The sequence below is a fragment of the Prosopis cineraria genome, unplaced genomic scaffold (genome assembly GCF_029017545.1).
Source record: "Prosopis cineraria cultivar Desert tree isolate PC_DT_omini unplaced genomic scaffold, ASM2901754v1 PC4, whole genome shotgun sequence".
Classification (NCBI taxonomy): domain Eukaryota; kingdom Viridiplantae; phylum Streptophyta; class Magnoliopsida; order Fabales; family Fabaceae; genus Prosopis; species Prosopis cineraria.
The window spans coordinates 9,520,123-9,581,070 of record NW_026555335.1 but is presented as its reverse complement, the minus strand read 5'-3'; the positions used below and the strand labels follow the sequence as shown (position 1 = coordinate 9,581,070).

The following is a 60,948-nucleotide window of genomic DNA, read 5'->3' as shown; positions in this document are numbered from 1 at the left end:
ATATGAGTAAAAAACTATATATAAAATTAAAATAAAAATTTTATCTAATATTTTAAGAATTTTTTAATATGTCAATTTAAAAAATTAGAAATATATAATATCTATATTTTGCTAAAAGAAATTACAAAGTTAAGGGAGCCATGGCCTGCTCCTGCGCAGGGGTATGTCCAAAAAACCTGATCAGGAAAAAATAAAAAGCCTTGAATCGCGTGAAATTAGATATAAATGATATTTTATTTTAAAAAAATTCATTATCTAATTCTTTTGGATCTATGATTTATTTATTATCAAGGCGAAAGGCTTGCTTTTATAAGGAGCTTCGATTCGAAAGGAAATGGTATGTTCGAGGATCGAGGCTGATCCTGCTAGAGAGCTTTTTCGTGTGGGGTCGTGGCTTGTTGATGGACGGGAGTTTGGATTCGGATCCTAAGTCGCCATTACTGCACAAGGATGAGCAGCAGGGTCCCAAGGCTAAAGGCGGAGGAGGGCGGCTCCCTCGCCGGAACTCCGTCAACTCTTTGAGGAGTGAATTTGTGTCGAAATTGCCTGAAAAGGTCCGTTCTGGCATCGACTCTGAGTCCTCCAATGTTGATTTTTCCAGAACTGAAGGCTTAGGCAAAGGTTTGGTTCTTTTTATCCTTTATGCCTGGCTTTGACTATTTGATGGCACAGAAAGTGAGGCATTTCAAGGAGTGCATGACAAAACTTCTCTTTGCACAGGAAAAATGTTACGTACTGCCCAAGTTTGCGGTTCTTTTCATTTCTGCTTCCTAATTTTGATGTTTGGTTGACAGAATATGTTTGTGTGTTTTGCCTTCGTTGATTTCATTTGGTTGTCAGTTGTTATCACTTTTCATAAGTATTAATTTAGATCTTCATGCGGAGCTGGAAGACAGAGTTGGATTGCCTTTTAGTCCTGCGTTTCTTATTGCATTTAGCGAAGATAATTGACTTTAACATGGAAGCGATGATGTCAAGAAGACAAAAAAGAAGCAATCATTAGTAGTGCAGTTACTAAAGCTGTCACTGAATTTTTTTAGCCGACAGAACTTTCACATATTTTCCGCGGTATTGTTGCGTTTTCAACTATTTCGTTTGATTTGGGGGAAAAATTGAGCTCGGTGGCCCCCATACGAATCCCAATACATAGTATTGTATACAACACTTTATGCTGCCAAACGCTAGATTCCATGAAAGCTATCTGCTAACTTCTGTTCAGTTATCAATAACTATTTATTTCCTTCAACAATTTGCCATGACAAAACTAGATTACTATTCCTTTCTTTTTAGTGGAAGGTTTAATGCAATTTTATTTTATTTATGCTGCGGAACAACTTACTCTGTTGCAGAATCATGCGTTGTACTTTGAAGTACAAATTTTCCTTGTTTTTCTTTGAAGCGACAAGTTCCCTTTTTTATTTTTCATAGAAGAGAAGGAATACTATGAAAGACAGTTTGCTACTCTGAAGTCATTTGAGGAAGTTGACACCATAGTGATATCTGATGGCATAGACGAGGTAGACAGTGAGGAACAGGCTCAACATGAAAAAGCAATGAAGATCTCGAACTTCGCAAACATAGTTTTATTGGCACTAAAGGTGATACTTCAATATATTTTTCAATACTTCCATTTATGATCAAAATTTCAAGGATCAGTTCTCACTAGAAGGCCCGTTTTTAGTATCTTAGAAATAGTCATCGAGTTCAGTTTTCATTATTATGATTTACTAGTCATGTCTTAATAGGTTTTTTCTACATAATAATTTTATATCGGGAAGCAGAGCCTGACTTTCAACCTCTTAAACTTGTTTCAGCACAATCTCCTTTCGTATTTGTTGATGCTTTGTAGTACTTGATACTCCAGCCGTTTCTGACAATGCATATCCATGTGTAGATTTATGCGACAGTTAAGAGTGGGTCAATAGCTATTGCAGCATCAACTTTAGATTCTTTGCTTGATCTTCTGGCTGGTGGAATACTCTGGTTCACTCACCTCTCGATGAAGAACATAAATATCTACAAATACCCGATAGGAAAGTTGAGAGTGCAGCCAGTGGGCATAATTATCTTTGCAGCTGTCATGGCCACACTTGGTGTGTAAGACTAATTTTAAACAATTTCTTCTGTTGTTTTTATTTTGCCAGCAACTTTAACCAATTTCTTGCTTTCAGATTGTTTATTTGTTGTTTATCACTCAAAAGCCATTAATTTAAAGTTCCTTTAAAAGGTGCAAGCAACAGAAGCAATTTCATTTTGACAATGTTTATAACTTCTTATCATATATTCTTTCGTCTTTTACACTTCTTGTTGGCAGATAGCTGATACAGTTGGCAATGGTAGAGTTCATTCTTATCCAAAACCTGTTCATGCTGTTAATAAAGTTCTACTCTGAATATGTAACTGTTTGTTATATTTAATGCAAACCCATAATTAGGATCATTAATGCCTCAAATTTATAAACTATTTTTGTTTCCTACATATTATGACTAGATTTAAATTAAATGCTACATGTGGCTAATGAAAAAAAGCTCTTGTCCTTTTGAACCAAATAACTAATGAAACTTGAAGTGAACGAGCTCTTGAATTTGCATATACAAAGACGACATTCAGCTTCTGGCTAAAAATGATAATTTGGCTTAGAATCAGTTTCTCATGGTATATTTATTTTTTTTCTTTTGTTATTTTTTTTATAAGAAAACGATCATATATTCTAGATCTCTCCTCTTTAATGATGGCATGTTTAAAAGGCAGAATCATTTCAGAAGAGGAAATAGAAACATTACATCGTTTCATCATTTTGCTACAGGCTTTCAGGTGTTTGTGCAAGCTGCAGATCAATTAATAGAAAGTAAGCCTTCTGAAAAGATGTCTTCTGATCAGCTAGCCTGGTTATACTCTATCATGATATTTGCAACAGTGGTGAAATTAGCACTGTGGCTTTACTGTAGAAGCTCAGGAAACAAGATTGTTCGTGCCTATGCAAAGGTGCGGGCCCTTCTCTTCTTAATCAGCTGCTTTATCAATGGAATCATGATTTTGTTGCATCAGCTCACAAATGCCAATATGCAGGATCACTATTTTGATGTTGTGACAAATGTAGTTGGATTGGTAGCAGCTGTTTTTGGCGATGAATATTACTGGTGGCTTGACCCAGCTGGTGCTATCTTGCTTGCAATTTATACAATTACAAACTGGTCTGGCACGGTCATGGAAAATGCAAGTAATAATCTTCTTTATCTTTGATTTCCAACAAGTAAAACTAAGACATAAGCATGGACTAGAAAAATAATTAAACAATAAAATGTCACTTGGTTGCTTGAGATATACTTATGTGGCGACTAAATTGGGATGGTTGGTTAGAGATTTCTTGGAAGCACAAGCTACACCATTCTTACCCAAGTACATTTGTTTTGACTTCTAACCTCTTCAAGTTTATCGGTTCAAATGTCAATCAAAAGTAAGACATTATATAGATATATATATATATATATATATTATGGTTAAAAAACGAAAATAGAAAGCAAAAGAGGAATCAATAAAATACGTATTGTGTTCACATTTGTGGTGCAAAATTGTTCAGGATTGTAATCAGTTTCAATATTGGAAAAAGTAGAATGGTGATATTAGCACGGCTAAAAATGACTGAGCGTCAGATCTTACAGAATGTGATATAACATATAACTAATGTCCCATGCAGTTTCACTAGTGGGACAATCTGCACCTCCTGAAGTTCTGCAGAAGCTAACATATCTTGTTTTAATGCACCCTGAAGTTAAGCGTGTTGACACTGTTCGCGCATACACATTTGGCGTTCTATATTTTGTAGAGGTACGTTGTATCCTACCAAATAAAATAGTAGGTGTATTTGGTGATGACATAGGTCTGTTTGCAGTGTGTTTTCGAAATTTTATTAAAAAGAAGCATGTTTGCAATGCTGTTTTCGAAGGCATTTTTTATTTTTGGCCAACAGAAGGGCAAGTTTAAAAGTAATTACCTCAACTGTTAGTTTTCAAAATATAAAAAATGGGAACGGCTCTTCAAAGGCAGTGTTTTAAGAATACTGTTTTAAAAACAGTTTAATGAATTTTTAGTCTGCGTCTGTCTCATCAAATGGATTGAATTTAAAACAGGTTGACATTGAACTGCCAGAGGATCTCCCTTTAAAAGAAGCACACGCCATTGGAGAGACCCTACAAATAAAGATCGAGAAACTTCCAGAAGTTGAGCGGGCATTTGTTCATCTAGACTTCGAATGTGATCACAAACCGGAACACTCCGTTCGAAGCACATTGCCAAACAGTGAGCCTTAAGTGTATACAAATCCGTTCAGTGGTCAACAAATATACGTGTCTTGGAACCGTTGGACCTTCGGCAACGTACATTTTTCTGCAAGAATATCATAGCAGTATTCGGCTGTAATGTATCAGACAAGATTTTATAACTTTCATGCTTGCGAGGAAATTTTACAACTTCTCCCAAATCTTTAGAAGGGAACAGGTTATGTCACTTTCTGGTTTGAAATCTCGAAACTTTAATGGATGCTTGATCCAAAATGGTACATGCTCAAAATTTTCGAACGTCAGTATGTCATTAGAATCAAGTTGGCAAGTTGCATAGTATGTTTGTAATGGAGGAATATTCCTGTTCACATGATGTTGCATCAAAGGCGTCTATTTTTCAATATTGTTAAATAGATCAATTCAAGCTCATTCCATATTTTTCAAAATTTCTATATGCTTTAAATCTACACCAATTAAACTGAAGACTTGTGCAATCAGATACGGCCTTAACTTTTTTCTTTTAGGAAGAGGGCCCAAAAATAGCTACTACAGCTGAAAAAGTTTGCTCAGTGTTTACAAGGCAAACATTACACTCTCAAATTCTGTGTGATCACTTTTGCTACAGAAACTGGAATGCTATTAAGTAAAACCAATTTTTATTGCTCCTCTGCAATACTTCTACCCCAAAAATACAAGACAAAACAATCTTCTGTTTGCTATGTCCACTGGCTCTCTTTACCAAAAAGCAGAATTATCATAAGAGATATGTTGCAGTACAAAATCTGTAAAACAATAATAATATCAAATACTACTTAAGCACACTATTGAAGACAACATGGTGTTAAAAGACATGGTAGTTTGGGAAGCCCCCCGGTAAAATAACAGCAAAAGAAGATAAATAATGCCCAATCACACTACTATAGTCTAAAGTGCCACAATAACAAAGAGGACGTACCTTAAGAGTTTGGAAGTAGCCTTCCATTATACATTTTATCAAGTAGCTTCCTGCCTCGGGCCTCCTTAGGAGACCTTTATTGTTTGGCAAGCCAGTTCCTAAACAAACAGGACAGACAAGCTTTCCTCGACCTATCCATGAGATGAAATAATGATCACTAGCTGAAGTGAACTAATTGCACATGATAACTAGGTGGAATGAGAACAAGTAACCAAAAAAAAGTGTGAAAATTGAAAAAGAACCACAAGAGGCATAAACGCTCATCATTTAAATAAGAATAATATTAAAAAACTCACGCACGCAGCATGCATTGTTAGGACACATGAACAGCAAAACTGAATGTTGAAAATCATGTGACAATGAGTAGGAGAAAATATATTTTAATAATAATTGAGGCGGGGTAGTCCCGTAGCCCAGGCTCTTGAAATTAGAGCCATGTATAGTTACTGCTAGCCTACTGTTTGGAAGGTGGAATGGAAACATAAATACACACGCATGAGCACGCACAAATTCACTTTCATCCCACATCATTCTTCTTAGCAAGTAAATGGTTCTTGTTCAAAGTAGCGCAATGGCTCAAAGAACATGAGCAATGATAGAAACAAATACTGTCAACTGAACTGGTAGGTAGGCTGTAAATTGAAGGTTTCACCAGGCTCCTTGGAATAATGTAATTGCAGGAATGAAACATAAGTCTCATTATGGAGTTTGATGAACTATGAAATTTAAATCTCATTTTGTACTCTCCTTTAGAAAATTTATTTCATGCAATGTGTCACAGCTCACAACCCTGTTTCCCAAAACATATTGTGGAGGAAGCAAAGTAGAAAATATAAACTGAGGGAAAATTTGTGTGAAACAAGAAGTGTAAAGTGATGCATCAACAGGATCTCCATGTGACGGAGAAACAGAACTAGGAAATTACAGTTGGGTCTGCTTAGGTAACCATTTATAGAAGGAGAAGCCAAGGAGGGAATCAGATAAAATATCTTTCAACTAATCTGTATTACAACTTTAGACCAATCATTCCATGCTCACCAGACCATTCCATGCTCAGCCATTGTCACAACATATCAACTTAACTAGATTTGCTATCAATGGACACTATATTAGAGGAGCCAAATACAAAACTGAAAGTTCATACCGTAACAATTTGGACATTCTGTAAACTCGTAAACATCTTTGGCTCGCTTCCTGTTAGAGCTTTCCATTTTCCTGTACCACCACACATATCACCTAAATAAAAAGTAAATATCTTATCGACCAGAGAATGTAAATAGCAAGAGGTATTTATTCATTTCCTAAAACAGATAGAAGAAAGTCAATTACACCCACTGAGTCAAATTAATAAAATGCATGCATATGGTGCCATGACTAAGTTACAAAAAACAGTATCTATCTAATGGTAAAAAAAAACATTATACATGAATCTTGGTTGTCTTTATTGTAATGTAAGACTATATATTTACAAGTCAGTGACCTTTCAGGTTCTTCTCACACGAGTCTGAGACTCTGAGTTAATATGTAAATTCAAATCTTACTAAGCATGAGACATGCTGCTATGAATATCATGCTCCTCGTGCAAATCTTTTGATTATCCACATCGTGCAATGAAGAACGGAGATAAACAGTTTCATCTGTACTTACATATCACAGCACCACTTCCCCCACAATTCCTACAAGCAGGTCTTTCCTTGGCATCCAAAGCAATAGCATTTGTTGCAGAAGTAGGTCTTCCAAAACCACTTATCAAAGGCACAGTTGAACATAAACAAGAGAGACAATGTCGCCTGGAGACTGTTACTTGAATTTCCTGTAAGAGAGATCATTTTATATTAATACCAGTGGGTTTTAATCCCTTTTCAGTCAATCATGGGATTGATTATGTGCTTCTTGAGCATGTTTGCCATAATTTACCACTTTATAATCCCAATGCAGTCAGAGAATACTCCTTCCAAAATCATTTGCACTTTTACACAATTATTAATCCATCCAAAACCAGTAAAAGAACACACATACATGGGACCAACAGTTTTCCCAAATGCCCCAAAAGGTAAGGGTACCAGACGGAGAGAAGTTACCCAGTCATTTCCACATTGTGTAACTTATGGCATTTTCATATGCATTCCAATTCTTCTTTCCATTTAGATTAGGGTACTAGAGAAAATGGATGAGTTCTAACAAGAAAGTGCCTTCCATACAATACAAAATTATTTGACTTACCGATCATACACTATGAACAATTTATTATCATTGTTATTATTTTAAAAAAGCAGTGATTAAGCCTTGCAACTCGGCCAAATAAAGGGCTGCAGGAACATGCCAATAATTTTCAAAAAATGGGAAGCACTAGTCAATAATCAATATCAAAAATAGCTGTAAGCCACGAAAACATTAACTATTCTACAGGAACAGCCAATGCACAGTGCATGATACTCTTAGAAAAACGTGGGCAAGGCATGATCTTTCACCTTGGATGGTATTGGTGACTCTTTTCTGTCTCCTGAAACCGAGCTCTCTGCTTCATTACTTGCTTTAACATACATCTTTCCTGAGAAGATAATTACCAATCATAAAATAACCATAGAGGAAATCTTCGCCTTCCGAAAAACAAAGGTTTTCCATTAGATGACAGTTAAATCTAACAATGAACCTCACTTCTGTAAAAGCATATAGAACAATATAAATAAAGCCGCTTTCCCTAACCCGCGACCCAGGATAAACACAATAAGCGTAACAACCAGCATCATAATGATATTTATTCGCGAAAAGAAGCATATGGGTGTCTCTGTTCATTCTGTCGACAAGTTGAAGCAGGGAATAAAGCCAATAGAACCAAAATTTCATCTTAAGCAATGAAATTGAAGTAATCATCGAAAGAAAGGAAAGGGAGGAGAAACAGGAAGAGGAAACTCACGTTGATTTGAAGAGAATTGAGGAGTTGAAGAGACGCAAGAAGAGAGAAAAGAGAGTGCAGTAGAAGTCATCGTTTCTCTGTCCCTCTCCAAGTGTCACGGCGAGTGAAACAGAGAGGTAGGGGTTAGGGGCAATATCCACCATGTTTTCCTTCAGAGGCCAAAGAGAATGTCCACGTCCTCCGTTTCATCAGCACTCGTATCTTCTTTGCCAACTGTGAATAATTTTTTTTTTAATCCCATCACCAATTTCCTAAAAATCTTGGGGTTTTATCACCTTTCTTGAACTCGAACCCAAGCCAAGCTCATTCAACTCTCTTAATTGGTAATATATGTATAATTTCTTAGTTAATATTTATTATAATCTAAAAAGCTTATAATTTATGCTGGATTTAATGAATAAAGCTAATATCTCATAATGTAATGAATAGTTTAAATCTCAAACATTTAGCATTTCACCATGTCTTCAATAAAAGAATATAATGATTAAAAAATTATAATTCTATATGTTTTTTTAAATTTGAATTGGTTTAGTATTAATTTTTATGCATTAATTTATACATGTATACAATATGTAAAATACACCTTTAAAGCTGCCTACGATCATCCACACGTTTCATGCCTTAATCATTATTTCTCATGATTATTAGATGCATCTCAACAAATTTATCTTTTTAAAAGAAACGCATTTTGTGAAAAATTAACTCTAGTAATAAAAACAAATTAAGGAGAAAGTGAGATTAATTTTAAAAGCCACGACTATAATGTAAAGGCCACCTCTCTTTGATGAGAATAACAAAGATGGTACTTTTTTTTTGAGTTGGTTTTCTATTTGATATTTTGAAAAGTGTAGGTATTTTAAATTCATTGTCTACCCACTCTATGTCAGACTAATCCGGATTTCTATGTAGATTGGGCCCTTAGCATAGTGATGTTGCAGGTGTCACTAACGAGACACAATTTGTGTTTAGCTGCATGTCTACATAGCTTATGACTCGAACACAAAATCTAAAATTAAGCTGTCTAAGCTCCTAACTGCTTATAGACAAATGCCCGTTCTACAACGATGGTGCTTAAATGGCTTAATTTTATTGATCAAGCAATGGTAGGTCCCATGTGCAGATGGAGCACCGGGTACAATGCACCCAAGAAAATTCAGATCTAGCTCCCCAATCAAGACTGTCAATATCAAATTTAGACTCTCTAAATTTAATATTAATTGTTTTTATATTTTTACTAAATTTTTATTTAAAGAAATGCAGAATTAAACATAAAGATAATCTTTTAACTCTTATTACATTAAAAAATGATTTTACTGAAAACTTTAAACCTACAGTGTCTAAACTAGATTTGAAGGGTCCAGTTGCCATGAACACACCACACGAAAGCCAGAGGACCCAGAAAATCCAAGCAATCAATGCAGGAGGAGTATTCTGAACCACAAAAAAGAATTTCCACTTGCCCCGGGAAGTGAGGATAAAACGTACATGCAAACAGCTTGCATATGCTGAACTGAATTCTAAATCAGCAACCAAGAGCCTTGATTGACAATCATGATCATTGAACTTAAACCACAGCACAATGTAAAACTCAATAATCGAAGAGTTCGTTACAAATTCTTCATTATTAATTCTCTCCCTTTGATCTAATTTTGCTTCACTAGGAATCATACAACACCACAACCTAATTTTTCCTTATTGCAGCAAAAGAGACTGTGCTCGTGATAATCTCTCTCTTCTACCAGACCGGTCGGTGTCAAATCCACAACTTCGGAAGAATGAGTTTTCGCAACTTACAACAGTTCCTTGGCTGCAGCAATTACGGCTTCCTTCGTGATACCGAACTCCTTGTAAATTTTTCCTGCTGGAGCACTTGCTCCGAATCGATCAATTCCGATTGCTTTTCCCTTGCTTCCAAGAATCTTCTGCCATCCAAATGTCGATCCTGCCTCGATGCTAACTCTTGCGGATACTGAAGCTGGGAGAACACTCTCCTTGTAGGCACCTGACTGCTCCTCAAAAAGTTCCCAGCTAACAAGAGAAACAACTCTCACAGCCTTCCCTTCATTCCTCAAATCGTCAGCAGCTTTGGCGGCAATTTCCAACTCCGAACCAGTTCCGATCAAAATAACATCGGGCTTGTTACCGGATGAGTTGTCGGAAATGATGTAGCCACCCTTCTCAACTCCTTCAATAGAAGTTCCGGCAAGTTGGGGCAGCTTTTGCCGAGAAAGGGCAAGAATTGAGGGTCTTTTCCTGTTGAGTACTGCAACTTTGTATGAACCAGCAGTTTCATTTCCATCAGCTGGACGGAGCATCAAAATATTTGGCATTGCCCGGAAGCTTGCCAAGTGCTCTATTGGCTGATGAGTTGGCCCATCCTCCCCAAGTCCAATTGAATCGTGGGTCATAACATAAATAACACCAGCTTCTGACAGGGCAGAAATTCTAATGGCAGCTCTCATGTAGTCAGTGAAGACAAAGAAAGTAGCACAATATGGGATCAGCCCAGGGCTATGAAGTGCAATGCCATTGCAAATTGCTCCCATTCCATGCTCACGAACACCGAATCTAACATTGCGTTCCTCAGGAGTATTCTTTTGAAAATCTCCAAACATTTTCAATAAGGTCATGTTAGAAGAGGCAAGATCTGCACTGCCACCAAGCAAACCAGGAAGAACCTTTGCAAGGGCATTCAGGTTTTGCTGAGACAGATTTCTGGTAGCATCAGCAGGACTCTCAGTAGTGTATGTCTGAAATTTCAAACAAACTCTAAGGTTGATCAATATTCCAGAAACAGGTTTTGCATAGTTTAAAAGTTTCATGATGAAAATATGCACGCCATCATGTGAATTATAACACTCATTGAGCGCAGTTTGATCAGATTTGAATATTTACTCACAGGAAGTGCTTTCTCCCAACCAGCGGGTAATTCACCACTTATAATAGACTTCAACTCTGCAGCTTCCTCCCTGTATTTCTTCTCATATTCAGCAAACTTGGCATTCCACTCAGCTTCAAGTGCAGCACCTTCAGGGGTGTGGCGACTCCAGTGGCTGAGAATAAGAAAGTGTCATTCAGGATTATATAAATATTAAGAGACCGATAGAAAACAATTAGCACACATGCTTACAAACCCAGACATGCACATGAATATATATTTTGGCAAATGTGTCATAAACTAATAATCAAATATAAATTGTTAAGAATCCCGTACAATGAACTTCATCCAAAGCAATACAGAACAGGCATGATCCTACCTTCTACATTTTTTCAAAGAAGTTTACCACATAAATAGATGCTAAGCTATATCATTCAAATTATTCATATTCACTAAAAAAATAATTAGGAAAAGCTTCTGTTATCTCCTCAAGATGGGGTTTAGTTTATCATTCTATCTTGCAGGAGGGGCAGTGTTCTTCCCCCTATAATTTGGCTCAGCTGTGTCCTATCTGTATATAAGACACAAAATAACACTTTTTTCTATATTTGGACATACATCAGCACCGTCACTGTGTCAGTACAGAGTCTAGCGTGTGTAGATATCCAGCACATATCATACAGCTATACACTGAAACACCAGAAAATATGTATATCAGTTCTGTATAGGCCATCAAAGAAATCTCAAATCCCATCATCCATACCGCTTAACATCTTCAGGCACATGGAAAGGCTCATATGGCCACCCAAGATTCTTCCTCGTGGCATCCACTTCTTTGGCACCCAATGCACTTCCATGCACACTGTAGGAGTTAGCCTTGTTGGGAGAACCATATCCAATAGTAGTGGTCACCTGTAAAAAAAGAATTGTTTAGAAAGACAACTCCATCAAAGCAGAACAAAACTAAAAATGTTTTAGTTTCACGTCAATTACTATCAGCAAATCCAAAATGTGGAGGCCTATTGAAATATATGCATGTGGGTGCGTGATCAATATAAAAAAAATGAACAAAAAAAAATCCCATCATAGAATATGATAATCAAGTCATTTTATTTTAGTCAAATCAAGTAACTTGGGAGGATTAATTTGAATGAACATATCAATTTTCAAGTTTTTGCTTCTAGAAATCTGTTTGCTTCAATATGGTCTCCAAGAAACTAACCTTGATTAAAGTGGGCTTGTCTTTGACAGCTTTGGCTTCCTTAATGGCAGCACGGATATCATCATAACCAGTATTTCCATTCTTTACCCAAATAACATGCCATCCAAGTCCTTCAAAACGCTTATCAACACTCTCAGTGAATGCAATCTCAGTGTCACCATCAATGGAAATGTGGTTGTCATCATAGAAAGCAATGAGCTTCCCAAGGCCCCAGTGCCCAGCAAGTGAGCAAGCTTCATTTGAAATTCCCTCCATTTGACAACCATCACCCAGAATCACATACCTGTGGCAATCAAATGTAATTAGTAAAATGCGAAACGAAGAAGGCATTACACGTTCAAAGATCATAATAAAAGTGGTGACTTAGAGCTCGTGGGAGATAAGGCGTGGGCATCTCACGTGTAATGGTCAACAATCTCATTATCGGGTTTGTTGAATCGGGCAGCCAAGTGCTTCTCTGCAAGGGCCAATCCCACAGCATTGGCAATGCCCTGGCCAAGAGGACCTAAATAAAATAAGGGGAAAAAAAATGAGAGAACAGAACAAACAAAGAATGCAAGAAAAGGTCACAAATTCATACAAACAAGGGAGATATCCGACCTGTTGTTACTTCGACTCCAAGTGTCTCAAAGTTCTCAGGGTGTCCAGGAGTTCTGCTTCCCCATTGGCGAAATTCCCTCAAGTCTTCTTCCTAGATTTGATGAGAACACCATGAATTTAGTTTGATGAATATCTTATGGTTTATGTGCTCACAATCACAATTTCATGAATGATCCTGCGAACTTTGTTCGGGTGTATGTTTGTGCGACCAATAACAGACTAAAACAAAACGTCTCCAACAAAAGAAGCTATAAAATCATTTCACAAATTAATGCAAATGAATTAACAGAAATGCAGCGGAAACAATATACAGGTTCGCAACTGTACGAAGACTGTTTGCTATCCATTATACCAACCCTTTACCCGCTAATTCCGAGAAACCATTTCCTCATCAGATAGGTTAAACACAGATAGATTTTCAACTCAGACACATTTAAATTAATTGAAAAACTCATAGATCCAAGTCCAAAGAAGCTCCACCAAACACCATGGCGAATGAAGCTCACCTTAACACTATCATATCCAGCGAGATGAAGCAAAGCGTACTGGAGCATGCAGCCATGGCCAGCAGACAAAACAAACCTGTCACGGTTGAACCACCGCGGGTTCTTGGGATTATACCTCATCACCTCGTCGTAGAGAATGTGACCCATCGGAGCACAACCCATGGGCAGACCCGGGTGACCCGAGTTGGCCTTCTCGACGGCATCAATGGACAGGAACCGAATAGTATTAATCGATTTCTCAACCAAGGACGCCTCAGTGGTCTTATCCAAAGTCTCAACAGCCGTAGCACGGACTACACTGCCAGACCCAACCCCACGACGACGCGAAACGGAGGCCGGCTTGGTGGAGGAAGAATTGGAAGAATGTGACTTGAGACCAGAGAAGGCAGGCAAGGAGACGCCGGAGAGAGAGATACGGTCAGAAGAAGAGTTGAAGGAGTGAAGAGAAATGGCTCGGGCCAAAAGGGCCTGGGAGAGATGCATGGAAGAAGAGGAAGCCATGGATGGAGAGAGCCCCGAGAGAAGAGAAGAGAAGAAATGGGGATGCAGAATCGGAGCTTTCCAGTGAGGGAAGAATTTAGAGAGCAAAAAGGTTTGACTGAACAGTCCGAGAAGGGGCAGGTCCGCAGGTGGAGGAGCGAACTGATGCTTAGATTAAAGCAACGAACAATCTCCACCTATGCTTTTGGGTAGGTGCTTCTCTACCTCTCAATCTTTTTCCCTTCGTTTTGATAACAAACGCAATACATATTTATCTTTCATTCTGGATAATTGTGGCCTTTGGTATATATTTATATTATATTGGCCTTGGACATTTGGACATTGGTGAGGGAAGCACTCTCTAATACTTAAGAGTTTGGTAATATCATATTAGTAAAAATTAATTCTTTTTAATTATTAAGATCTCATATACTTTCTTTATGAATCCTTTGAATGTTTGGTAAAATCGGTGGTACTGCCGCATTGCTCTTGTACGTGGCTTATGATGATTATTGAAATAATTTTTTATTCTTGTTTACTTCTCTTGATTTGCATTTTCCTTTTGTCCCCCTATATAAATGTTAGTTCCAAATTTTAAAATATAATTATTACTTTTTTTTCAATAATACACTTGTTAGATCAAGGGCGTTAAATGAGGATAGTTAAGATTTAAAATAGAAGGAAAATTGAAAAAGAAAATTCTTACATTATATATAGGTTTTGTTTTCTTCTTGGTTTGTGTGTGTTTTTTCTACTAGGACAAGTATCTAGAATGGAAGAAGTGTTTAATTAAATCCCACTAATATATATATATATATATATATATGTATGTATGTATGTATGTATGTATGTATGTATGTATGTTTAATGTTATGTTAAAATTTTAAGCTAAAAACAAGATAAGTATATAAATTTGATAGAGAAATATTTATTCTTATAATATCATATGATAGATCATTGAAAATTTTCGCATAGTGAAGTTGAGTTTAGCAAAAGGGATATATATAATTAGAAATGAAAAATAGAAAATGAGAGAAGGCCATGTTGAGAGTGAGATTTGGTTGAGATGGGCTGTTGGAGAATGAATATACTAGAGTTTATCCTCTTTGAGTTCAGATAAGGGGGTCAAATACTTGTCGCCACCAACCCACCACAAATTCTACACCTTAGCCTTTGAGTGGCGCCCATATTTTGTCAGGGTCACGCCCATCAAAATTAATTCAATTCATTTTATGTCTTTTTCTTGGCATCATCCTCTCCAACTGCAACTCAGTGAAATAACATGCAAGGTAAGGCAACGACGATAAACACTTTCTGAATTTTTGTTTTAAACTTGAAAATAGTGATGGCTAGTGAGATGGCAGATTTGTCCCCAAAAAAAAGTAATTTTTAACTGAGACCGCATGATTATCATTGTTAATAATATTGAATACTGGTGGGTTTTGTCTCACAATACAAAAAATAAAATCACAAAAACAACAAACCTCATGTTACCAGAAGAAGCGTAGGACTTCTGGACTTGGCTCTGATGATCATGTGCTTATGACGCGTTTGATAACATATTAGAAAACCATAACAAATTAAACGCGTCATTGATGGCTTGGGCCAAGATTATGATCCTAGTTTCCACGTACAGTGACCCTGCCGTGTTAAATTAGCAAAATCTTTCATATGCTAATGAAAAGCCTTTGGACCTACGAAGGGGCGTATGTGCATAAACTCGATGGAGAGTCACCGTACCATTCTGATTGCAAGGACACGGATTATTTTTGACTTTTTATTTTTTATAGTTAAGATCTCAGAACATCATAATCATTTTATTTTATTTTTTAATGAAAGCCAGGGTCGCCCCACTTCCCATTTATCATGTTTCTTACTCTGACGGTTTGACGTTCTTCAACTGTCAGAGCCATTGCCTAATTTTAGGCCTGTTTTCATTTATTTTTATTAATTAAGTTAAATTGTGAAAATATCTTAAACATTTTTTTAAAGGATGTCTGGCATCTTTCAGAAAATTTTTGAAGCATTTTTATTCTAAAAATTTCAAAAACACAGCATTTTTACCTCAGTATCAAATATAAAAAATATTAACCATTAATAGAAGTTTAATCAAAATATTTTATGAATGTGCCCTCCTTTATTTCTACAATTTTCATTTTTTGTTTTTATTTATTGAAAGAAAAAAAGTTAAAAAAATTTACTGACAAGTGAAATCAAAGACTAAATAAATTAGGAATGAGGAAAAAAATATAAAAATATCCTTAGTTAAACTTTAATTTAATAATTAATGTTTTCAATTTTTAATGGTGAGGTGAAAATGCTCTATTTTTGAAACTTTTGAAGTAAAAATAATTCAAAAAAAGTTTAAAATATCAGGTACCTCTAAAAAAAATTTAGGATATTTTTTCCCTTTAACCTTTAATGATTTAATATTTTAAATAACTTGTTTGGATAATACTTAGTATAAATAAAGTGTCCAAATTCCATCCGATAAATTAATGAGTAAAAATAATTCACTTTCGGTTATGCAGAAAATTTTTGTATGCTCGAAACCTCGGATCGTATTTGCTCTCTACTCTCTTATTACTTGGATTTAAATATCTGAAATTGGGATTGGTGTGTTGGTAGGAAAAAAAAAAGGATTTAGCGAATTTTTGTAAAGTTTTCTTTTATTTATTTTTTATGATTCTGTTCATTTATTATTTTTTATAAAATAAATTTTTTTCCATCCATAAAAGCAAAAACTTCACATAAATTCATGGATTTCAATTTTGAGATTATTTAATTCCCTCTCACACTCCCAATAAAATTTTACATATTTGCTTTTTGAAGGAGTTTTTTTCAAAAGATCAATAAAGTAAAATTTGGGCCCCCAGATCACCTCTGACACCAACCAGATCATCAAGATGGCCCACCACCAGTGGCCCAATTCAAACAACTTCAAGCCCATTCGTGAAGCGCTCCAGCTCCCTCACAACCAGATCATCAAGACGGCCCACCACCAGTGGCCCAATTCAAACAACTTCAAGCCCATTCGTGAAGCGCTCCAGCTACCTCACTCCCCTCTGAGCCTCACCTTCCTAACATGATTTCCCCCCAATTTGCCAGCTTCGAAGCCTCGTTCTTTGAGAATTAACTTGGCATGCGTTCTTTCAAACTCTGTAAGCGAAAATATGATTTACTTTAAAGTCCTTTTAAGAAGGAAAATATATTACTTGTTAATGGTCCAGTTTCTATGCTCATCCCATGAGCTCATCCTTAAGTTAAAATGTGAATGATTCATATTTTAACTTTAGATAGTACAAATTTAATATATTATTATATATTATATTTATTAAAATAAATATTTATAAAAATTATAAAGTAATTTTAACAAATTTTTTATTTTTAACCTGATGTAAATTTAATTTAATGAATTTAATTTAATATTAAAATTTTTATAATAAATATATATATTAATTATTTAAACGTATCCTACACAATTCTAAACTGTACAAAATAAATATGAATAATCAATATGCATCAATTAAATGGTGCATATGCAAGGCAGAAGGCACATAATATAAGGCAGCAAAACACATGGTTCACAAGCATGACACTTATTTATGCCAAAACACGCTGATAACATATTAATTTGAGACGCATTCTTTTAATTCTGGAAGCGAAAATATGATTTACATAAAGTATTTTCAAGGAAAGAAATTATATTACTCGGCAATACATGACAAAGATATACAAAGCAGCAAAATACATGGTCCCAACTCACAAGCACGATGATTCGCTTGTTTATTTATGCCAAAACAAACAGAGAGATAGCTTAGATTGAACTAACAGAAGCGTCTTGAGATTCAGCGGAAGCAACACCGCCCATAATTAACCCTGAGGCTCCATTGACAGCATTACATTGGGTTCGGATTTCACCCTGGGTTCCGGTCAAAGGGTTGATATTACCCATCTTGATCATGGACGCTGCAAAAGCTTCAAAGAAAGCTGTCTGGTTCGCGCTGAAATTGTTGACGATGGCGATGGTATCAGCACCAGAAGTGGAAAACAGGACCTGGTCGCTGTTAAGGAGGCCATTGCCTTGCTGAAGGTTGGTGTAATAGTTACTGTCAAAGACATCGGGTGTGGTCAGGTCCAGATTTGTGAGGTTACTGTTCGTCCCTACTCCGCTCTGTGGGCATATCTGACGCAATGTCGCCAAGTAGGTTGTGTTAAGTCTCGAGTCCGGGTTGCCGTCGCCGCTAAAATTGTAAAGCCGGTTATCAAAGAACCTGCACTGAGATCTTCCAAACGTGTGAGCACCTGAAAGATATCGATGTTAGAAGGAGATAACTGATGAGCGAGAAAGGTCATGGGGAGTTAACATTTATGAAGTGATATAGCAGTACCAGAGAGGGCAACAAGATCAGTAATGTTGAGGCCTTGAGCAGAGAAGTTTAGCTTCAGGGAGTCCAAGCTGAAGAAAGGCGAAGGAAGGTTAGCATTAGCGAGGCTTAGGTTTGCTGTGAGGCTATCTCTTCTTCCCAACTGAACTGTCCATGACTGCCCTCCTGCCTGTTCAAATTAATTTACCAATATCGGACCGAAGAATTCATGGCTTGAAGCTAAGCTGCTAACTGTAACTTTTAAAAATTATATATAAATTAATGGAATTCAGTTAAAGAAGAGATATACTATGACGACAGAAACTTGAGCAGCAATGGCAAGGATGTCAGCGCAAGAAACAGTGTTGGGGCAAGCGGATTCAAGGGCGGACTTGATGTTATTGACAACGTCCAGTCCTCTGATAGAGTTGTTATTGCCAAAAGCTTGCTGTTCGCTGACAATGGTGGCACTGTCGTTCAGCAGGAGCGAAGCATCACATCCCTGTCAGTCAAGTGACGAATAAATGCATTCTTGTCAATAATGTTGATATTCGTCAGCAACTTCCTGGATCTGTCCTCATGTCTCCAACATTAACAAAACATATTACGAAACTACTAATGGCTTTTCCTTTTTACCTGTCCTTTTATTCCATACTCTGCAGTCTTAAAAGTGAAGCCTGTACCTACCACTAGTTAGATTGGGTGACACTGATTAATTAATGCCCTTTAAGTAAATTATTCATCCGGGCCAATCGGCCAATTTAAACAACGCCTTCCAGAACAACTTACTTTTTAGCTTTTTATTTGAATCACTTGACTTAATTTGGATCCGAATTATTCCAAAATATTAAATATTTTTTATAAAAAGGCAAAGTATAATTTTTAATACTTTTCTAGTCTATTTAAAAGTTGCTTCTTGTATTTTAATTTCATCACGAGAAATGTGGAAAGTTTTAAATTTTATTAATTTTGTCTATTTTGGCAAATCTTTAACTCTACTCATATTAAATATACTTATTTAATAATTAATAATTTTTTAACATTTAATAAAAATAAAAGGATAAATATAAACACAATAATAATTGAAATATTATGTGAACAAGACCAAAATAAATATTCCATTCATTAAAAAATGTAAGTATTTTTTGAGGAAAAAATATAAAATATTTTTAATCTTTTAAGGTGTAATCATTTTTTAAAGTGCCCTTTATATTTATTATAAGGTATTTAATATAAGGTATTTAATAGAGATAAATATAAAAATATATAGTTAACTTAAAAATAAATAATTATTTTATTAAAAAATAAAATTTAATTAAAAATATTTTATATTTCAAAACGGAGTGAGTAAGTATGCTCCAGGCCTTTGCTGCTAAAACTGCTAAAATTTTCTCCACACGCCAATGCCACTTTCTTTTTCCACAAGATCCAAGGGTACGAAACTACGAATGTGTCCGGTGCAATTAAAGGAAAAATTATACTTCGGCTAAAATTTCGAGAGTGTGAAGGGCTGAAGTGAATAATCTTTTATTTAGTTTGTGAAAAAAAAATAGGGATAAAAGAGAGAACTGAGTGGCCAACACAGATAATATAATTTAAGAGTTTTGTAATACAAACTGAGTGAATCAATAGTCTACACGACTTGTGAGAAAGTGCAACTTGCTATAAATTTTATATCTATATCTAGTATAAATATATCAATTAAAAATTAATTATATCGCGTGTAATTTTGCCACGCGTAAAATTTTATGTTTATAATTAATGATAATCTAATAAAGTACAGCAGATATAACTAACCGCACCAAATATATAAAATAAACTATAGTTACATCCCGTATGTTTGTTTGCTATTATCTGCTTGATTCTAGAAGCTAGTCAGCGAATATTTTTAACTAAATTTTATTTTTTAATAAAATAATTATATATTTTTAAATTAACTTTATTTTTTTATATTTATTTTTATCAAATACTATATAATAAATATAAAGTTATTGTAGCATTTTTAAAAAATAATGATTACATGAAAAACTAAAAATAACTTTTATTTTTTAATATCTAACTTCTTAAAAAATATCTTATATTTATTTTCAAAGAGAGGGAGTAGAAGTTTAACAGCTTATATAAGATTTAGCTCACGAACGATATTTCGATTTTAAGCTGTTCTAGTAATTCTGGAACATACATACATACATACATACATAGCTTTGTGCATCCTCTTTCCCTCCCGTACTCCTCCCCAGCAGAACTTCGCAAGAAGTTCATAATAATTAAGACTACTTGTAAAACCAAAAGCTGAGTTGAACAAAACAAGAGCGTGTGTAAGATTAGTTTACTTAGAAAGTAGACCTATTTTGTGGAACTTGAAGGAGAGAATACAGACATAGAGTCCGTAGGTACATGTTTCAACTCACCTCACATGCCTGTGTTTCACTCACTCAAAAACCAGAACCCAGAAATTTGAAACTGAGATAAAATAATTGGAGTGACATGAACATACAATAGAGAATGAGGGAAAGAACATGTATATATAGGAGAAATGAAGGACGTACTTGAACAAAGCAGTCATGGAAGTGAAGCCTGATGAGACTTGCTCCGATGCGGGGATCGCTCTGCGAAGCATTCTGGATAACCCCAGACACGATGTCCGTGACGTTGGGGCATGTTTGGTTGTAGAATGTTGGACTCAGCTGCGCATAAGTCACAGATATTGCTGCCAGAACCACAAATATGAAACTCCAAACAGCTCCCATTCTCACACCCACAAAACCCATTCTTATCTTGCTTGTCTCCCCGTGTATGAATGTCCCAGGGCTGTCTTCTGATCCTCACCAGTGGGTCTCCATTTATAGGCTGACAAACTGGGGTTACAGTGCCAAATGATGGTGAATAATAAATTAAGTCGTTCTCATTTGTTAATGTACGTACAGAAAATAAATAATTTAATAATTAAAGCCTGAATTAGTGTGCGGTCCCAAACGAAAAAGCCCTGCTTTTAATTTTCGCCAAATGAAAAAGATAAGTGCATTGCAAGTTGTTGATTGATTGAGACAACGGGGCTCGAGAATTCTTTGCAAGTGACTTTTCCTTTGCCAAGGGTATGCTGGATAATAGCTATACAGTGACCGTCTTGGATTTTAAGTAATTAACGTATGATGTATTGCTGATTCCACTTCAGTGTGGTGAGATAATACGGCAACTAAAGTGGAAGACCGACATGTTTTGTATAACATGGGCGTGGTCGAAGAGACAAATTGAGAGTAAATTAAAAAGTTTTGAGGCGTCCCTAAAAGTAATTCATGCCTAGAGCTGGCAACGATATGCTGTAATTATCTAATCTTGCTTTAGAATGAGCGACCCTACGCTGGAAGTAGTTTCTTTACTCATCTCAAAAATAAACACCGTGTACTCATCTTTAATATGAGATTTGGACTATTTAAATTTTTATTTGAATGGTTCAAATTTTAAATAATATTATGTAATTTTATATTATATTTATTAAAATAAAAAATTATAAAAAATATTGATTTAATTTAAAAGGTTTAGTTTAATATTAAAATTTTTATGAATGATGTATATTGATTATCCAGGTATATTTTGCACAGTTCAGATAAAATTATAAATTATCTGGACCATATTAAAATTATTTTATAAATTTTTATTTTAATAAATATACTATAAAATTATTTTTAAAATTTAAACCATTGAAATTAAAATTTAAATGGTGCAAATTTTATTTTAAAGATGAGCACATGGGATGGGATGAGCGTGAAAACTGAATCCCTGCTCTCACGTTCTCACCACACTAAAGTTGAATTGGTGAATACATCATGCATTCATTACTTAAATTCCAAGACGGTGGCTATTATTCAGCACACCAAGAAGGAAAAGTGACGTGCATGCATTATTCCCAGAAAATTCTAAAGTCTCATTGCATCAATCAACTATTAGAAAATGATGACTTGGCACTGTAACCCCACTTTAATTTGTCATCCCATAAATAAAGGCCGTTTATAATAATTAAGGATCAGAAAACACAGCCTAGGCCCTAGGGATATCCATACATGGAGAGATAAGAGAAGGAGGGAGTCGGCTTCGCCCCTCCCACTCTTCATTCCTCCGCAGCTATTCCTATTTACGGAAGAACTTTTGAATGGTTTGAATTTAATATTTTTATTTTTATTTTTATTTTATATTTATTAAAATAAGATATTTATGAAAGTTATAAAAAAAATTAATCAATCTGCTTAATAATCTGAATAGTTTACATTTGTATTGAAAAAAAAAATTAATAAATTTATTTATTATCAACATAGATAATACAAATTTACTTTCAACAGTTTAATTAAACATTAAAAATTTTATATTTTTTATAAATTGATCATTCATATGTATTATGAATAGTGCAGATTTAATTATTAAATTTTTTATAAGTTTTTATTTTTCTAATACAAATGTAACCTACCCAGGTTGGTAATTAGATTTAATAAAATTTTTTATAACTTACATAAATATTTTATTTTAATAAATATAAAATAAAAATAAAAATTAAAACATTAAATCCGAACCATCCAAATTAGTTTGGAGGTCCAGATCTCCTTCCAGGAGCTGCAGAGGAGCGAAGGTTAGAGGAGCAAAGCCACTCCGAGAAGAAGGGGTTTTTTTGAAAATGACCATGGTTTTTCATTAAAATTTCTATAATTTGGGGTTTGAAATTGTAATTTCCATCTTCTTGATCCTGTTTTAATTAGTTTTCCCAGGTAACGTGAAAACGACGACATGAGATTGTGGTGAGAACGAGAGCGCGCGTGCCGTCTTGAAGAGTCAAATAGATTTGGGTTGGAGTGAGGGCCCACAATCAGAGCCATTCCTCACAAGCATCGAACTAATATTAATTAATATCGAATTTTATCACCTGGGATTTAACCATAATGAGGCTAAATCAGAAGTAACCATGCCAACATGATTTTTTGCATGCATGATGCATCATCCTTATACAAGCATCGAACTAATATTTTCTGCATCTTTTCAATTTTTTTTAATACCCATACCATTTCACCAATTTTATTTGATGTCCCTCGGAAGAATTAGTTTGGTCCCCAAAAAAAAAAAAAAAGGGAACAAGATGAACTATTAGCTTAATTGCTCAAGTTTAAAACAAATTTATGAGACTCAGGCCCTCAATTTTACTTAAGGGAAAAAAAAAAACAACGTTTTCCTTGTTCAATTACTATTAGTCTTTATATATGTTACCACCCAAAATTAGGTTTTTTTGGGTTGGCAAAAAAGTTTTAATTTAAAGTCATGTTATAACATATGAATGTCAAACTTGTTATTTATGACTTGAATTATTTTGATATAGATATGTTTAATTTAAAGTATTGTATTGTATTGTAATTACAACATCCTTTCCCGTCCTATTACACTGCATACTTCCTCTTCTCTTTGGGCACGAAGGACTTCGACCCAGAATTTCGTGAAAACCTACAACTACAAGCAAAGTTTCCCTTAGAAATTTCCTCTTCAATCAACCATAAGTCATTTCCCTATAAATATAGAAAATTATAACGCTATGAACTCTTTTAAAAAGTGTAAATAATTATTATATGAATTGTAATATATAAATAATATAAATTCACATGGTGATGGCAGGGTTAATTAAGTATACGGGTGGTTTTCAATTTACACCCAATAAAAATTTATTTAAAGGATTCAATGATTTATTAAATTTGATAAAAGTATATTTTCTATGTGATTTGAATATACTTTTAAAGTTATCTAAACAAATCCTAAAGCTCTTTTCTCATCCAAGACTTATCTACCTTCCAGTATTCTAACTTTTAATTTTATTTTAAAATATCTCTATTGTTTATTTTAAATTAATTTTTAAATAAATATTTTTAATGTTTTTATTTATTAAAAATAATAATTTATAAAAATTGTAGTAAATTTAATATTAAATCTTAGTTTGGCCATAAAAATCACATCTGAAAAAGTTGATATTAAATTCATATTATATGTTAAAAGTCCTAAGCATCGACTTGTTTATTCTTTTGGCAATTCTATTTCACCCTCTATCCTCAATCAACTCAACCACCCTCGACCCATGTCCAGCGAATTATCAACATCTTCACTTTTTGACTTTTTTGCCATAAGAATATTTTTTCATTAATGCGCTGCACTGGGTAGAAATTCAACGTATTCTGAATGAAACTCCTTTCAAGTTTCAACATACAATAAATATTGCAACGGAAGCTTCAAAATACGCGTACGTGTGATTAATCAAAGGTGCTTAGCATAGTGCTTCCTCCGTCCTGAATTAGGGAACCTTTTTTAAAGAATTTTCATCATAAAATATAAAAAAATTTAAATAAAATAAAGTTTTATTAAATATATTAATTTTAATATTATTATTTTTTATAATTAATTTTTATTCCTTCTCTTTTTAATATAATAAATAATAAATATTTTTAAAATTTTATATTTTTATTTTAAAAAGATAAAATTATTAAATATATTTAATAAGATTTATTAATATGTAAAATTTTATTTAAAAATATTTTATAATTTCAAACGCACTATGATTTTGCCCGGAGTTTATGCATTAAATATTACTGCATGCGCCTCTAATTAATTAAGTCTAAAAATTTCCAATCAGACATGAAGCAAGTGTAAAACACTGGACTCAGCTGACCAAGCGTGTCGTCACTGATTATCCTGCAAGCCACTGTGACCTTACCATGGCTTCTGGCCTTCTGCTCAGGCCCTGTATCTGTGTCTTCTTTTCGTATTGCTTGTTCATGACATGGTCTTATTCGTTGATATTAAAAGCATTACCATTAGTTCGGTCTGCATTTAATTTCCCGGGCCATTAGTTTATCAATATTTAATTATTAGTCCTACCAAATACCAGTGTTTTTCTTCTTCTACCTTTGAATATGATAAAACCAATTAGATGTCTTGTCCTTATTGGAGCATCTTGTCTGAGTCATCTTCTCTCTCTCGCTCGCTCCCACCAAAGGCTTATCCTTATCGGAGCATCTCTCTCTTTTTTTAAATATACAAGGGCTGGATCCAAGTCATGAGGCAGAAGGAGGGTTGGGGGGAATCAAACTAGATCGGATTAGAATTCAGAAAACTCGTGCATCTGAGAGATGGATCATGTAAAATCGTCATATAGAACATCTCAAGATTAACATGGTCAATGAATTATTAGTCAGCGCAATTTTTAATTTCTTTGACGAACATATGATTAAAAAGTGACTGCTGCCCAATCCTGTATTGATAAATCTCTCTCTCTCTTGTTTTTTTTTTTTTTTGTGATGAAACTATAAAGAGCGTGACTCAAAGAGAACTACTGACTAATTAATTCTAAATGAGGCCATCAAACTAGCGGTCTCAGCTGGAATACAGTGTTGTGTAAAGAAAGACTTCGAAAACAAAAAACGCTCTCTACTGAATACGAGTTCGGCAATGATAAATTACGTTCTAATTCAGTTTGAATAGTTTTAAAAATTGAGATAAACGAGTCCTTCAACAATGTTAGATATATGTAATAAAATATGTACATTTTTAATTATTATTGATACGAATTCACGAATTCATCCGTGCTGAAATATATCTCCATACATACGTGTGTCTTTTATGAAGTTCAATTTTATATGGTTTAAATATTTTTAAAACAAGTCAAAGTCTACTTACACTTGCCATCTTGACACTCTATATTGTAATTATACTTTGCACTATATGTCTATACAAATGATAATTAATATTGAAAAAATATAAATTATTGCTCCATTTTTAAAAATTATTTCTAAATATACGTATAAAAGGTTTCTAAGAGATGACTTATGAAAAGGTTATGTTTATAAGGGAGCAGGCGATTGAATTTATTATTTCCGATGTATCTAAAAAAAAATTGAATTTAACGATGAGTAAATGAGTTGAAAGTTGCTGCGTGGTTATTGTGCCGAGAACAAAAGGAAAATTCTCCAAAAGCACTGCATAAAGATATGAACACAGATATGCTTTATTGTTTACTTGCACAAGAAATTTCATTTTCTTTTTCATATACAAATTATTGTAATTCAGTAGTTCGTTGAATGTGAGAAATATAATTAGATTGTGTATTAAGATCACAAGACCTGAGCTTTTGACTCCCACACGGCTGATGTTGGGCCTTCATTTGTCAATGCAGATCACGTTGGAAATATTGAGGAATCACAATTCGGTCCAAAAATTGATAACTATCGTTGATCGTGACTTGTTTTTTTTTTCTTTTTCATAAATGCATTGTACACCATTATGTCTGAAAAGGGTTCATGCGACCAAGTTTTGTTCGTATCACATCATTACCTTGGGACATTGTACATTAATTACATTTTATGCACCTTTTGTTTTATTTTTTTTCGGATTACTATAGTCCACATAAAACCAGTGCAAAAGAAAACAAATTAGGCCACATTATGTAGGTAGTACGTAATTCTCAACACTAAAGTGGTGGGTCTTTCAAAATCTTGATATCTGAACTTCAAGAAAAGCGTATTGAGTGAATTTCAGTCTAGACAATCATTAACCAGCTCATCGATTCACTTTCCCTTTTTGCCATTTGCTTATCTTGACAGCATTTTCTGTCATTTTTCGAAAATATTCTACTATAATTTTTGTCAAGTTCATTTTAAAATTTGAACCTCCATTTTCAAAGCCATGCTAAAATTTCAAATTGACAAAAAGGAGATTCAAACTTGGCGAGTATTGGTGTATATAATTCCACTGCTATTACATCAGCCTCTTGTGTTAAAATCTACTTCGCAACGGCAACAAATTTGAGAAATTTTCATTCACAGCTGGGACCTCGATCGTTTTCGGCAACCTGAACCTAACTATAGATCAGTAGTCCTCGATCAAATGCAATAACTTTCAAACTCTTTTCGTATGGTGCTGTTACATTACAACATCCAATTTCCTGTCAAAAAGCAAATTAAATTATCAGCATCATCTCCCACCTTATATAGCTTGTAAAAGATTAAAAACACACATACAGGTACACATGTCTCATCAGAAATACGGACTTTATTATGATATTATTATCAGCAGCATACTAATAAAATTATGAGAGAATGATAAATAAAGATCTTATAAGAATATTAATATTAAATTAAAAATTTTTAACACTGATATTCCCAAATTTTATTACCCCTTCTGCTATGTTTCAATATTAAATTTTTAATTTAGTATTAATGTTTTTATAAGCTCCTTCCTTGTCATTTTCCCTTATTATGACCACTTGTACCAAAGGACGTACAGCTACATGACCCACACAAGCGTATGAAGACGTGTGTGTGTGTGTGTGTGTGTGTGTGTGTGTGTGTGTGTGTGTGTGTGTGTGTGTGTATTATAAACGGACCCACGATCATGTTATTCAGATTGATCTAACAAGAGCACCATCACATTCGTCTTTGTGAGAGTGACAGCACTAAATCGAGAGGAATCTGTTATATACTTATATGCTTAATTAATTTATTGTTCACTTGCACATAAGATTTCATTTTCTTTTTTTAATACATTTTTTAAATCTAGTAATTCAACTGAATCAGAGAAATGTAAGATAATGTTGATTGAGATCACAATATATATATATATATATATCTGAGCTTTAGGCTCGCACGTTTTTGTTAGGCCTTGATTTGATGATACATAATACGGAAGAAAATATTGAGGAAGCACATGCCATGTGGTCCAAGATAGGAAGTCCACGTACGTCCACTATTGCTGATTGTGACTTGGTTTTCATCAATGCATTGTACCCAATCATGTCTGCGAAGGGTTCATGCGACCTTTGTTCATCTCATATTCGTTACCTTTGTGATTGACTCCAAGCATCACCTCTCCCCCTCATTTTCTGCAGAGCTTCACCTTCCTCTGACATTATTTTTTTCCCCTCGAGAATTAATTTGAGATGTATTCTTTTAATTCTGGAAGCTAAAACATGATTTACATAAAGTCTTTTCAAGGAAGAAAATATATTGCTCGCTGATACATGACACACACACACACACACGCAGCAGCAGCAGCAGAATATATACATGGTCACAAGTCACTAGCACGATGTTTCGCTTGTTTATTTATGCCAAAACAAACAGAGAGATAGCTTAGATTGAACTAACAGAAGCGTCTTGAGATTTAGCGGAAGCAACACCGCCCATAATTAACCCTGAGGCTCCATTGACAGCATTACATTGGGTTCGGATTTCACCCTGGGTGCCGGTCAAAGGGTTGATATTACCCATCTTGATCATGGACGCTGCAAAGGCTTCAAAGAAAGCTGTCTGGTTGGAGCTGAAATTGTTGACGATGGCGATGGTATCAGCACCAGAAGTGGAGAACAGGACCTGGTCACTGAAGAGCAAGCCGTTCTGGAGCTGCAAGTTGGAGTAATAGTTCTTGTCAAAGGTATCAGCCGTGGTCAGGTCGAGATTCGTGAGGTTAGTCCCTCCTGCGTTCTGTGGGCATATCTGTCGCAACGTGGCTAAGTATGTGGTGTTCAGCGTCGAGTCTGGGTTGCCGTCGCCGCTAAAATTGTAAAGCCGGTTAACAAAGGTACTGCACTGAGCTCTTCCAAATGTGTGAGCACCTGAAAATAAATGAGATATCTGAATTAGAAGGAACTGACGAGAAAGGTTGGAAGAGCAATTAATGAAGTGATAGTACGTAGTACCAGAGAGTGCAACAAGATCAGTGGCATTGAGGCCTTGAACAGAGAAGCGATCCTTGAGAGTTTCCAATGTTGAATTGGGGCCTGGAAGGTTAAGATTAGCTAGGGTCAAGTTTGCTGTCAGGCTATCCCTTCTTCCCAATTGAACTGTCCATGAGGGTCCTCCAGCCTGATTCACATTATTGCTCTCATCAAATTATAATTCACATGGCATGAAGAAGAGAGATATGTATCCGTGTAATATACCAGGACAACAGAAGATTGAGCAGCAATGGCAAGGATGTCAGCGCAAGAAACGGTATTGGGGCAAGAGGATTCAAGAGCGGACTTGATATTATTGACAACGTCCAGTCCTCTGATGGAGTTATTATTGCCAAGAGCTTGCTGTTCGCTTACTATGGTGGCACTATCGTTCAGCAAAAGCGAAGCATCACATCCCTGTCATCAGTCACGTCACAAATAAATGCATTCATGTCAATGTCGTCATTCATCAACTTCCTGAGTCCCCTCTCTAGTCTCAAAACATGTTACGAAAGTAATAGCTTATTCTTTTATCAGTCTCTCCCTTTATTCCGTACTCTATAAAGTGAATTGTTTATTCGATTTGAACAAAAACATCCAGAAGAACTTACTCCCTCCGTTTCTCTATATATATATATATATATATAAAATTATATCACACATAATTTAAAAAAATTAATTAATCATAATAATTATACCTGAAAATAAATAAATAAATTAAAATATTATATATTAATCAATATAATTATGTATTAATTATTTTTTATTAATGTAAATTATAAAGAATGATTTAACAATGTATAATAAATATTTATTAAAATGTGTAATTTTATTTATATAAAAAATAAGTAAAAATTGGTAATTTTTCATATAAACAAAAATGAAGAGAGTACTTTTTATAAGAATCACTTGATTTAATTTGGGTTCAAATTATTTAAAAATATTAAATATTTTTTTAAAAAAAGGCATGGTCCAACTTTCAATATGCTCCTAGCTTCTAAGCTTTCTCCACACGCCAATACCACTTTTTCCTTTTCCACAAGCTAAGGGTGCGAATGTTTCCGACTTTCCGGTGCTGTTAAAGGAAAAATTACACACTGGCGCATCTGAAACTAAAAATATTTATATTAAAATAATTTAAATTTTAAAATAAACTTTTAATGATCTTGACTAAAATTATGTGATGAGTATTGGTTTTCTAGTTTGTAATAAAATTAAGTGACCAACACAAATGATTTAGAGTTTGTAATATTTTTTTGATCAAAGAGTTTTGTAATACAAACTAAGTGAATCAATAGTTTATGATTTTTAACTGTAATTTCCATTACAATTACTGCAGAATTAAATTAATTTCAATCAACTTATAATTAATAATCTAATAAAGGGGATGTAACAAAAATAATATTTCTTACTTGATAAGTAATAAATTAATGTGTGTCTATATATGTGCGTAGGTTTGTGATTTATGAAAGTTTCTTAAAAGCAAATATAACTAACCACACCAAATATGTAAAATAGACTATAATTATATCCCATGTGTTTGTTTGTTATTGTCTATTATCGTAGCTAATCAGCCAAGACTTGCTTGTCAAACTAATTAAATGGTGTATATAATCAAACGGAGAAACTTGAAAGTTAGGTTCCAATTTAAAAAGTTTGATATTTTTGGTCGCCAATTATGAAAGTTTAACAGATTATAATTATAAGATGTAGCTTACGAACGATATTTTGATTTTGGCTTTGAAGATCAAGTTTTTCTACTTCAAGCATGCATATATAGTTTTGTTTCCTATATCCTCTTTTCCCTCCCCAGAGCTTCATAAGAAGTTCATAATAATTAAGACTTGTAAAATCAGATGCTGAGTTAAACAAAGCAAGAGGGTTAAGATTAATTTACTTTAGAGGGGATAAGCCCCATAACAGACAGAGAGTCCGTACTTGTTTCAGCTCACGTGCCTCTCTCACTTTGAAACCCAGAATTTCATTCATTCAAAAGTGAGAGCCCGGAAATTTGACAGAGATAAGATAATTGGAGTGACATGATAACATACAATAATATAGAGTGAATAAACAGTAAGCAAAGAAAAGAACATGCATATAGTAGAGATGAAGTAAGCACATACTTGAACAAAGCAGTCATGGAAGTGAAGCCTGATGAGACTGGCTCCGATACGAGGATCGCTTTGCGAAGCATTCTGGATAACCCCAGACACGATGTCGGTGACGTTAGGGCATGTTTCGTCGTAGAATGTTGGGCTGAGCTGTGCATGAGTCACCGATATTGCTGCCAGAACCACAAATATGGTACCCCAAACAGCTCCCATTCTCACACCCACAGAACCCAATCCTCTCTTGTCTCTCCGTCTATGAATATATCCCAAGGCTGTGTTTCCTGATCCTTATTCTGGACCTTTTGTAGACTGGCAAAATGGAGTTACAGTGCCAAATCATGGTTTACGAGAAATTAAATCGTTCTCATTTGCCTGAATTAATTAGTGTACTGTGGTCCCAAACGAAAAGTCCTGTGATAATTGTTGCCAGAATGAAAAAGAAAAGTCAATTGTAAATAGTTGATTGAGACAATGATGAGACTGGAATTCTTTGCCAATGCATGTGACTTTTCCTTTTCCTTTTCCTTTTATTTGCCAAGGGTCCGCAGTGCTGCATAATGGTCTCTGTCTGGGATTTTAAGCAATTAATGTACGATACGATGTGCAACTAATTCCACCTTAGTGTGATGAGAGAGCAGGGTCAATAATTCTAAATGCAGATTGAGGAATTATTACGGCAAAAGAGTGTGAGTAAATTGGTTGAGCTGGACAAGGAAATCACAACTTATAATTAATTCAAAATAATGGGAGAAAACAAATTGGCTAAGAAATTCAAAATCAGTTATATATTAATTTAAAATCTCAAAATTCAAGCGATGGAAATGACATTGTTACTGCAACAACTAGACGTTTACCTTGTATCTAAGGTGACACGAAAAGGAAAAGACACGCGCATTCGCAAAGAATTAGAAAGTCTAATTGTCTCAATCAACTCTTCGGCCAAAAAAAAAAAATTGCCTCAATCAACTATTTTTAATGGATTTTTCTTTATCATTTGGCGAAATAAAATTAACCAGGGCTTTTTTCTCAACCCACGTTGGCAGATGAGAATGAATTAGTGTACATTTAGTTTTCAATTTATTAAAAATTTATTTGATAAATTTTTTTAATAAAAGTCAATTTAATGAAAGTCAATTGTTGTAATAAAATTTATATTTGGATATATTTTTTTAAAATTAATTTGATACACTAAAAATTATTTGGCTTGTAATAGTAAAATGTGCTTTTGAATGTACAATTTTTAAAAAGGACATTAATTTATGATGATTTATAATTTTTATTATACAAATATAATATATTTAAAATATTTAAAAAATGTGATAAAGATTTTAAATAACATAAATTTTGATCTATAATACTAAAAATTTGATCTCTAGTTATTTATATTTTTTAAATTTATAATTTTAGAAAATGTGATAAAGATTTATAATTTTTATTATACATTAATGTTATTAACATGATTAATTATTCAATTTATAATGCTAAAAAATTGATACCTAATTATTATTATTGAAATAATAATTATATTTTTAATAAATTAATTATTTTTTAAATAAAAGAATAAAAGATTAAACTTGGGGTAGTATGGTCAAATAACATTCTACTTTTTAAAAATTTTAAATAGTTACGTTTTATAAATTCACTTACAACTACTATTTAAATGTACTTTTAAAATGTGTTTTCTTACAAAATATTTTACCCAAACAACTTTTAACCTCTTGAAAGTAAAATTTTACTTTTTTAATGTAAAACGGAAGAAAACCAAACGGACCCTTAATTTGTTATGGAAAAACACTCTTATGTGTCCTTATAGTTTACCCTAATTTTTAATGAGGCACCCCCTTGTTTTAATCATCTTAATTGAGCCCTTATACTTTCAAACATTACGCTGGTTAATCTCTCCCCACTAACCCCGTTTTAAAATTACTAATATGGCTAACTGTGGATGATATGGCTAACACACAAGCATCCAAGTGGATTAAAATGGCTGACACGGTGTACTGAGAAGGAGAGCAACGTCTTTTGGTTCATTGAAGGAGGAAGACTTTGCACTCTGCCGCCGTTGGTTATCCTCCTTCATTCCTGCAGATTCATGTATTCCAGTGTAGCTTCCTCTTTAGTTCATGATATCGAATTCCAATTCCCTTGAAAAGCTGAAGTTGGAGCTTCACAATTCTAGAAAACGAACTTGGCTCTCTTTGAAAACGACCCAAATTAGATTCTTCTCCCAAGGTTTGAATTCTCCTCACTTTTACTTTCGATTATATCAAATTTTGAACCCAAAATTCGAGTTTTAGTTCTATTTCTTTGTAACTCACCATTTTCTTAATATCGCCAGGTTGTTATTATCTGTAAGATTTCAAGTTGGTTTATACTGGTTGAAGTGTGATTTGATTCCTCTCCATCGCCATCTCTTTTCATCACCCCACTCCTGCCCCCATCCCCACTTCAGCCTTCATCCCCTTCCCCAGCTTCCCTCCTCCAATTCCTCTCGCCTCATTCCTCTTCTTCTTCTCTCTCTCCATTTCAATCCCTAGACCATGTTCTGATCCTTGTTATTTCTGTTCAATAGTCCACCGAATATCATCACCTGGTTAGACTTCTATCATGTTATGATTGCAATGGTGCCTCTTTACATGGATATTGGCCTACGGCGCTCTGTGAAGTGGTGGAAGATCTTCTCGCATAATCAATGCTCTAGTATCAATGCTGTCGTTGCCTTGTTTGCAGTCCCTCTCCTCTCTTTCCAATTCATGGCCTCCAACAATCCCTATTATGAGATGAACTTTTGCTTCATCGCCACCGATAATCTTCAAAAGGTCATCTTTCTGATCATTCTCATTATTTGGACCAACGTGAGCAAAAGGAGCTACTTGGAATGGACTGTAACACTGTCAATACCCTTCATGAGCTGAACCATGCATGAAGCTGCGCTGGAATACATGAATCATGAATGAAGACAACCAATGGCAGTAGAGCGCAGAGTCTTCCTCCTTCGATGAAATAGATGACATGCTCTCCCTCTCAGTCCATCATGTTAGCCATTTAATCCACCTGGATGCTTGCACGTTAGCCACATCATCCACATTTAGCCATATCAGCAATTTCTAAACGGTGTTAGTGAGGAGGGATTAACGGGTCCAATGTTTGAAAGTATAAGGGCCTAATTAAAATTATTAAAATTACAGGGGTCTAATTAAACATTAGTGTAAATTGTAATTAAGGATCCGGACATGCGGGGGTGTTTTCCCATTCGTTTTTCACCATCATTTGGCACTCCAACCCCTTTTTGTCAGAGGCCACTGATAATAAAGATCATGATTTTCATTGAAATTTATATAATTTGAGGTTTGAAATTGTAATTTCCATCCTCGTGATCCTTGTTTGATCATGTCAAGAATGAGGACAAGAGAGTATGTAGAAGGAACAAGAGCGTGTCGTGTTGAAGAGTCAAACAGGGTGGGCTCGGACTTTGGAGAACCATTACATCAACTTATATCAACGATGGCCTGAGCCTGGGGCCCACAATCAGAGCCATTCCTTACTCGCCTTATCTCCGACTCCGACACTTCTCAATTCTCTCCTCTCGTTTTTTATCTTTGCATCTTTCGTCCGTGCAGCATTGTCCGCATTCACATTAAAAAATGGAAATACATATATATATATATATATACACATACATATATAATTATATAATTGAGAGACGCTTAGGCTACGTTTGGAAGCATCCGGATCTTAATTTGGATTCAGCCAAATCACCCATTTGCCTACAAAGAACAGTAGAACACAATATATTTAAATTCTAATCAAATCCAAATTCATGTTTTTTTTGACTTGTTTATAATTTTAAATTCTTTCTAAATTCAGTTATTTGAAATTTTAACTATTTTATTCATCTTACTTTTTTCATATTTTCATTATTAATACCTTTATTATTCTTGTCTCTTCTCTCATTTCTTATCAATTAAAAAATAAAAGTTAGCTTGTTACCTTCAATTTTAACTCAAACTATCATAACTTAAGTTTATAAATATTTTTTACTTTTGTTCATGCCAATGATAATATTTTAAAAAAAAATTGCTCCATTTACAAAATTATTTATAATTTCTAAGTAGACAATTTTTTTTTCTAAAAAAGTGACTTGTAAAAATAAAATAAAGGAAATGTTTGTAAGGGATAAGACAGATGAATGAAAGGGTTGAAAGTCGGTGCGTGGTTACTGTGCCAACGGGACAACTGTAAAATTCTCGAAAAGCCTCAGCATAAAGATGTGAAACGCAAAGATGCTTTATTGTTCCCAGGCACTCGATAATTTAGTAGTTGGTGGAATCTGAGAAATACGAGGTGTTGATTGAGATCACAATATCTAAGTTCCCAACTGCTCCCACGCGGCTCCTGTCAGGCCTTGTGGACAAATATTACGTGGGAAAATATGGAGTAATCACAATGCGATACAAAATAGAAAGTCCACGTCCACTATCGCTGAATGTGACGTGGACCGTTTAAGTGATGAGCACGGATCACCCTGAGATTAGGACCGAAACCGAATCCTCCTTTATAGAAGCATCTCACACTATTATGTCTTGCTAAGGGTTTATATGCCCACCATGTCTTGTTCGTTTCATATTCACTAACCTGTGACATTGTGCGTAAATTAATTGCATTTTATAAACCTTTTGTAAATTTTTTTTTAACGAGCAAGTCACTAATATTATAAAAAAAAGGAGCAAGTCACTAATATTATTTTTTTTTTAAAAAAAGACATGGTCCAATTGTGCATCCGGTCAACTTTACAAGCTTCACTATTGACTTTCTTATTCCCCTCATCTCAAATTATAAGATAATCTCAAAGGAACTTTATTGTCTCAAAATATTAGATAATTTGATAAGAATAAGATTTTATTAATGATATTTTTTAATATTATCTTCAAGTAATAAAAGAATTGAAATGATTATAAATTTTATAAAATGGTATTTTTTTTAAAGTTCCTATTTTTATTTTAAAAAATGAATTTATAAAGTGTCATTATTAAGCTTTATTTTTATATTTAATCTTGTTTGAGATTGTCCTATAATTTGAGAGGGAAAAAGTATTATTTAATCTACTACTAGAAAAATATAAATTAGTGAGGAATTGTCTATTCCTTTCTAAAATATCAAATTAGTTAGGGATGTTAATTTTATAATGCGACTTAAAATTAGCAAAAAAATAGTTGGTAACTATCAATCTCTCACTAAAATAAAATAATTAGAGAGAAAAATAATGAGAAACTATCAATTCCTTTATAAAATAAGATAATTAGTAAAAAAATAGTAAGAAATTGTCAATCTCTCTGTAAAATAAGATAACTAATTCGAGATTTTATTCCTGACTAATTACTGCAAAAGACTTTTGACAATGAATTTTAATTATATATTTAATTATTTTCATTTAAAAATAAACTAAAATATTCATGATAAATTTTTTTAATATTTAATATATTCTTTATTTTAAGTTCATTTTCATTAATAAAATAATATTTTATTAAAAATATCATATCAAGAATAACTTAAATAAAATACAAATATTTTTAACATATTAATAATTAAAAATAAAAATTTAATATGTACGTGTATTTTTTAATATATTATTTAATATATTTGTATAGTTAAATAATATACATTTAATTTTTCATATAATAACTGCAGATGCTTTTCAATTCAACTAACAAAGAAGAAGAGCATGATACTTGAAAAATAAAAGGTCAACGGTTCAAATCTTGGCCTTGGCGCGAGGAAAATAATAACATGTCATGAGTTCTTGCGCATGTGACAGGTGATAGGGCATGAGATGGTAAGTAACATGACGATTGACAAGGGACGAGATTGTAGGCAATATGTCATTAGCTGATGAACATATGATGGATGATGTAGCATCACTATTATTAAATATAGGCATATTTTATGAGAAATTAGTGAGAGACTAGTTGTCAAATTTTAAATAGTATTAGTGAGGGACTGAATACATCTCTAATTAGTAAGGAAAATATAATCCTTTACTAAATTTAGTGAGTTATTTCTTAACTATGAATTTAACAAGGAACAAAAACTCTTACTAAAATATAATTTAGCTAGGGAGAATGACATTTTTCCTTGTTAAATTTCATTTTTCTAGTTGTGATCATTTTTAACTCTTTTTTTGGTCATCAATCATTTTTAATCCTCTAACGATCTTAATCAATATATCAGCATCATCATCATCCTTCAAAAAAAAAAAATATCCTCATCATTAAATTAGTATTATAAAACATTTCTTCCATTACAAATTATAAGATCATTTAAGACAAGTTTATGCGTACCAGTGAAGTTCAATAATGACACTTTATAACTTTATTTTTTAAAAATAAAAATAAATTTTTTTTAAAAATTCCTTTAATTTAATATAATTTTAAATCTGTACACTTAATCATTTCACTACAATTATTTCAATTTCCTCTCTCAACTTGATGGGTAATACTAAAAAGGGTTAAGAATCATTCTTGTCTCTAAACTATACACAAAAGTTCAAAAATACCTGTAAACTCAACCATGGGTTAATTTTATCTCTCAACTTTAAAGAGTCCCTCTGTCATCATCTTAACATTAAAAACACTTAATATTCGTTAGTCATCAATACATTTCATTATTTTTTACTATTTTTATTAAGTTAAGGGTCATTTTTTCTCTTCAATTTCTATTCAAAGAATTATTTTTGCCCCTCAACTCAAATATTTGATAATAAAAATGTTTAAAAAATAATGCGGGGCCCACCACTACTAGAAATGACAATATATAGTACCATTTATTCAACAGTTCAAAAGAAACCCATTGTATATATATAGGTGAAAATTTGAAGTTTAAGTATTCAACAATTCTTAAAAAATTTATTAAATATTACATTACAATGCTAACAATATTTTAACAATATTCAACGGTTGTTTATAAAGAACCGTTGATTAAAGAGTTTAAATATTTAAAGGCTTTTTTTTATAAAAATCATTGAATATTGTTTATTCAGTTATTGTTTTTCAACAACTATTGATTGAATAATATTTTTTAAATTGATTTAGATTCTTCTTGAATCATTTACTCGAAATTGTGCAAAACTTTTTATTTTTCCTCTAAAAATTCAAATACTTCAGTCGAACTCCCTCCCTAGGCTCTGAGATTGCATTTCTGACCAAACCCACCATTCCTCCGCTATTGAAACGTCATTTTTGGATTGCTGTTGTTGATTTATCCTTATAGTTTCGCACCATTGTGGGTTCACTCATTCATGGGTCTCATGATGTCTTCATCTCTTCCACTCGCTCTTCCTAGTGTTGTCTTCATCTTTTTTTTAGTTCGCGAGTAATCTTCCCACTGTGGGTTGCTCTTCTCCTAGCCATTCTCGTCGTGAATTGCTCTTAGCACAAGAAAGGTTAGATTTTTTTTTTTAAATCATATATAAAAGAATCTGATATGTTTATTTGAGCTTTCAAAGTACTTTGGGACAATTATTTTCATTTGTTTAGGTTTTTTTTACACATTTCACAGATCAAATTTTTCATGAAGATTGTAACACATTTCAAGCAGCACTAATGACATAGTTGCCCGCTGTTGTTCATGGATTTAATGGTATTCTCAATTTATATTAAAAATTAATTAATTAATATAATTTTCTGGCCAGATCAAACTGGAAAGAAAAAGAATAGCTTTGGAAATGGAAAAGGAGAAAAAGCTCAAGCTAAATTAGGAAAAAAAGAGTAAAGCCAGCCAAGAAAAATAAAAGCTCTTCCCTCATCCAGCAAGCTAAGAAAAAGAATAAAGCTAAATGTGTCAAGCATATTTTCTTGATGGTATAAAAACTTTTTCATCATTTATAATATTGTTAACTGTAGTATTGTCATTTTTGTGTACATCTTTCAAACACTTGCTTTTCTAAGAAAAATACTCATTTTAGTGATTTTTTTGGAAAAACATTTTATTGTCATTAAATTTTAAATTTATTGTATATTCATGTATACACTTGATTATTGTTGGCTGAACTTTATTTCTGGATGTTGGAATATAGTTATGTAATTTAGAATGCAAGGGGTGGTTAGAAATGCTGCCCTCTTATTTTAAAAATCTTGGTTATAATTGATAAATGACAATTTTATATGTTTTTATATTTTTAATTTAGACTTTTAAATATTTATTTGGGGCCAATTGAGTTTAATTAGATATGATTTGATTTTACTAGCTAATCTTTAATTTTGAGATTTTAACTAACTAAATCTTAAATTTTAAAATATAACTGATATTTTTAATATTTTTGCAAATTTACTATTTAATTTTATTTGTATAAATTTTCTAAATCTAAGTTAGAAGATATTAATAAAGATTATTTTAATAGAGGAGTGAGAGTATATTGCAAGATCAAGTTAAGAATTAAGTTTTAAAAAAAAACCTTATTTTAATTATTTATGTTTTACTGAGTCTTTTATTGTAGTTTTTTATTAGTGTCATTTAAAATAGTTTTATCATTTTATTAAATTAGTAGTTCCCCTTCAGAAACGCACACTTATTTTTTATATATAAAGGAAGCAGCGGCAGGGGACGCGGGGTAAGTCAGCGGAGAAGAGGAGAGGACGCGGCGCGGCACGGCACGGCTTTATTAATTTTGTTTAGGATTTTGCAGTAATAAAAATTATATTTTATAATAAAATGTAATTTAAATTGTCTCCCTAAAAATTAATAAATTAATTATTTAAATTAAAATTATAAAAAATTAAATAATGAAAGAATTTTATTATGAGAAAATTAATATAAAGATTAAATTAAAATTAAATAAATAAAGCAAGTTTAAATGAAAAAAATCACCAAATGCAAGCAATTTATAACCTAATTACCTAAATTTAATCTTCCTCTTTAGTTAAATTTATTTTTTTAATTTTATTATATATTTTTTAAATTATTATTTAAGAATTAAACAAAAAATTAAGTCATGAAATAATTAAAATTTTCATTAATCCACAATCTAATAACTATTTTTATATCAACCATACTCGAAACATAATATGAATAATCATTTAAGTCAAGTTAAATTATTTTTATCTTACTACATTAATCGATTATAGTAAGTAAAACCTCAAATAAAATTTATAATTCAAAAATTATATAATAAATTTATTCTAATCAACAATAATAATTAAAGCATAAAGTTTAGAGGTAAATGAAGGATAATAAATTAGAATGGAGTTAAAATAAAATATTTTTAAAATATTAAAATCTCTAATTAAAGTTTAAAATTATAGTTTGTGATTGATTATATAAAAAATTAACTCTTCATCAGACTAAAAATCAAATAGCACTGGACAAAAAATTGAGAAGGCATCGCTTGAAGGAAAGAAAGACGAAGAGCTATGGCACGCGTCCTCTGCTCTTCTCCTTTGACTTCCGCCGCGTCGCCCCCTTTTTTCTCCCTCGTGAAAGTCGTGCCGTGCGTCCCCCGTTGCTTCCTTTGCATCTATAAAAAAGAAGCGATGCGTTCCTATGAGCTGAAGAAAAACCAATAATTTAATAAAATAATAAAACTATCCTAACTAACCCTAATTAAAAACTACAATAAACTACCCAAAAATAAATAATTAAAATACTTTTTTTTTAAAATTTAATTCTTTACTTGATTTTTAAGTATGCCCTTATTCTTCTATCAAAATAATCTTCATTAATATCTTTTAACTTAGATTCAGAAAATCTACACAAGTAAAATAAAATTAAATAGCAAATATATAAAAATATCAAAGATATTATTTATACTTTAAAATTCAAGATTTAGTTAGTTAAAATCTTAAAATTAAAGATTGGCTAGTAAAATTAAATAATATCTAATTAAACTCAATTCACCTCTAAATTAAAAAGATAAAAATATATAAAATTATCATTTATCAATTCCTCCACACTTAAACTTTTACACTCTTGAACAAAACTTAAATTTCAAAATTCAAAAAAGATATATGGAAGCAACAAAGAATAAGAAATAATCGTAGCTCTTTAATACTTTAACACTCTAATCAATCTCTCTTATATCCAAAATAACAAGTATCATGATAATTTTATTTGATAAGAATGAATCAAGCAATAGCTCTTTACAAAGGTTAAGTGTTTAACTTTCAACTCTCAAGTGTTTATATGTATGTGTTTCACTCAAGTTTTCCTACCAAAACCTCACTACCACATGTTTGCTTATAATTTAAGTCTTGACCATCTATGTTATATGCAATGTAAGAATCAAAAAGATTTTATTTTAAATTGTAATTGGGTTTAAGAAAGCGTATGGTATCAAAATAGGGAAAATCAAGACTAATAAACTTTAAAAGAATGAAAAGCATCTTTGAAACAAAATATACAGAATTAAAGAAATGAAATAATTGATTTGGGTTTTATTTTCCTCTTTTTTATTTTTCTTTTCTTTTCTTTCCTTCTTTTTTTTTTTGCTTTTTCCCCTTTTGCCCTCTCTTTTCTTTTGCTTTTTTTTAACCCTTTTTTTCAAAATAACTCAAATCTATATTAAAATATATTTTTTCATTCAAACAAATATAATAATATGCTTTTCATGATCTAAAGTGGAGTGAAAAAAATGGAGGAAAAAATATTTTTTTTTGGTTGTGTTTTCAATTGGTTAAAATTTCAAAGCAAAGGTCCAGGGTCAAAGTGGCTAACAAGGGATAAAATTGTATGGAATGGTTATTTGGCAAAGTAGGTTTAAAAAAATAAATGCCTAAATCATCTTCATGCAAAGCATGCAATTATAGTCTCAATCAAGAATCAAGACAAGTTCTAAAGTGAGAATAGTGATAAGAGAATACACAAAAAAAAATAAAAAAAATATTAGGCTCAAATTCTCACAAGCTAATGACTATCACATTAATCCATTGAAACCAAATTCATTGCCACTTAACTTGAATTCAAGGTTCAAGATCAATTACTTATGCTAAGATGCTTCAAACCAAGAATTGCCTTAAATTTGCAACTTCACACCAAAAAGACACTAAAAGTATTAAAAAAATCCAAGAAAACACCCAATTTTTTTTAAAACTTTTCAAAACAAAGACAAGTCCCTTCCCTTATACTTAAATCTTTCATTGTCCTCAATACAACTCAATTTTAAATAATCTAGTTAATCCATAATATAATAAAAAATGCAAGGTAGAAGTGAAAGGAGAAGAGACAACCAGATAATTTAAATCTTCGTAGGCTCTTAAAGTTGAAAATCTCATCTTTGATGGAGAATATATGCTTTGTTGTAACATCCTGAATTTTAATCCCTAAATTAATTAAGCTTAACTATAATAATTGAGTAAGTTAATGAATGCTTGTATTTAGTTGTGTTTCAACCTTAATTATGAGTTTGGTGTGAAGTCGAGCCAACCAAACATCAAAAGAAGAAGAAAAAAAGAATGAAATGTTGTTGTGTTGCACGCCATGATGTACTACACAACTGTCAAGGTGCACAGATAGCAATTGAGGTGAGATGAGCCCACTCTGTGCCATGCGCCATGATGCACAGTCCATTTTTTTTAGAATTTAACTCACAAACTGAGGCAGAAATAGAAAGAAAGGAAGAGGAAACGAAGAGCTAACAAGGAGCGGTGTTAGGGTTTGTTATTAAGGAGTATTTAGGACATTTTGGAGTTGCTAAGCACCAAAGGTAAGTGCCTTATACCCATTTCTTATTATTTCTTCCACATTTATGAGTTTTTAGTTAGGGTTTGATAGTAGGAGGTAATTTTCAGTCTATATAGGTTATGGGTTCGAATCTATTAACTCAAATGAAGTTAATAAGATTAGATTAGAGTATCTAAACCTAAAAATAATGGGTTTTGGGATTTGTGGTTGTTTCACCTTATTAACATGCAAATTTAGCATTTATGAAGTTTGTTGGAAGAGTTGTGATGCCATTAATGAGAGTTTAATGGTTCATTAATATTATTGAGGATTAAAGAGAGTTAATAAACTTAATGGATAGATCCAAACTTGTACAAAGTGGGCATTGGATAATTTAAAAGTGAAAGATGAGAGTTGAAATGTGTGTGTTTGGCAATATTGATGAGTTAAAAAATTGATAATTGTAGATTAAGCTCTTAGACACCAATTTTGGCTTGGAAATTCAAACTTGAAAGCTATAATATTGAGAATAAACCTTTAACATTTCAAAAGTTTGAAACAACCAGGGAAACCCTACTTTGGGTAATTGTATGTTAATTCTAATATGAAATGAAATATGTATTTAACATGTGAATTTGTAACTTGTAAATTTGTGTACCATGTTATGAGACTATGTGTTTGCGTAATTGACTTGATTGTGAAATAAACTTTAAAGTGCAAAAGTGATTTTGAACTGGGTGAAAATTTGTAAAGCATACTGAAATTGAATAGTTGATGATGAATCTTGACAAAGATATATGTGTTGAATTTGAAAGTAGTGAATGTATGTGAAAATGAGTACTGGTACTCAATTGGGTAGCACATAGTCTAAGCCTAACGTGATTATTATGATAATGAGTAAATGGGAATGTAAATAGAAAGTGAGTATCATACATGGCATGATTAATGAGTGAGAGTTTACTTAGGGATGGGAGTAGTTAAAATTTATATGGTATTTCAGCTGCTTTTCGGTGCACGGGGGTATAGCTTGTTAGATTGGGAGGCATAATGGAAGAATAAAAAACTTAAATTTCCATCCTGAAGTGATGAGCTATGAAATGAGTGAAAGAATGTGTTAATGCATGTTTTTCAAGAAAAGCTATTTCTCATACTCATGTGTTTAATTACAATTGATATATAATTACATAGGGTAGGTTTTACTTTGGTTACAAAGTGACTAGACTCACCCTTTTCCTTTAACATTTTATAGACTCTAGCTTTGATACTAAAAGGAACAAAGCTCTTGAGGCTTGGGAATCTGTGCATTCCTTCTTTTATGCCTTTAGTATATGTTTATTTTATGTAATAGAATATTATTTTCAATTCTAGGTTGCATTTTTTTATACTCACATTATATAGTTTATTACAATGTTTAGGTTGTATTTTGAGCCTTAGGTAATTGTGTATGAATAGCTACATGTGTTGAAAGGGCTAACTTACTAATGCAAGTATGGAATTGTTGTTTAGATTATGATATAGTTGATTTTGAATGCCAAGTATTGGAAATTACCTTCCCCTGTTGTTTTTAGTAAGATGGGGTTGAGGAGTGATTTTATGTTATGTCGGTATTTAAGTGCATGTGATGTATTATACTAGTAATCCTAGGTCTAATGAATATAGTTTGAGTGTTAGAAATGGCTTTTGGCACTTGTTTTGGGTTTTGAACACCCTTTTTTGGTTGTGAAAGTGGTAAAAACGGTGAAAATGTGTTTGGGTGTTCAACTTTTTGGTGTGACATGTTTTGAAAGTGTAACCCATGCCATTAACTAGTTTACGGTAAGAGCTTTCCATAGATACCTAGATCATGTCATTTGGACGTCAAATAGAGATTTATAATACATTGAAAGTTGCTCGATTCTACTATTAAAAGCATACAACATGCCGTGATGCTTTGGCACAAAGAGCAAAACATCATGGTGCATTGCCTTGTTTATAACAAACAAGTTATTTTTTAATTGTTTTCAATTTTTTTCACTCTTATAAGGTATCCCATACTTTTGCAACTTATTTTACTCTGATTGAAGAGTTAGTGAATGATTTGGACGTATTTTAACTTAAAAAAACTTAGGATCCTTTGATTTAGTAATCTCTAAAAAGGGTAATTCCTTGATTACCTTGGTTTGTTTGTTATTAATAATGTTTAGTTTTTTGAGGTTATTTTACTTGTTCAAAATACTCTTCTCTCCAAACTCATGAAAAGCTCATTTAGGCGATGGCTTTAGATTAATTGGCAGAGGATCCAAGATATATAGAAAATGATAAGCTAAGCTTTCTTAATCACATGTACATGCTCATGAAGCTAAACAAAAACAACAAAATCCTCCACATAAGCACTATTAAAGTTAGAATGCATAATATAATTAATAATCTCATGACTCTTAGTATTATTAATACCATCACAAAAAGCCACAGAGATTATAAAATCAATGTTGTTTACGTGACCAACTCAATGCATGATCTCATAAGTATCATCATAATTAGAAGTCTCAACACAAACAGATGGACTAATAGTCTCAATGGAATCAATATAGTTTAGCGGATCATTACACTAAATAGAGTTAATGCAAACAAGAGGGTTTAAAGAATCATCAGAGTTCATAAATTCATCTATTTCAATATAGGCAGCATAGTTATGTAAGTCATCAGATGTACAATGCATAATATTTTTATAATTGACCATATTTGGCAACTCAGAAGTCAAATCATCCTAAGTCTCGTCACATTGCTCATTCATGAAAAAAAGATAATCATACTGAGTTTCCTTACTAAAATCATTATCAATGCATGATAATACGCCTCTTTAAGCATAACATTCTCTTAAGAACTCTTACCACCTATATTTACTTTAATCTCACAGTCACCTTCACTTTTGTTCTCAACTATAGGTAATTTCTCTGTCTTATCATCTCCCTAACAATCAAAAAATTCAACTTTGCTAACAATTGAAGCTCAATACTAGAAGCATATAAGTTATGGGAAGAAGAATGCAAACATTCACTAGTGTTGATGCAATCAATGCATGGCACAACATTCTTAGACTCAATTGTCTCAGGATACTCTAAATCAATATTATCACAAGCATCATTAAATGTAAAATAGATCATGCCATCAGAAACAACAATATTAGGTACTGCATGATTACTAACACATTCAATAAATTCTTTAGGACTAAGAAGAGTCAATAGAATTAGGAGGCAATATATCAATCTCAGCACCACTGTTGCATGCACCTAATTCATTAATACAACTGGAATATGGTTTAGTGATTTTAGACTTATCATTGTCAAAAACTTCGACAACAATGTCTTCATATACATCATCATCAAAATGAAAAGTCCTCTTGAACTTGTTGTATTAGGAACATAGTTGATCTACTATTTTCTAAGTAAATTGTTGATTGCTCCATTGAATATGCTAAAGCTACATGTTACTCTCCAATATCTACTTCATCATAACATGTAAATTACTCCCCTTAATTCACTCCTCAAGTGTTGGAATGGGTTGGCTTAAAGGTTGTAGAGGTTGTGCGGTCTTAAGGAAATCATTAGCTTGCATATAGGGGTATTGTTACACAAAAGCTATGGTACTCTCATAAGAATAGGAGTGGAAGTGATGTTCTGAATGATAGTATGACTATGGCTTATCATATGTTGGGAAACTCCCAAAAGGGTAATATTAAGGTGGTAAGGGGCAAATTCAAGTGGTTTTGCTAGTACCTGTTTAGCAAACAATTATCTAACAATAAAAGACAACTCATCAATTTTCCTATCAATATTATGAGCATCATGATAAAGCATGGAGGGACAAAAATTAATATCAAGGTAATAACCATTTTAAGCCATCTCCATAGCCAAAATAGAATCAATCAAACTAAAGGAAAAATAAAAGGAAGTGAAAAGTCCTTTCAAGTATATGATCAAAATCATTAATTTTTTTTCGAAGTGGATCTTGTGTCCTCACTAAAATAACATGCAAGGAAAAAAATAAAAAGACTAAATCTAGAAAAAAATTGAAAAATAACCTAAAATTTGAAAAAAAAATTAATTGAATATATGAAAAGTGATGATAATGATGGAATTTGGTCAAATTAGAGGTCACTTAACAACTAAAATTGAGAATTTCACTTAACACTACCCAACATATAAAGATATCGAGTTCTAGAAAAAATTTGGGAAGTGAGAAAATAAAATTCTAGCAACCACATAAATGATATTAGTAACCAAAATGACCAAATTAAAGCATAAAACAGGGGGAAAAGTGAAACTAAAAACAAAACAAACACTGATCTTCCTAATTCAACTAGTTAACACAATTGGCTCCTTGGTAAATGTGCCAATAATATTGACAATTTTGAGAGAAAATTGTTGAATATTTTATGTAGTGAACAAATATAAAATGGTTGTGCCACAATCATTTTATATTGCAAACTATTCAATAGTTCTAAGGCCAGAATCGTTAAATATTTTCATAATATTCAACGATTCCGAGGCCAGAATTGTTAAATATTCTCATAATATTCAACGATTTTGAGGCTAGAACTATTGAATATTGCCTCCTTGAGATGCTGATGTAATTCTCTGAAACAAATATTTAATAGTTTTTTACAAAAAAAAACCGTTGAATAAAGTAACATTATTTAAGGTAAAAAACCGTTGAATAAAGGCATCAAGAATATTCGGCGTCAGATTATTCAACGGTTCATAACTGTTAAATATTAGTTAAAATAAGTGTTTTATATTTTCTTTTTTGTAGTAGTACACTAACAGTCAACTAATAGTAAGAAAATGGCAGGTTGATCAAGAAGGGAATCTTTAAAATTGAAAAACAGAATTGATTCATAATTAAGTTTAAGGGTATTTATAACTCTTCGTGTATAGTTCAAGGATAAAAATAATCCTCAATCCTATTAAAAAAATATTATTAATAAAACTTTATTTTTATCAAATTATCTCATATTTTGAAACAATAAAATATCTTTAAAGTTATCTTATCAATTTATTTACTTTTCATCCATTCAAATTATTTGATCAAAGCTCCTGGATAGTTCAAAATCTGAATTTTTATCTGTTTTAAAAAGGCTAAAAACTGAATTTTATTTATTAATATTTTGTTGATTTTTGATATGGGTAATATGATAATTTTCAAAAAAATCATGTCAAAAATACCAAGAAACTTCCGCATAATCACTCCAATTTATGGTCCCTTTCTGTTATTCACACATTTTAGGGGCATTTTTTGTGTCATTTCCCCACAGCATTATTTTTGATTGCATATAATTATTATCTTGTTTGAGGGACAGTTAAATATTAAATATTAACACATTTTATAACATAAATTTTAACAGTAATTGACCATATTATGAGAAATTAATTTTCTTTTGTTAGATTCAAATTTTATTGGTATTTTCGCGAAGCATTAAACTATAAATTTTTTTTCAAGTTCTTTTCAAACTCGAGAATTTTTCATTCATTGGGACATCGTTTTTGGCAATCTGAACCTAGCTAGCGAGACCAATATTCGTGGGTCAAATTTAACAACTTTCAAACTCTTTTCGTACTGAGCTGTTACATCACCTAATTCCTTGTCAAAAAGCAAATTAAATTTTCAGCATCATGCTTGCTAGAGAAGCACGGAAAAGAAAACACACACTAACAAGTCTTCAAGCTGATTACGGAAGCTCCATCATGCTGTCAAGGGATATTTCTTATGTAGGGAAGAGCTTATTGTTGTGTCACACGTAGAAAGGAGTTGGAAAGAGCTCTGAGCATATAAATAGGTGTACCCTGCATCTCACATAATTAACTTTTAGAAAAGAGAGTAATAATTTTACAACAAAATGATATCAAAATCAGATTTAGATTTGACCAGATGGTGAGCCCCTTCCGATGGAGCAAATGTGACTAGGGCATCACATATTGATAGAAAAAATTGTTACGTCTCATATTGATAGGACTTGAAGAGAGTTATGAACATAAAAATAAATGCACTACACATCTCATTTAGGAAAGCCCATGATATCATGCTCTACTAGATGAGTAGTAACTTGTCACCTTCAAGCTGATGCTTGCCACTTGTATCAATATATATATATATATATATATAACAGCATCAACTCCACCATGGTTTGTAATACACATATATTCGGATTCGGATATATTGGAAATCCCAAAAAAAAGAATAAAAGCAAACACACACACACACATCTCATCAGAAACACCGGCATTATTTAATATTATTTTCAGTGTGGCATAATAATAAAATTATTATTACCATACCAAAGGACCGCTACATGGGACACACACAAGAAGCCTACATAGATATTCATGATGGGGCTGTGTCTCTGGCGAAGCTATTGACAATGGGGATGGTATCGGCACCGAAAGTAGAGAACAAGACTTGGTCGCTGTTGAGTAGGCCAGCGTGAAAGTGAAGGTTGGTGTAATAGTTCTTGTCAAACTTGTCAGGAGTGGTCAGGTCCAGATTGGTCAAGTTGTTGCCATCTCCATCCTGAGGGCATATTACACGCAGCTTTTGAAGGTACCATGGGTTGAGAGTCGGATCAGGCTGACCTGTGCCACTGAAATTGCATAATCTGTCCACAAAATTGCGGCAGTGTGATCTTCCAAATGTGTGAGCACCTGCAAGTGAATTCCAGATATATATCAAACAAAGAAAAACAAGAAAGTAAAGTGAATGAGAAAAACAGATATACCAGAGAGAGCAACGAGATCAGTAGTGTTGAGGCCCTGAGCAGCGAAGGAGGCTTTGAGTTTATCCAAGTTGAAGAAGGGAGGAGGAAGGTTAGCATTGGCCAGTCCTCGGTTGGCCGTTGTGCTGTCCCTTCTTCCCAGCGGAACTCTCCATCCCCGACCACCCGCCTGTCATTCGTTTTCAAACATATCCGTGTTGTTTACCCAGTTTTTGTGCCAGTTAACAGTAGATATAGGCGAGAGGAAGATGGATAGAAGGATAAAGTACCAAAACAACAGAAACTTCAGCAGCAAGGGCAAGAATATCAGCACACGAGACTGTGGCAGGGCAAGCAGCTTCAACTGCAGATTTGATGTTGTTGACAACATCCAATCCTCTTATTGAGTTCACATTTGGAAAAGCATCTTGCTCGCTGTCTATCGTATCCGTCTTGTTCAATAATATTGATGCATCACAACCCTGCACGCCCCACACACACAACATATACATACATATTCAATCAACTTTACTCTGGATGAAGAGAAATCATAACAGCAAGCAGATATATGCGAAAGTCGAGAGAAATTCAGATACTACATGTCGTACTGCATGCCTTCGACTTCACTATTGTAAATTTAAGTTAGATCCATCCGCATCTTTTTATAACTATAGAAATACTACTGTCCCTTTCCTCAGCATGCATCAGCGGTAAAAACAAGTATTCCTGCAAATTTATCAATTTAAACAAGGGCCAGTACTGTATCTTTCATCTTCTTGCCATAATATCCCAATTATAGCCCAAAACAGCAAATAGAAAACTGTCTGAAATATTAATCACTTAGTTTCGTGATGATCAATTCTACTTAAGAGTTCTAATCACTAATTAAAGCAAAATATATATAACAGAAAAGTTCACAAACTCGAGTCCATGCCAGCAGAACATTGCTCTCCAAATAATGACGGCTTCGTCATTGCAGAGAAAACAACGTACATTACTTTTAATACCAATACATAAGATAAACAGAGAATATATATATATATATATATATAGTGCTGAAGAAGCACACATACTTGGACGAAGCAATCATGAAAGTGAAGCCTGATGAGACTGGCCCCAATACGACGATCGGATCTTAAAGCATTATGAACAACCTCTAGAACAATCGCCTGCAACTTTGGACATGTGTCTTCGTAAAACGAAGGATCTAACTGGCCGTATGAAACTGATATTCCTGCCAGCACTACTATTGTACAGCATAGAGCTGCCACTGACAGGCGAACAAAACTCATTTTGTTGTTTCTTTCTTTTTCAGAGGGTTGTGCGTAGTTGTGTGTTTTGAGAGCTCTTCATGAGCACTTATTTATTGAGGAACACATGGGTTGGTTTGGCATCAAGATATTGAAAAATAATGATGAGGATGGGTTTACTACTAAGGTAATATTGCGGTCACTATACGAAAGAGACAAATCCATACATGTTTTTTTTTTGGGTGAAAATATTTTTTTGGTGAAACAAATCTATATATGTTTTTAATTTAGAGACGTACGTGGTGGGCGGCTAACGGCTATATATATATATATATATTGCAATGTGGTTCAGTTGAGATTAGTGTGACTGAGATTTGTTAAATATTAAAAGGTTTTGAATAAATTAAGGTCTTGCATCAACTTGGGAAACATCACTTTTCGGAAAACAAACTTGTGGAAAACTGAACATTGCACGTAGGCTTCTTTTAAGATTTTTTGCCTGGACGTTCATAGTCTGCATCAACATGGATCTATATCGATGTTGATCTTCTTGTCATGTCATATCATATACACGTACTATTATTACTTTCTTTGCAATTTACCCTTTAAAAAACTGACCGTAATTTATGAGTAACATGTCTTTCTCTATTTAATTAACATTTAAAAGAAAAAGTTTAGACACTCGATCGAGTCCATGTTGACACGAATGACTCTGGGCCCGAAATTGATCAAACGGCTTTATCATGACCAGGAAAAAGATTAGATTCAGCTTATACAAGTATTCACATATATATATATATATATATATTACTTATGCTAAAACCTGAGCATATGAAACTGATATTCATAATCATATATTCCTGCAAGCCGCCAGACGAAAAGAGCTCCTTCTATTTCTTTAAAAAAGAAAAAAAGAGCACTGAGTTGTGAGCTTCTAGTGTGTTGTGAGAGCTCTTTACGAGCGTGATGATGCTGGGTTAATTCTTAATTGCTAAGTGGTCCCTGTGAAAGAGACAAATCCATATATATTTAATATTTACAGCATCGCAGTGGGAAGCCATACTGTGCCGTAATTATATATTCAAGGTTTAGTTGAGAACAGCGTCATCCATGTTTGCTCAAGGTGATTAATCCATTCAAAAGTAATTAGTTTAATTTTGACTATTTTTTCTTTACAATTAAATGACTTGTGTTAGAAACGGGAGCAACCATTCCCCCGGGAACAGAGAAAAATAGGCAAGCATATTCTATTCTTTGCTCAGATAAAAAAAAAAAAATACCATTTGCTAAATATATCTTGACCAGCTAGCTTAGGGAAACGTAATCCATTTTTTTCTGATTTTCAATACTGTATTTTTTATAACCTTATTCGATAGCGTGTCATCAATTGTACTGTATTGTATTTTCTGTCCTGGTTTATAATTTTAAATAATTGCAATAATTAGAAAAAAAAATTAATCAGACACCTGTATATGTAGCAAGTTTTGTAAAACAAGATAAAAAATGCCATTATTAACACCCAATTTCTTGTATCAAACTATCAAAGACACAGAGTGAGTCATTAGAAAATCAACCACGTATAGGTTGCTGATCTTCAATAACATCAAAGACAAAGAGTGAGTCATTAGCAAATCAACCACATATAGGTTGCTGGTCTTCAAAAAGAAAAAAGACAAAGCATGCACAGATATAAGAAACACAAATGACATCATTATTACCAGTGGCAGAATAAAAAAGTTACTATGGAAACAAAACACAGTACGCAGGTGCATGTAGCACGCACACGCCCACACTGAGAAATCAGCCCATTAGTCAACTTGTTCAGATTGAGCTGACCAGAACATCATCATTAGATTCTTTGGTGAGAGTGAGAATACCCAATCGAGAAGAGTCGGAGTTAACAAAGTTACAGTGAGATCGGATTTCACCTTGAGAGACAGTCAAGGGACTGATATTACCCATCTTGATCATGGAAGCAGCGAACTGAGCGAAGAAGAGGGACTGGTTGCTGGCGAAGCTATTTACAATGGCGACGGTGTCAGCACCAGAAGTGGAGAATAAGACTTGGTCGCTGTTAAGGAGGCCATCGTGAGCCTGAAGGTTGGTGTAATAGTTCTTGTCAAACGCATCAGGTGTGGTCAGGTCCAGATTGGTCAAGGCGGTGCCGTCCCCGTTCTGAGGGCATATTAGTCGCAGGTCTTGAAGGTATGTCGTGTTGAGATTCGGGTCGGGTTGGCCTGTGCCACTGAAATTGTATAATCGATCCACAAATAAGCTGCATTTTGATCTTCCGAATGTGTGAGCACCTGAAAGTGAAGCCCGGCCGGCACTATTATAAAAGTTGACAAGAAAGAAAATAAGTGGTTAATTTCTTATGAAGATTACCGGAGAGAGCAACGAGGTCAGTGGCGTCAAGGCCATGAGCAGCGAAAGTGGATATGAGTTGATCCAAAGTGAAGGACGGAGGAGGAAGGTTTGCCTCTGCCAGCGTCCTATTAGCGGTGGTGCTGTCCCTTCGTCCCAGTTGAACTCTCCACCCCTTTCCATCAGACTGTGTCATAAATCATTCAATGCTCAATTTCACTCTTCTTTTTCATCTTAGATATAGTGCAATCCCAAACTATGTGTATCACACATCTTAAACAAAGTTGGCTTTATCTTTAATCAAAACATGCCAGTTCTTTCCAAGTACGTTCTTATTTATTAGGAGTACATGATTATTAGCATAATTCCAACTTCCAAAAAACATTTATTATATTATATATATACTATCTTATTCCAATTTATAAGACTCTTATGAAGAGATTGGGCATATCAAAATATAAGATATTTTGATGACAATTGGTTTTTATTAATGATGCTTTTTCAATATTATTCTTTTAATATTCTTTCACAAATAAAATATTAAATGGAGGACATTTTTAGATGTTTATATTTTTGTTTTGAAAAAAATAAAGTTGTGAAGTTTATCTAATAAACTTTATTGTTATGCATAATTTTATCTAAAAATATCTTATAAATTAGGATAGTGAAAGTATAATTGTAAAAATTAGGATAGGTGAAATATGTGAAGAAAGTTTGTTGACATATTACACATTATAATTAATTTATATTATAAAAATATATATACATTTAAAAATTGCTTATAAAGTGAAGAAAGTATGGTTTAATTGTGTATGCTTGAGTGCTTTAATTTATCCAAGTCATCTTTTAGAATATTTTTATGATCCAAAATGTAAGTCATTATTTTTGAATTTTGTGAAGTACACATATTTTATTAAAAAAAAAACGTTCTTCCCTGTCAATTTCCAATAGAGAGATAGGGAAATCATATAATCTCTCTATTTATAAGGCATTTGTGATATGATTACACTCTCAAAAAGTTAATTAATTATCTTTAAAATTATACCGTCTCTTCATGTTTGTTTTTATTTAATAAGGTGTATCATTTGAAAATGAAGGTTGATTGGTTTATTTATTAAGGATATTTTTAAAGAAAAAACTCATTAATTATACATTGAAAAATTAAAAATATCTTATATTTTTTTTAACATATTGGTTAAAAAAACCTATTTTTAACAAGAATGGCTCAAAACAAAGCAATTTTCAGACAACTTTGATGGAGCAGCAAATTAAGTGCAGAGAACAAAGAAGTACCAAAATGACAGAGACTTCAGCAGCAAGGGCCAGAATATCAGCACAAGAAACGGCGGCAGGGCAAGCAGCTTCAACTGCAGATTTTATATTGTTGACAACATCCAATCCTCTTATTGAGTCCACATTTGGAATTGCGTCTTGTTCGCTTTCTATCGTATTCGTCTTGTTTAACAATATTGATGCATCACAACCCTGCATGCCCCACGCCAATACACATATATACTATATTTATTTAATCACTGTTGACATGTGTATTAATAAATACATATATTTTACCCCCACAAAGACTTATCAAGCTCTCCAAGGATCCATATCACTCATCCATTTCAGCTCAAAAAAATATGACTCGTCCACTTTTTGTTCCAACTTTCACTGAGCGTGAAGAGACATAAGAGAAGACTCATACCAAAATGCAGAGAGGTTCAGATCACATATTTGAAAATATTAATTATTGTGTACATCTTTCCTACTTTAATATTATAAACTAAAGCTAAGTTAGATCTACGCAATTTTTCAGCTTTATAAAAATATTGTTATCTTTTTCTCTGCACACCAGTAGTTATTCCTGCAGTATCATGTCAAAGTATCATCTTTCAATATATATCCGAGTTACGATCTTGGACAGTGTGTGTCTGATTTAGTGGCTTTTTCATTCAGATTAAGCTCAAGACAACTACTAGAAAATGGTCTAAAATAGTAATCATGTAATTTTGCCATGTAATCAAGTCTACTAGGGTTCTCATAACTAAAGTAAATATACACATAGAAGCTCATAAACTCAGAGGCCATGCAAAATGCCTGTAATTCAAACGGCTTCATCATGACAAAGAACAGTATTAGATTCAGCTTTAAGAGTGTTCACTATTCACTTTGCAACTACTGTTAATGAAAATATATTATATATGTGTGTGTGTGTGTGTGTGGTAATTAGAGAAAGTGAAGGAGAAGAAGAATAATTAAGCACATACTTGGACGAAGCAATCATGGAAGTGAAGCCTGATGAGACTGGCACCAATACGTGGATCAGATCTTAAAGCATTATGAACAACCTCTCGTACTATCGCATGCACCTTTGGACATGTCTCTTTGTAAAACGAAGGATCTAACTGACCGTATGGAACTGATATTCCTGCAAGCACAAAGTATGCACAGCATAGAGCTGCCACAGAGACACGAAGAGAACTCATTCTCAGCTCCATTTCTGTGTCTGCACGTGAAGTTCTTCCGTGGTCTAAGAGCTCTCTATGAGCGTTTATTTATAGAGGACAGATGGGTTGATTTGGCATCAAGATATTGATGATCTTGATGATGGGTTAATTACTCTAAGGAAATATTGTGGTCCCCACCAAAGACACAAAATCCATGTCTTATATTTATGGTCATCAGTGGTATAGGGTTTAGTTGAGAATATAAAACGTGATGTTAGTTAACTGTGAATAATTTAAAAATGATTAGTTTTCATTTTTTTAAATAATTTTTGATTTTAAAACACTTATAGTCGTCTTTGCTCAGATATGCATAGCCCTTATGCTAATTGTGACCTGCCGCTTGGTTGAGAGAATAAGATGAATATATAGTTTAAAATTTAAATATTTGCAATAATTTGTATTAGGTTTTTAATCAAACATTTTACCATGTATGGAAAGTGAAATAATACAAGACACAAATGCCACTACTATATTAGCAACTGAAAAAAATTTTGGGCATGCAAGATGTCTTTATTTTTTTGGGAAAATTTATAATTATAATTTTACGCTACTCTGGAGGGATTAGGTCAACTCAACGAAGGGCGTGGCCTTGAATAGATTAAGCTTTTTTTTTCCCCAAGAAAGGGATTGATTAATCGTCCCCCCCCCCCCCACACCTTTTCTTTTTGCATTAATTTGTGCATCGAAACATTGGACCTTGCACTGAGGCTTCACTTTAAAAGTGAATTCACCGTAATGAGTGCTAGCTGACCCATATTTTGCTTTTAAAAAAATTCACCTTGATCAATGATTAAATACAAACTAAAGAGTGGTAATTAGGGTGACGTTGAAAGGCACTGTAAGGGTAATTTATTTATTTCTTAAAATCACTCTCACATGTGTCTTACTATATATGTGTAATTAATCAGTTTTAAAATTTTCTTATCACCTCATAAATATATTATTGTTGAATGTGTGTGTGTGGGGGGGGGGGAATTTATTTGACAACATAATTAGCAATTTTAAGATGGTTAAACTTTTTGGTTGAGACAAATAAATAAAGTTAATTTTTTCTCATTATAAAGATTAATTTGAAAATTAAATAACTTTCTATACTGAAATAATTCAACCTTTTTCACTTTTTGTGACATGTGGACTCACGAGAAGAGAATATCCGCCGCATTATTCGTAATTCCACCATAGCTTGCTGTTATTCAATATGAAAATGGGGGGAAAAAACTGATATAAGAAACTCAAATGTTCATTTGTCTGTTATCTCCTTTCCTTAAAAAAAAAAAAAAAAAAGAAAAAGAAACAAAGAAACACAAATGTTATTAATTATCACCCGTGGCATAGTAAAAAATAGTTAGTAAAAGCTAAGATAGTACAGGCACATGTCAAGCACACGCCTACACAAAGCTTGGTTTTAATGTTCTGTTTCCCACTGTGAGAACTAAGGGTAGGCATTCGGTTAATTCGATTTTAATTTTTCTAAAATTGATCGATCAAATTATATAAAAAATTTAGATCAAATCGAATTGAAATACATAATCAAACCGAATTAAAACCGAATTGAATTTTAATGCTTCGGTTCGATCGATCTATTTGATTTATGGGCTTTGATTTAGGTTTATGAAATTTAATTATTCATATATTCTTCTATCCAATTTTTTTCCCTTGATATTGAAGGCCTAACAAAAAATAACAATCTTATACCATAATTTATGAGAAAATTAATAAGACTTAGTACTATTGTATTAAAAACTAAATTATAGAAATAAAAAATTAGAACATCACATTAAACCCAAAAAAAAAATACTATTATTGCAAGTAGGAAAAAGATGTTTCTTATTCATCTAGATGAAAATTTATTCACATTTTTAAAAATATGAAAGGAAAAATATGAATAATTCAATCGGTTTGGTTTATTTGATTTTTGAATTCTCAGATCAAATTGAACCGATCAACCAAAATTTTCATTAAAAGAAAACCAAATCGAACTGAAAAATTGAATAGACCGAAGCAAATAGATAAAATTTGATTCAATTTTCAATTTCGATTCGGTTTTGCTCACCCCTAATGAGAGCACTTGAAAGTGACACCCAACGCATTTTGCAAGTAAGAAAGAGTAGAAAGGGAAATCACCGAATGTTTAGGTTAATTGGTATTGGGGTTGTCCTAGTTTAATTAGGTCATAAGTTTGAGTTTGAAAATGCAGCAACATGATAAATCCCTCTAGGAGGGTGTGGTAGAGCCTACCCCCAAAAATGGGCCTTCTCAACTTGATTCGGATTAGTCTGGCCTCCTGAGTTAGTGAGTTGGGATAACAAATGCTATACGCAGAAAAAAAAAGAAGAAGAAGAAAAAAAGAAGAAGAAGAAGAAGAAGAAAGGGAGTAGAAAGGAAAAAAAAACCATAATTGTTAAGGCTAAATGTGGAACATTGGGCTCGAAGACAAATTTGCCGTGGCCCAACGAAAGGTTCCATAACAGCCCAATAACACCGAATCATGGGAACGCCGCACTCAAATGGCAGTGTGTTTGGATAAGGGAAAAAATCAATTCCCCCCCCCCCCCCCCAAAATCAATTTTTTAAGCAAATTACCCAAACGGTCCAAAAAGCATATGAATCGATTCTGACAGATTACGCCCGTTTTCCCGCAAGTGGATGGAATCAATATTTGTCAAAAGTTTATCAAAAAAACGTTGGAGAAAATTATAAAAGAAAGCCCACAAAAAAATTATAAATAAAGCACATAATTTAATAAAAATAAAATTAAACTCTCTTCTCTCCTCTTTTTTTTTCTTTAATAAAATTCAAATTTTGTATCCTCAAAAAATTAATATTTAATATTTAAGAATTAAATTATATAGTAATTTATATAGCTAAAATTGATTTTGATTAAATTATCTAAACATTTTTAATTCTATTAAAATTAATTTTAAAAAAATAGTATCCAAACAGATTACGTTATAACATAATTAATTATGATTAAAATTTATTATTTAATTAATTATTTTTATAATCTATTATACTCAACTGAAATTCAAACAAATTTTACTGCGGTGACCGAATCTTGAACCACTCTTCCCGCTTTCCAAGAAACTAAAAGAGCAATCTGTCACGGGCTGAGAGTCTGGCGCAGCACAAGGCGCCCGTGCGGCGTCCTGGAGGACCCCATAATCCTCAGGACAAGCCTTACCACATACGGATCACACTGGTTTCGCCCTGCCATGGGCTCATCAGGGAGGCGGCACTAGCCCCCGACTAGTTGTGCACACAGTCCGAAAACTGAGGCAGAACACCCCCAATGCTAATGTCGCCCCCTTTACCCATATTGTGCGAGGCTAACCAGCGGACCGTTCATTATCTTGGTCTTTACACGGTCACGGAGATATCATCCGTGACAAATCGCCTTTCCTCTCAACGAAGCGCACCCACGCGACTTTGATTCCTTTTGGCGGTGAAATTCAAAATTCAAAATTCAAAGGAGAGCGCCATTGCATTTTTTATAAACGAAGCAATTTTAAATAAGCAAATGTTTTAAATCAACTTGCCCAGTACAAGTGTACAACTTTAATAATTCTGCCGGTTTATAATTTTAAATAATAAGAAGCAATTTGTAAAATGTTTTAAATCAAATATGTTCATATGTTGCAAGTTTTGTAAAGCAAGGTAAGGAAATGCCATTATTAACTGAAGAACGATTTAATCATATGCGTATAATATATTCTCAGGGAGAACTCCCAAGGCTTTTAATTTTACCTTAATTTTGTCATCTTATTTTTTTTTGGTTGGATTAAAAAAACAGATCTTGAGAAATTTTACTTTGCCTTCCATATTTGATGAAATTAAATTGTTTGAACTGCAAAATATAGTCAATGCTACAGGTCTGATAAATAGCTTTCTGTGTTCAAAGTTCAAACCTTATCCTGTAACGTAAAAGTGAATTTCAGGGGCCGCAGTTTGATTTTCATGCCAACTTATTAACAACTGTCATGCATTTTTGCACTGTCATGCGAATTTTTCAATTAAATTATTCAAACAATCCTTAAATTAATTATGATTGACTTCAATAAAACGATGCTAAAAAAAAAAAAAAAAACTCTTCGCAACACTGTGCCCTCGTTCAATATAAAAATGGACAAAACACAGAGATAATGAGAAACACGAATATTATTATTAGCAGTGGCATGATAAAAAGTTATTATCACCACAAAACACAGCACACAGTCATGGGTACATGTAGCACGCACACGCCTACACAGAGAAATCAACCATTGGTCAACTTGTTCAGATTGAGCTGACCAGAACATCATCATCAGACACTTTGGTGGGAGTGACAGCACTCAAGCGAGAAGAGTCCGAGTTCACAAAGTTACAGTGAGATCGGATTTGGCCTTGAGAACCAGTCAAGGGGCTAATATTACCCATCTTGATCATGGAGGCAGCGAACTGATCGAAGAAAAGGGACTGGTTGCTGGCAAAGCTATTCACAATGGCGATGGTGTCTGCACCAGAAGTGGAGAACAAGACCTGGTCGCTGTTAAGGAGGCCATTGTGAACCTGAAGATTGGTGTAATAGTTCTTGTCGAAGGTATCAGGTGTGGTCAGGTCCAGATTGGTCAAGTTGGTACCGTCTCCATCCTCAGGGCATATTACTCGCAGGGTTTGAAGGTACGTCGTGTTGAGATCGGGATCGGGTTGGCCTGTGCTACTGAAATTGTATAATCTATCCTCAAATGTGCTGCAATGTGCTCTTCCAAATGTGTGAGCTCCTGAAAGTGAGGCCCCAGCAATATTAATTCAAATCATGTGAGTGATGATATGTTGAAAAAATAATTGTTTGTTACTTAGTCTTTTCTATTGCTTTTGAATTGATTACTTGACAAAAGGGCCAGCTCATTAGTCTTGAATTGATTGCTAAATTATTTGACAAAAAGATTGTTATTGATAAAAACAAAACAAAACAAAAGAAGAAAGAAAAAAAAGAGAGAATCAACGGGTTGCATCGACTAATCCCTCACAACATAAAGAATCAAGATTTGAATTTTTGTTCAATGAAGTGCCCGTTTGTACGTCCAATATATAGGAAGACATCGATAAGTAATTATGGAAAAACAGAAGTATAGAGAGAAATACCAGAGAGGGCAACGAGATCAGTAGTATTGAGGCCCTGAACAGCGAAAGCAGATTTGAGTTCATCTAAAGTGGAGCCTGGACCAGGAAGATTTTCATTTGCCAGCGTTCGATTTGCTGTCGTGCTGTCCCTTCGTCCCAATGGAACTTTCCACCCTTTTCCATCATCCTGTCTCACCATTCATTGTTCACTTTTATTACTTTCATCTTAAATCTAAAAGCTAGCTGAGAAGTTAGTTTCGATTTCTAAAGTAATACTAAGACCTTCTCACTTATATTTATAGGCTACTT

At 33.2% G+C, this 60,948-nt stretch overlaps 7 protein-coding genes and 1 pseudogene across 11 annotated transcripts in view; 1 reads left to right on the top strand and 7 right to left on the bottom strand.

Annotated features, from left to right (window-relative positions):
* Positions 1 to 285: 285 nt before the first annotated feature.
* Positions 286 to 4,619, top strand: LOC129307663 (metal tolerance protein 4-like). Of its 3 annotated transcripts, none has more exons than XM_054948517.1 (7): positions 286 to 621; positions 1,432 to 1,598; positions 1,895 to 2,093; positions 2,807 to 2,985; positions 3,070 to 3,220; positions 3,698 to 3,828; positions 4,131 to 4,619. In XM_054948517.1, the coding sequence occupies exons 1-7, from the start codon at positions 402 to 404 to the stop codon at positions 4,308 to 4,310; spliced, it is 1,227 nt and encodes a 408-aa protein (XP_054804492.1). In that variant the 5' UTR covers positions 286 to 401; the 3' UTR covers positions 4,311 to 4,619. The 3 variants fall into 3 exon arrangements, with proteins under 3 accessions (XP_054804492.1, XP_054804493.1, XP_054804491.1); XM_054948518.1 differs by having other exon boundaries at positions 1,429 to 1,598; positions 3,773 to 3,828; XM_054948516.1 differs by having other exon boundaries at positions 293 to 621; positions 1,429 to 1,598.
* Positions 4,620 to 5,236: 617 nt separating this feature from the next.
* Positions 5,237 to 8,366, bottom strand: LOC129307664 (protein PHOTOSYSTEM I ASSEMBLY 2, chloroplastic-like; annotated as a pseudogene).
* A 1,324-nt stretch (positions 8,367 to 9,690) lies between these two features.
* Positions 9,691 to 14,078, bottom strand: LOC129308672 (transketolase, chloroplastic). The gene is made up of 7 exons (XM_054949961.1): positions 13,359 to 14,078; positions 12,853 to 12,943; positions 12,652 to 12,757; positions 12,253 to 12,535; positions 11,794 to 11,942; positions 11,052 to 11,205; positions 9,691 to 10,902 (listed from the first exon to the last, which is right to left on the bottom strand). The coding sequence occupies exons 1-7, from the start codon at positions 13,857 to 13,859 to the stop codon at positions 9,943 to 9,945; spliced, it is 2,244 nt and encodes a 747-aa protein (XP_054805936.1). The 5' UTR covers positions 13,860 to 14,078; the 3' UTR covers positions 9,691 to 9,942.
* Positions 14,079 to 17,467: 3,389 nt separating this feature from the next.
* LOC129308673 (peroxidase A2-like) lies at positions 17,468 to 21,037 on the bottom strand. Its single transcript, XM_054949963.1, has 4 exons — positions 20,755 to 21,037; positions 18,516 to 18,707; positions 18,230 to 18,395; positions 17,468 to 18,143 (listed from the first exon to the last, which is right to left on the bottom strand). The coding sequence occupies exons 1-4, from the start codon at positions 20,974 to 20,976 to the stop codon at positions 17,656 to 17,658; spliced, it is 1,068 nt and encodes a 355-aa protein (XP_054805938.1). The 5' UTR covers positions 20,977 to 21,037; the 3' UTR covers positions 17,468 to 17,655.
* A 7,154-nt stretch (positions 21,038 to 28,191) lies between these two features.
* Positions 28,192 to 31,355, bottom strand: LOC129308674 (peroxidase A2-like). The gene is made up of 4 exons (XM_054949964.1): positions 31,061 to 31,355; positions 29,163 to 29,354; positions 28,920 to 29,085; positions 28,192 to 28,835 (listed from the first exon to the last, which is right to left on the bottom strand). The coding sequence occupies exons 1-4, from the start codon at positions 31,259 to 31,261 to the stop codon at positions 28,354 to 28,356; spliced, it is 1,041 nt and encodes a 346-aa protein (XP_054805939.1). The 5' UTR covers positions 31,262 to 31,355; the 3' UTR covers positions 28,192 to 28,353.
* Positions 31,356 to 48,256: 16,901 nt separating this feature from the next.
* On the bottom strand, positions 48,257 to 50,766 carry LOC129308675 (peroxidase 15-like). Of its 3 annotated transcripts, none has more exons than XR_008592689.1 (5): positions 50,498 to 50,766; positions 49,715 to 49,906; positions 49,449 to 49,614; positions 49,007 to 49,374; positions 48,257 to 48,519 (listed from the first exon to the last, which is right to left on the bottom strand). XR_008592689.1 is itself a non-coding variant. In XM_054949966.1 (5 exons), exons 1-4 carry the CDS (start codon positions 50,714 to 50,716, stop codon positions 49,058 to 49,060), a joined length of 894 nt encoding a protein of 297 aa, XP_054805941.1. In that variant the 5' UTR covers positions 50,717 to 50,766; the 3' UTR covers positions 48,257 to 48,519; positions 49,012 to 49,057. The 3 variants fall into 3 exon arrangements, 2 of the variants coding, with proteins under 2 accessions (XP_054805941.1, XP_054805940.1); XM_054949966.1 differs by having other exon boundaries at positions 49,012 to 49,374; XM_054949965.1 differs by lacking the exon at positions 48,257 to 48,519 and having other exon boundaries at positions 48,808 to 49,374.
* A 1,529-nt stretch (positions 50,767 to 52,295) lies between these two features.
* LOC129308706 (peroxidase A2-like) lies at positions 52,296 to 55,529 on the bottom strand. The gene is made up of 4 exons (XM_054950028.1): positions 55,300 to 55,529; positions 54,332 to 54,523; positions 53,060 to 53,225; positions 52,296 to 52,980 (listed from the first exon to the last, which is right to left on the bottom strand). Exons 1-4 carry the CDS (start codon positions 55,516 to 55,518, stop codon positions 52,496 to 52,498), a joined length of 1,062 nt encoding a protein of 353 aa, XP_054806003.1. The 5' UTR covers positions 55,519 to 55,529; the 3' UTR covers positions 52,296 to 52,495.
* A 4,147-nt stretch (positions 55,530 to 59,676) lies between these two features.
* LOC129308705 (peroxidase A2-like) overlaps positions 59,677 to 60,948 on the bottom strand; it is a 3,338-nt gene continuing 2,066 nt past the window's right edge. The window contains exons 3-4 of the mRNA XM_054950026.1: positions 60,661 to 60,826; positions 59,677 to 60,296 (exon numbers count right to left, since the gene is read on the bottom strand). Of these exons, the coding sequence (XP_054806001.1) occupies positions 59,812 to 60,296; positions 60,661 to 60,826 (651 nt within the window). The 3' untranslated portion in view covers positions 59,677 to 59,811. The remainder of the gene's footprint in view (positions 60,297 to 60,660; positions 60,827 to 60,948) is intronic.

Bases quoted from the DNA above. Each gene is read 5' to 3' on its own strand.
- LOC129307663 (XM_054948516.1), top strand. From the start codon at position 402: ATGGACGGGAGTTTGGATTCGGATCCTAAGTCGCCATTACTGCACAAG. The intron at 2,094-2,806 runs GTGTGTAAGACT...ATTTTGCTACAG, and splicing joins AGCTGTCATGGCCACACTTG to GCTTTCAGGTGTTTGTGCAA. The intron at 3,829-4,130 runs GTACGTTGTATC...AATTTAAAACAG, and splicing joins GCGTTCTATATTTTGTAGAG to GTTGACATTGAACTGCCAGA.
- LOC129308672 (XM_054949961.1), bottom strand. From the start codon at position 13,859: ATGGCTTCCTCTTCTTCCATGCATCTCTCCCAGGCCCTTTTGGCCCGA. The intron at 11,206-11,793 runs GTATGGATGATG...TCTTATTCTCAG, and splicing joins GTGCCTGAAGATGTTAAGCG to CCACTGGAGTCGCCACACCC. The intron at 10,903-11,051 runs GTGAGTAAATAT...TTGAAATTTCAG, and splicing joins GTTGGGAGAAAGCACTTCCT to ACATACACTACTGAGAGTCC.
- LOC129308673 (XM_054949963.1), bottom strand. From the start codon at position 20,976: ATGGGTTTTGTGGGTGTGAGAATGGGAGCTGTTTGGAGTTTCATATTT. The intron at 18,708-20,754 runs GTACGTCCTTCA...CTTGACTGACAG, and splicing joins TCCATGACTGCTTTGTTCAA to GGATGTGATGCTTCGCTCCT. The intron at 18,396-18,515 runs GTATATCTCTTC...TAATTTGAACAG, and splicing joins CTCAAGTTTCTGTCGTCATA to GCAGGAGGGCAGTCATGGAC.
- LOC129308674 (XM_054949964.1), bottom strand. From the start codon at position 31,261: ATGGGAGCTGTTTGGGGTACCATATTTGTGGTTCTGGCAGCAATATCG. The intron at 29,086-29,162 runs GTATATTACACG...AATGTGAATCAG, and splicing joins CTCAATCTTCTGTTGTCCTG to GCTGGAGGACCCTCATGGAC. The intron at 28,836-28,919 runs GTACTACGTACT...ATTTATTTTCAG, and splicing joins TGATCTTGTTGCACTCTCTG to GTGCTCACACATTTGGAAGA.
- LOC129308675 (XM_054949966.1), bottom strand. From the start codon at position 50,716: ATGAGTTTTGTTCGCCTGTCAGTGGCAGCTCTATGCTGTACAATAGTA. The intron at 49,615-49,714 runs GTACTTTATCCT...AACGAATGACAG, and splicing joins CTGAAGTTTCTGTTGTTTTG to GCGGGTGGTCGGGGATGGAG. The intron at 49,375-49,448 runs GTATATCTGTTT...ATTCACTTGCAG, and splicing joins TGATCTCGTTGCTCTCTCTG to GTGCTCACACATTTGGAAGA.
- LOC129308706 (XM_054950028.1), bottom strand. From the start codon at position 55,518: ATGAGTTCTCTTCGTGTCTCTGTGGCAGCTCTATGCTGTGCATACTTT. The intron at 53,226-54,331 runs GTACTTCTTTGT...TTTATGACACAG, and splicing joins CTGAAGTCTCTGTCATTTTG to TCTGATGGAAAGGGGTGGAG. The intron at 52,981-53,059 runs GTAATCTTCATA...CTTCACTTTCAG, and splicing joins TGACCTCGTTGCTCTCTCCG to GTGCTCACACATTCGGAAGA.